The sequence below is a fragment of the Nicotiana tabacum genome, chromosome 9 (genome assembly GCF_000715075.1).
Source record: "Nicotiana tabacum cultivar K326 chromosome 9, ASM71507v2, whole genome shotgun sequence".
In the NCBI taxonomy this organism is placed as follows: domain Eukaryota; kingdom Viridiplantae; phylum Streptophyta; class Magnoliopsida; order Solanales; family Solanaceae; genus Nicotiana; species Nicotiana tabacum.
This window is the reverse complement of record NC_134088.1, coordinates 60,249,340-60,321,428: the sequence shown is the minus strand read 5'-3', so window position 1 is coordinate 60,321,428 and position 72,089 is coordinate 60,249,340. Positions and strand designations below refer to the sequence as shown.

At 38.6% G+C, this 72,089-nt stretch overlaps 1 protein-coding gene and 2 long non-coding RNA genes across 6 annotated transcripts in view; all 3 read right to left on the bottom strand.

The window, feature by feature from the left end:
* Positions 1–26,234: 26,234 nt before the first annotated feature.
* On the bottom strand, positions 26,235–40,868 carry LOC142164222 (uncharacterized). The gene is made up of 2 exons (XR_012694884.1): positions 40,200–40,868; positions 26,235–26,571 (listed from the first exon to the last, which is right to left on the bottom strand). It is a non-coding gene; the product is annotated as an uncharacterized LOC142164222 (long non-coding RNA).
* Positions 26,578–40,184, bottom strand: LOC142164223 (uncharacterized). Its single transcript, XR_012694885.1, has 3 exons — positions 37,764–40,184; positions 36,929–37,692; positions 26,578–36,856 (listed from the first exon to the last, which is right to left on the bottom strand). It is a non-coding gene; the product is annotated as an uncharacterized LOC142164223 (long non-coding RNA).
* Positions 40,869–67,030: 26,162 nt separating the features above from the next.
* Positions 67,031–72,089, bottom strand: part of LOC107766093 (dipeptidyl-peptidase 5) — a 12,077-nt gene continuing 7,018 nt past the window's right edge. Inside the window, exons 8-18 of one of the 4 annotated variants that reach the window (XM_016584819.2) lie at positions 70,461–70,597; positions 70,160–70,250; positions 69,992–70,057; positions 69,645–69,867; positions 69,431–69,532; positions 69,034–69,119; positions 68,828–68,950; positions 68,451–68,520; positions 68,259–68,350; positions 67,625–67,729; positions 67,031–67,542 (exon numbers count right to left, since the gene is read on the bottom strand). In XM_016584819.2, the coding sequence (XP_016440305.1) occupies positions 67,429–67,542; positions 67,625–67,729; positions 68,259–68,350; positions 68,451–68,520; positions 68,828–68,950; positions 69,034–69,119; positions 69,431–69,532; positions 69,645–69,867; positions 69,992–70,057; positions 70,160–70,250; positions 70,461–70,597 (1,209 nt within the window). In that variant the 3' untranslated portion in view covers positions 67,031–67,428. Of the gene's footprint in view, positions 67,543–67,624; positions 67,730–68,258; positions 68,351–68,450; positions 68,521–68,827; positions 68,951–68,982; positions 69,120–69,430; positions 69,533–69,644; positions 69,868–69,991; positions 70,058–70,159; positions 70,251–70,460; positions 70,598–72,089 lie in introns of those variants that run through there. The other 3 variants (XR_012694883.1, XR_001643588.2, XM_075221701.1) reach the window with 3 other exon arrangements.

Sequence of the window (72,089 nt, the reverse complement as noted above, 5' to 3'; positions counted from 1 at the left end):
CGTGTTTTACCTCGAAATGGGGTCTTCTCTTTTGCTTCACCGGTTTGAACCTAGGGTCCAAGCTTAGCCGATACGTCATTATATCCAGCGAGATCTCTGTTATATCTAAATGGGACCAAGCGAAACAATCTATGTTATCAATAAGAAGTTGAATAAGCTTTTTCCTGAGTTCGGGGGTTAATCCCGTTCCCAGGCATACTTTTCGTTCGGGTACGTGCTCGATCAATATAACCTGTTCCACTTCTTCGACCGTCGATTCGGTGGCGTCAGAATCTTCGGGGATCATAAAAGTTTGAGGGATCAGAAAATCCTCCTCTTCTTCTTCTATTTCCTGCTTCCCCGATTCGGTTGAGGTTGGTGGCTGTGATTGCTATTTAGCTTCTCGTTTACCTTTGATGCTTGACCTTTCCGAGGTTGATAGTGTTGACATCGGCGTTATCTCATCGACTGCAAGCATTTCCCTCGCAGCATGCTGCTCTCCGTACACTGTTTTTACACCATCCGACGTCGGGAATTTTATTACTTGGTAGAGAGTCGAAGGTACTGCCCTCATATTGTGCATCCAAGGCCTTCCGAGTAGAGCATTGTACCTCATGTCACCCTTGATTACGTGGAACTTGGTATTTTGGATGGTCCTGGCCACGTTTATCGTTAGAATAATCTCCCATTTAGTTTTTTCACTGGCCTTGTTGAAGCCGTTTAAGACCTGAGCTGCGGGCACAACTTTATTTTGCAGACCGAGTTGCTCCACGACCCTCGATCGGATGATATTCGCAGAGCTACCTGGATCCACTAAAACACGCTTAACTTGAACTTTATCTAATAAGATAGAAATTACTAGAGCGTCGTTGTGGGGCTGAGAGATGCCTTCGGCCTCTTTGTTGTTGAATGATAAAGTGTATTCAGTCACGTAATCTCGAGTTCATTTTTCTCTAGTGAACGGTATCTTTAAGCCTTTGAGTATGGGTTCCTGTGGAGTGTCGACCCCACCGATGATAATATGAATGATATGTTGAGGCTCCTCCTGTTCGTTTTTTCTGTTGGCGTCTCTCTCTCTGAAATGGTTCTTGGCTCGATTGCTGAGGAACTCTCGAATGTGGCCTTCATTGAACAGACGAGCTACCTCCTCCCTTAACTGTCGGCAATCCTCGATCTTGTGGACATGTGTTCCATGATATTTGCACATCGAATTCGGGTTTCTTTGGGAGGGATTGGTTTGCATTGGTCCGGGCCTGGTATCCTTGATCCTTCCGATTGTCGATACAATGCCCGATGCATCTATACTAAAGTTATATTCCGACAATCGAGGTGCCTCTATAGGATCGGCATATTTGTCGAAATCGCTTTTGCTCATAAGTCCCCGAGAATTCTGTCCTTGATCACTCCTTCGATTGTTCAGGGCGGAATAGCGTCCCGAATCATTATTCCTTTGATTTGTGGTGTATGGTTGATATTGGTCTCTGTTCGACCTTGTCTCTCTGTCGATGTCCCTCTGGTTTTTAATAACCGACCTGTTTGGATGTACTGATCCGGAAGGAGCTCCTAATTGGTTGTCCTCGACCCTGATTGTTTACTGATACCGATTGTGCACATCCGCCCAAGTTACAGCTGGATATTCGACAAAATTTTGTTTCAGCCGACGTGATGCTATCGAACTTTGCTCGTTTAACCCTTGGGTGAAAGCTTGAACGGCCCAATCGTCTATGAACGATGGCAACTCCATGCGTTCCATTTGAAATCGGGACACGAATTCCCTTAGCATTTCATTATCCCTTTGTTTTACTTTTAAAAGGTCTGATTTCCTTGTTGCGACTTTTATGGCACCGACGTGTGCCTTTACGAAAGAATCTGCCAGCATGGCAAATGAGTCGATGGAATTCGATGGCAGATTGTGATACCAAATCATTGCTCCCTTCGACAAGGTCTCTCCGAATTTTTTTAACAACACAGATTCAATTTTGTCATATTCTAAATCGCTACCTTTGATGGCACATGTGTAAAAGGTGACATGTTCATTGGGTTGGGTAGTTCCATTATATTTGAGAATCTCGGGCATACGGAATTTTTTCGAAATTGGCTTTGGGGTTGCACTCGAGGGAAAAGGCTTTTGCACAAATGTTTTGGAATCCAACCCTTTTATCATTGGTGGTGTCCCCGGGATATGATCGACCCTGGAGTTATATATTTCTACTTTTTTAACGTTTGCTTCGATCCGCTTTGTGAGCTCCTCGAGTATCTTAGCAATTTCAGGAATAGTCCCCGATTCTTGCTCGTTTGACCTTACTACAGCTGGCTCCGTTTTGTGGGCAATTTCTCGAGGTGGATTGGGCTCTGGCCTGCTTGGAGTCTGAGTTTGGCTCTACAACTGAGCTATCACTACCTGTTGGGCTTTCAGTATTTCAAAAATCATATGCAAGTTGACTCCTTTTTCCTCAATGTTATGGGTGTCTCGAGCCGCAGATCGAGTACCGCCATGAATGTTATTTTCAGGTTCAGAACGTTGATTCGCCTCAAGGGCCACATGTGAATTAACGTCTAGTGGTACTTCGACCCGAGCTTCAGGTGCTCCGACTCGAGCTTCCATGGCATTGATAAGCGGCCTTCCGGCCCTGGACGTCAAGTTGTTGGTTTCGTCTTGAAGGCCGACTTCGTTTTCGATAGGTAAAGCCATTAATTGAGGGGTTGCCATTGCTAATCCGAAGTCAAAGACACTTTCAAAAAACAGGCGTAAAATGGCGTATGTTTGCAGATTCATATCAAATAACCACTATTATCCTTAGCCCCATGGTGGGCGCCAAACTGTTTACCCGAAAAATGGATAGAGTTGAATTTGTACGTAGTTCTAAGGATATGTGGTATAGCTTAATACAAATCGTTAGGATAAATGAAAATATTAAATACGGATTGCAAATAATGTAAAATAAACAAAGTTGGAAAGAAGATGATTTTTAGGACCAAGCAAGATGAATCAATGTATGAAGCTTAAAGGACTAATTCTTCAATATAGGAGTGTATGGTGTCTTAATTACAATGCGAGCATAAAAACTGTCCCTTTACAGAAATGTAGCCATGCTCTTTATAGTGAAAGATTCTACTTTAGATATAATTAAAAATACATAGTGGGGAACCCATGATAAATAAGTTTTTCCTTAATTCCTGTTGAGATTCTCTCCCTTAGTGCATTTACAACGACTCTTGTCTGTGAGCTCGAGCTCGATCGGCCTCGGTGCCGGTCGGTATTATTTTTAGAGCTCGATGCGGTCTTGAGCTCGATGCCGACTCGAGATCAGGTGATGATTTGGGCTCGGTATCGGTTGACCTCTGCCCCTTAAGCTCGAGTCCATAACATCTCATCATAGTTCGACTTAGACCCGAGCTTGATAATGACTTCGAACTCGATATTTGACCTATACCTGAAATTTGAAGCTCGTTCGTACCATCTTCGGAGCCCGTCTCGATATCGTACGAAAAAACAATTTCTACCGTATACAGATATCTTTAACCTTCTTAGTTTACAAAGCTTTCCACTATTCTTGTTGAGCAAATCCATTGAACCAAGTTAATTATATATCATCTCTAATTTTCACATTACCACGTTACCTAATAGCTAAAAATAGTTACTTGGTTGCTTTTAATAAAACTTATGTGAAATGTTTTGACATTATTAGAGAAATCTACACAAACAACGAGTAAATCATGACTTTCTTTCCATCGTTAAACTCTTTCAATTTATAAGCTTCCAATTTTCAGTATAGTGAGAGCTTAGCTATTGTTGGGCATTTTAATTAAAAAAAATAAAAGGAGGTGTGAATGAAAAATGGTGGGAAAAGAAATGGAAGAAAATAAAATTTTGAATTAGTCTCTTTTACAAAAGAACTTTGTCCCTCATTGGATAGGAAGAGGAAAATTCTTGTGCTTATATATAGAAGCACTTATTCTAGCTTTTAAAGAGTTGAGAAGAGAGCAAGCCTCGCGTCGTCGTCGCTCGGCTTCTGCTTTGATTGATTGATAATTTTTTGGACCAAATTTATTTTCCATTTTCGTCATTTAATACTTCCTTTCCTAATATTTTTGTGCGGAAAAATATTAAATTCACGGCATTATTTCCAACGGTCAAATTCGCGATCAGCCATTCTGTTTAACAGAAATTATATCGAATAGATACCTCTTCAAACGAACAGGCACCTTTGCACCTGCTGGGACTCAACTCTATTGGCTATAAATAGAGAGGCTTAGCCTAATTTTCACTACCGAAATCTGAAAATCTATCCCCTCTATTTTCTGCATTCTGCATTGTTTTCAAAGCAAAAACGTAAGCATTGTTTTGTGTGATTTGCTCCGCCATTTGAGTTCGCCGAAGTTCTATAATTTGAAGTGCCACTATCACAGAATAGTTATTCTGTTCTATCATGTGAGGAATTAATCCGAAACCTTGGGCAACTGTGAGAGGATTAAATTCCTTAAGGATACACAAGAAACTTGTGGGCTCGAAATTTTCTGTTTTGTTTTCTTAAACTAACGTTTTCTGTTTTTTCTGGTTTTGAATGTAGAATATTAACAAGCTTAAGGAATTTAATATTTATTTCTGTGTACATCTTATTTTCTGATTTGGGAGACTAAAATCATAATGATTTTCTACTCACGTTTTGGAGATTAAAATCTTCGAATTTTCTACTCCAGTTTGAGATTAAAGTCTTTGTGACTTTCTACTCAATCCGAGATTAAAATCCTTGTAATTTTCTACTCGGTTGTTTGTATTCGGTTTGAAGATATAAAAACTTCACCAAGATACTAATTCTAATTGTGTCAATTTTTTTCCACAAAAATGACAACAAGTACGGAACAACAAAATGGTTTTGTTAGAATGACTACTGATGCAATTGCTACGGCGTCTTCAAGTCGCACAATGCCCGCACCGGCGATGGCACCGACAGAAAAGCCCGAAATTTTTTCCGGCGTGGACTTCAACGCTGCTAGCAGAAAATATTCTTCTACCTGACCACACTCAGTCTGCAGCGCTTTATCAGCGAGGACGTTCTAGTCTTGGGAGAAGAGACTCCGGCTAATGAGAGATTTGTGGTCACAGAGGGATGGAAACATTCTGACTTATTGTGCAAAAATTATATATTGAATTGTTTGAAAAATGACTTGTACAACGTTTACAGTGTCATGGAAACTCGAAAGAGTTGTGAAACGCTCTTGAAAAGAAGTACAAGACGAAAGATGCTGGACTTAAGAAGTTTGTTGCCGCAAAATTCTTGGACTTTAAAATGGTTGACAGTAAGTCTGTCATAACTCAAGTTCAAGAACTGCAAGTGATGTTCATGACCTCCTTGCCGAAGGTATAAATCGAATCAATTTTTTTATTAAAGATATTGATTATATTATTAATTTAAATTTATGATTGTAGGTATGGTCATAAATAAAGCGTTTCAAGTTGAGGCATTTATTGAAAAGTTGCCTCCAATATGGAAAGACTTTAAAAACTACTTGAAACATAAGCACAAGGAGATGACGTTAGAATACCTTATTGTTCGCCTAAGGATTGAAGAGAACAACAAGGCTGCAGAAAAGAAGTCTCGTGAAAATTTAACAATAATGGGTGCAAATATTGTTGAGGAAGCTTCAACAAGCAAAAAGAGAAAGAAGTCGTCTGGACCAAAGAATTACCCAAGCAAAATGAAGTTCAAAGGTAATTGCCACAACTATGGTAAGGTTGGACACAAGGCTACTGAATGTCGTGCACCAAAGAAGGACAAGAAGAATAGCCAAGGAAACATGATTGAGAAGAATGATGAAATAGACGATTTATATGCCATACTTTCTGAATGCAGCCTAGTCGGAAATCCTAGAGAATGGTGGATTGATTCGGGGGCAACTCGTCATGTTTGTGCTAACAAGGAGTTGTTTACTTCTTATGCTCCCGCTGGACCCGACGAGATATTTTTTACGGCAAACTCCGCTACTGCAAAAATTGAAGGAACGGGCAAGATAGCTTTGAAGATGACTTTTGGCAAGATTGTGACTCTAAACGATGTCCTTCATGTTCCTGAAATGCGGAAGAATTTAGCGTCGACATCACTTCTAGTCAAGAACGGCTTTAATTATATTTTTGTTTCCGACAAGGTTGTAGTTAGTAAGAATGAAATGTATGTAGGAAAAGATTACCTTAGTGAGGGCCTTTTCAAACTCAATGTAATTGCCATTGATATGAATAAAATTTCAGCTTCTTCTTACTTGCTTGAGTCTAATAATTTATGGAATGAACGTTTAGGTCACACAACTTCAAAACTTTACGAAAAATGATTAATTTGGATGTATTGCCTAAGTTTGAATGCAATAACTCGAAATGTCAAATATGTGTGGAATCAACGTATGTTAAACATCCTTATAAGTCAGTTGAAAGGAATTCAAATCCTTTAGACTTAATTCACACAGATATTTGCGACATGAAGTCAATACCATCTCGCGGTGGAAAAAAGTATTTCATAATTTTTATTGACGACAGTACTAAATATTGCTATATTTACTTACTTAATAGTAAAGATGAAGCAATTGGTGCATTCAAGCAATATAAAAATGAAGTTGAAATGCAACTAAACAAAAAGATCAAAATGATAAGAAATGATAAGGGCAGCGAATATGAATCTCCTTTTGAAGAAATATGTTTGGAATATGGCATTATTCACCAAACAACTGCCCCTTACTCACCGCAATCTAATAGAATTGCGTAAAGAAAGAATAGAACATTAAAGGAGATGAATGACTTGTTAATAAGTTTTGGTTTACCTCAGAACTTGTGGGGGGAAGCTATTCTTACAACTAACCGAATACTCAATCGAGTTCCCCATAGAAAAATGCAATCTATTCCATACGGAAAATGGAAAGGAAGGAAACCCAACTTAAAATATTTTAAAGTGTGGGGGTATTTGGCTAAAGTGCAAGTCCCTAAACCCAAAAGGGTAAAGATTGGACCAAAAATCATTGATTGTATTTTCATAGGATATGCAACAAATAGTAAGGCATATCATTTTCTGGTTCATAAATCAGAAAATTTCGACATTCATATTAATACGGTAATTAAATCAGATAACGCTGAATTCTTGGAGAATATTTATCCGTATAAAATGGAATGTGAGTCGTCTAGTAAAAACTCTAAGCGATCTCGGAAAGAAACAAAGGAAAGTACTTTTAATGAGGAAATCCAAGACGTAGTAAACGTCAAAGGACAACTACTTCCTTTGAACCAGATTTTCGGCATTTTTGTTGGAAAATGAGCCTCAAACGTTCAAAGAAGCAATGTCTTCTTCGGAAGTACAATATTGGAAAAAGACAGTCAATAGTGAGATAGAATCCATATTAAATAATCATACTTGGAAATTGGTTGATCTTCCTCTAGGAAATAAACCTTTGGGTTCTAAGTGAATTTTCAAAAGAAAAATGAAAGTTGATGGTACTATTGACAAATATAAGGCAAGATTAGTTGTTAAAGAGTTTAGACAACAAGAAAGTCTTGATTACTTTGACACATACTCGTCGGTAACAAGGATTACATCTATTCGGGTGTTAATAGCGTTAGCCGTCGTGTATGGCCTTCAAATCCATCAGATAGATGTGAAGACAACCTTCTTAAATGGAGATTTGGAGGAAGAAATTTATATGGAACAACTTGAAGGGTTTGTAGTTCCCGAAAAAGAAAATAAGGTGTGTCGGCTTGTTAAGTCACTTTATGGACTAAAACAAGCACCCAAAAAATGGCATGTGAAATTTGACCAAACAATGTTGTCAAATGGTTTCAAGATCAATGAGTGTGACAAATGTGTTTACATTAAGAATACTCCAAATCAAATAGTCATTGTTTGTTTATATGTGGATGATATGTTGATAATGAGTAACAACATTGCTAATATAAATGCTACTAAGCGCATGCTTACTAGTAAATTTGATATGAAAGACTTAGGAGTTGCCGATTTAATTTTGAAAATTAAGATCCTTAAGACTCCTCAAGGTCTAGCTTTGTCTCAATCTCATTATATTAAAATGGTACTTGAAAATTTCAAATATTTGGACTTTAAAGTTGCAAGAACGCCAATTGATTTAAACCATACTCTTGTAAAGAATAAAGGTCAAAGCAAGTCTCAATTGGAATATGCTCGAGTGTTAGGAAGTTTGATATACATTATGAATTGTACACGACTTGATATAGCTTGTGCGATAAGTAAGATTAGTCGATACACAAGTAATCCCGACCAAGCTCATTAGATAGCAATGAAACGAGTTTTGGGATATTTGAAATATACCCAAGACTATGCATTACATTACAATAATTATCCCGCTGTTATTAAGGGATATAGTGATGCAAATTGGATCACCGGATCAACGGAATCAAAATCCACAAGTGGATATATTTTTACCATTGGTGGAGGAGCAGTGTCTTGAAAGTCGCCCAAACAGACATGCATCGCCCGCTCTACAATGGAGTTTGAGTTTATAGCTTTAGACAAGGCCGGTGAAGAAGCTGAATGGCTCCGGAATTTCTTAGAAGATCTTCCACTTTGGCCCAAACCCATGGCACCTATATGCATACATTGTGACAGTCAAGCGACAATAGGAAGGGCTGGGAGCGCTATGTATAACGGAAAATCACGTCACATACGACGAAGGCATAATACCATTAGACAACTTCTCTCTACTGGAATTATCATAATTGACTATGTAAAGTCAAAAGATAATGTATCGGATCCGCTTACAAAAGGCCTACCTAGAGAGGCGGTTGAGAAGTCATCAAAGGGAATGGGACTATGGCCGAGGACAAGTCACTGTGGCGGTAACTCTACCTAGAAGACTAGAGATCCCAAGATCTAGGTTCAAGGAGATCAAACAAAGTCATTAGTAACGATTCAACATTGTCAAATAAAATTTTGGTTCATTCTCATGATGAAGACAATGTTCAGTACAAAGGATAATACTTTAAGGCTTTTTAATGGTTTCTAAGTTTGATACGGGGTATATCAAATAGTGTATCTACGGGATAATACGTTTAGGAATCACCTATGTAAGTGTGAAGTATAAGCCACTTCAAGAAGAATGTTGTAAGGCCACTTCTCTACGCACTTATGAAACCATACGGTGTTCATGGCTGAAACGAACACAACAGTGAGAACCAAAGACGGTTAAAGGTTGTGACGTATGGCTGTCTAGGTATACACCAAAGTTCGACGGTCCAAAGATATCAAATTTACCGTTTGATCGAGTAAATCTGACATATGTTCACTAACGTAAAATATAAATAAAAAAATACAAGTAAATTACATAAGATTTTAATTCATTTTAAAGATAGAAAGACAAGCTTAAGGGAAAACAGAAAATAGTTTTTATTAATTAATAGTTCTTTGTTTTTATTTTATTTTTAATTTTTTTTTATATATAGGATATATAGAAGTTGAAGAAGTTGAGTGGCAAGGAGTAATAAGTACATGCCGGTGAACTGACCGTACTCCAAATCGACACAAGTGAACAAGTAGAGTATACTAGGACGCTTGAGAGAACCAAAGCCAATCCAGTTGTAGCCAATGGATGAGAGTGACCTTACATATAGTTCAGTGAACAAGTAGAGTATACTAGGACGCTTGAGAGAACCAAAGCCAATCCAGTTGTAGCCAATGGATGAGAGTGACATTACATATAGTTCCAGGCCAGTTCATGTTTAAGTTGGAGTTTCCTATGGAAAAGAAAAAATAGCCTATACTTAAAGAGTTTCTATAAACAGGCCTAAACGTGAACCTGTCCAATTTCAGTGCCATATGAGTCATAGTGTAACTAATTTTTTTTGCTTATAAAGTTGGGAGAGTTTTAGAAGTACTATTTCGAAACGTATATATGAGTTGGTTCTAGAACAACTAAAATAACGAAGGTGGTTCTAGAACAACTAAAATAACGAAGGATGAACCAGGACAGTTCCAATAAGATTTTATTCTTAAACAAAAATTCATTTTTTGATTTAGAAGCTAAAGTTGAATGATCAAAGTCTCCTTTAGGTTCAGTCGAAGAGATCGAAGCAAAGTCATCAATACAATTATTCTCCAGGCCTCCGGCCTTCTAGTGCTCGCCTTTGTTTGATATGTTCATTCAATGATAAAAACAAAATTATTTAAATTAAGGCAATTTCTTTTTACACTAGAAAAAGTAAAATCAAAACATGAGGTGTCAGAATGTCCATTTATGTTATAACTAGAAAAGAAATGCCCGTGCTAAGCACGGACTCAACACCAAAATAGTCCAAAAGTTGAGTCGAAGACTGATTGAAAATTGATCAACTCTTAACATGTGGAGACTCAAGTACTTTCGTAAGGAGAATAAATTTCACTTATAGATTAACTTCTGCTGTACAATTTGAAAGTCTACTTTATGTTCATATTGAATCAAATCACAAATGTCTTTTGCAGCTTCAGCATACATGTAATTTTTTACCTATGCGAAACACCAGTTTTCAGTGTAGCTTGCAACACTAACATCGCTCCTACAAAGGCAAAAACTGTAAACTTAGAGCAACAAGAACAATGACAGTAGGATAGAGTCACCATATACTCTCCCACTGCATGAATTTAATCTTGAGTGATATTTGCCTCTTCTCCAACAAAAGCCATGAAACCCAATTGAGCAGCTGTGCAATCACAACCTCATTCAGGAAAGTTGGAAATGCGCTTATTCTTTCTCCATCCCAACAAAGTTAGGCGTTTCTGTTATACGCTGATAAATATATCAAACATAGGTTTTAAACCTTAAGTTATGTATATCTCCTCAACAGATCATATTTTTTTGCATGAAAAAGAAATAATCAAGCATAGAAGCAAAGATTAGATTAGTGAGCATCATAACCTTACCTTCAAAACAAATGCTCCAAGTCAAATATGGCAATATTCAGTTTTAAAAAATCAAAACTCACGGTGGGATATCAGTCATAAATACCCCTAAAACCACAAAAAGCACCCGTGTGTTCCAATAGAATCTGAATCATGCATCTAAAGGAGTGGGTTTCAAAGTGATGATAGAATTTTAAGATAGTCTGATTCTACTTTTGGGTTAATTATTCTTTTTCTGCTTCTCTTTTCTTTTGTTCCTTTTGGCCGAGAATATTTACTATAGGACGTAATGGTATTCAAATCACATATGAAACATGGCTCGCAAGTACATAAGCTATAAAAAGTAAAACTCATCTTAAAAAAAATTATTTTGGAGCACCCTCCACTTCCAACCAAGAGATTGTGAGTTCGAGTCACTCCAAGAGCAAGGTGGGGAGTTCTTGGAGGAAGGGAGTCGAGGGTCTATCGGAAACAGCCTCTCTACCCCAGGGGTAGGAGTAAGGTCTGCGTATACACTACCCTCCCCAGATCTCACTGGTGAGATTATACTGGGTTGTTATATCGTTATAAAGCAACACTAAATTAATCAAGAAAAAATGGTCAGATTTTTTGGAATAACCAAAACATATTATTTTTTGTCGTTAATTTTATCTGATGTCCCTGAACCTGAAGGGATATTATTATTGCTAATAATCAATAAAAAATCTAAAACAACTTTGTCCTCTCTTTTTGTCACACCAAGCTCATCGAGAACTTTGCTACAGAATTGCAAGATCCCCTTAGCCATTCATCATGAAGTGTTTCAAAAAGTCCATCATTGGAATATCAACACCTTGTCGTTTTACATGATTATACAACAACTTGAAACTGTCAATGAGGAAGCATGATTGTATTATAAGTTAATTCACTTTTTAAATCTTTGTTATAGTCTATAGCAATTAATTAAAACAAATGTGCATCAGACATTAGTATTTAAGGAGCAAAACGACAAAAATATTTTCCATAAATCCAGTAATATTCTGAAGAAAGATCCTAGTAATGTCAATACATAATTCAATAAGATGTGTACCTTTTGAGTAGATTCGTTAAACAGTATCCCATTGTTTCTGAGGATCCCTGCAGGCTGCCTACAAGTTCTTCTAAAGCTATTACAAGTGCATGTATGTATCAATTAGGACACTCAGAAAACAAATAAATAAAAATAGAAACAAATGAAAGACAACTGTGACGTGTAATGAATAAAAGAGTCTCATACCTTAGCAATTAAGCAAAATAAAAGGAGATTCAACAGTAAAATCTAACCCAAAGGACCTTAAACAAACACAAATAAGAAACAGAGAAAGAGAGAATTTTAGCTTCATTAAACTATCTGACTGAGTGTCATTTTCTCTCTCTCTTTCTTTGGGCCAGAGTTTAAGAAACAGAAAAAAGAGAGAATTTTATCTTCATTATCTTTATTATATAAGTAGTCCACCAAAGCAGAAGTGCTCAGTTGGCAAGTCTTCCAGCTATAATAGCAGACATATGTTTGCACATTCATCACACAAATATATAGATAAAATACTCAAAAAGAAACTTCTTTAAATGAAAACCTACTACACGTTTTTTCTCCCATAGAATATAGAATGTCAGGAATTTAACAATAGCATTGTTTACCCGAAAAACGGATGGAGTTAGAATTTTTACGTAGTTCTAAGGATATGTGATATAACTTAATACAAATCGTAAGGATAAATAGAAATATCAAATACGGATTGCAAAGAATGCAAAATAAACAGGGTTGGAAAGAAGATGATTTTAAGGACTAATCAAGATGAATCAATCTATGAAGCTAAAAAAAATAACTCTTCAATATAGGAGTGTATGGTGTTTGAGTTACAATGTAAGCAAAAAACTGTCCTTTTACAGAAATGTAGCAATCCTCTTTATAGTGAAGGATTCTACTTTAGATATAATTAAAAATACATAGTGGGGAACCCATGATAAATAAGTTTTTTCCTAATTCCCGCCGAGATTCTCTCCCTTAGTGCGGTTGCAATGGCTCTTGTCTGTGAGCTCGAGCTTGATCGGACTCGGTGCTGGTCGGTATTGTTTTTAGAGCTCGATGCGGACTTGAGCTCGATGCTGACTCGGGGTCTGGTAATGACTCGAGCTCGGTATCGGTTGGCCTTTGCCCCTTAAGCTCGATTCCATAACATCTCATCATAGTTCGATTCAGACCCGAGCTCGATAATGACTTCGAACTCGGTGTTTGATCTGTCCCCGAAAATCGAAGCTCGTTCGTGCCTTCTTCGGATCACATCTCGATATTATAAAGACTTTTTTCGATCCATTATGTTTCGATCTCGATCAGACGTACGAAAGCCGAAATCAGTTTCGACCGTATACAGATAGTCCCCTCGTTTCTCGGGAAGGATGTGGCGAGAAACGATATGATTTCTCAACGGCTCGATCAGATAAAAGCTGACATTTACATCGGGCTTGATCATGACGCGTGTGATTGTTGTTCTGTTGGTTTATTTTTTTTAAGGCATTAAATGCGTGTCGGTTAGCGGTCGGCCACTAGCACCACCGAACCGTCGCCGTGAACCTATAAATACCCGTTCCTTCTTTGAATCAAACTCTACTTTCGCTCTAATCAAACCTCTAAATCTTCTTATTCTTTTCGTCTCCTCCTTTTCGCCGCCTGCAGAGCCATCTTCGTTAGTACTAAAACCACCAGTTTTTTACCTTCCTTTGCTCTTCTTCACTTATTCAAATGGCGAAAACTTCAAAGACTGTACCGCAGAAGGAGAAAGCTTCTAGCTCTTCTTCCCGGCCGTCCGACGGCAAGGCGCCGGCGGAGCCGCTTCCCCACGAGTATGTTCCCGGCCCGTGTATTCTGAAATCCGACTTCAAGGTCAAAAATCCTTCATCGATCCCGGGCCGATGTGAGCATGTGTCGATGTACATGTGCTCGATAACAGAGGGCCATCTCGAGGCTGTGAAGAGGGACTGCAACTGGGGGCCCAAGGTCGAGGTGCATATTCCTGCTCCTGAAGAGGGTATCACCGCTTATGTGGAGGGGTTCCTAAGTGTTTACACTTACCCCTTCACATTGGGTCCCCTCGACCCAGTGATTATTGACTTTTGCAAAAAGTATCAGGTCACCCTCGGCCAAGTCCACCCCTCTCTATGGCGCATAGTGATTATGTTGCGCTTCTTCTCTAGCAAGGCCGAGGGACTAGAGTTTACTCTAAGTCACCTCATGCGGTTGTATCGGCCTCGAATCTATCGAGGACTAATCAGGCTCCAACGCCGGGCAACAAAGGCCTTGACCTCGAGCATCGATGAGGACAAGGATCGGGGTTAGATGGGCCGTTTCGTACGAGTGAGGACCCGTGATATTATCCCGGAAGAGAAGTTGTCGTTCCATGAGGAGTGGAACTTCAATCGTAAGTGATCCTTTTAAATTTTGTTCTTCAATCGTAAGTGATCCTTCTTCGATTTCGCCTAATATCACCTTTCGATGTGCATCTGTTCCTTGGATGCTTCATGCGGTACCAGACCTTGAAGATTGGGTTCGGAAGTTAGCCTCGACTTCCACCTACGCCGAACGCGCATGGCGTGATTTGGCAAAGGGCAGGTGGGAGGCCAAGAATCATGGTAAGGATCTCCCTTTTATGTTCTAAATCATTTTTTATACCTCGTCTGTTACTAATTTTCTTTCATGCAGGCCTCACCAAGGATGTCATTTTGAGGCCCTCAAGTGGCGAGGAAGGAAACAAGTCCCCGGTTCCGAAGCCGGGGGAAGACAAGAAGAGGAAAGTTGCATTGCAGTCCGAGGACCCCAAGCCCAAACCTCGAAGGGTGAGGAGAAAAATACTCGCCCTCACGATGGACTCGATCCAAAAATTGAGAGACGGAGAAGAGGAAGAAGAGGAAAATGCTTCGGCGCTGACGGTCCGACCTAGGACAACTGTTAAAATCAATCCTCGTATCGAGGAGGCTCCTGAAAAGAAATCGGGTAAGGATCTCGAGTTACCAGAGGTCGAGGTCGTTTCTCGGACAACTATAGCTATACCGGACGGGGCCGGTTCTGAGACCCCGAAGGTTGATCAGAGCATTCCGAGCGACTTGCTCGGGGTCATGACAGTAGGCCACTCGCCTTCTCTTCCGGCCTTTTCTGAGGAGGCGCTAAGGGAAGCTCTAGAGTTGAAGGCCCCCGATATAAGCAGAGGCTCCGGTGTAGGGGATCCCTTTCGGGACTGCTTTACAGGAGTTGATGATGCCTCCGATCTTAGTGACGCTTCGATTCTTTTAGAAGAAGCCCAACGTCTCTTATCTCGAGTAAGAATTTATTGTGTAGACCTTCGCCAAACTTGTGCAGTCTTTCGTCAAGCTAACTTGTGTTTTCCCCTTTTGTGCAGGCCTTTGTCAAGCTTCGAGTTGACCTCAGCCAGTTTGAAACCGAGCTCCAAAAGGTCTCGGAGGAGAAGAATGCTCTAAAGCTTCTTTGCGGCCAAAAGGACGAGGCTATAAATGACCTCCAAGCGGATTTGGCCAAGGCTCGTGAGGAAGAGGCTGAGCTAGATAAGCAGGTGAGCACTCTTTTGATAGAGTATGGACTTGACCCAAATGTGGAAGCTAATACTTCGCTATCTCAGCTGCAGCAAAAGGTTGAAAGGATCGAGTTACTTCGGGGAGAAGTCGATCAGGTCAAGGCCGATTGTGATCGGTGGAAGGGTAACATGGACTGCCTGGCTGCAGAAAAAGAAACTGCCTTGGCCAAATTGTCATCGCAACTTCGGGGTGCCAAAGAGAAAAGTTCGGCCCAAGCCAAGAGGATCGAAGAGCTCGAAACCGGGCTTGCTCGAAAACGGGCTTGCTGAGGTCGTGGCGGATAAGTCCATTGCCATGTACCGGGCCGATGCTGAGGCTGCTCAGATGCAGCTAAGGGAGGCTTCTGACCGAGAGCAATGGGTTATCGACTTGGCAAAGTGTCAATCCCGGAGAGAAACCCTCGAGGAAATTCATACACGAGGTTTTGACCTTTCCGAGGAGATAGCCCGAGCCAAGGTGTTTGAGGCCGAAGCCAGGCAGCTTGTCTCCTTCGATGACGAGGACGATGATGAAGAAGGCAATCGAGGCGGATCCGATATAGGTCCTGAAGGAGAAGTTGTTCCCGAAGAAGAGGTCGAAACCGGCCATAGTTAGAACTTAGTTTCCCTTTTTGTAAGACCCTTATCGGTCCCTTGTAAATAACTTCTTCTGTCGATATATAATAGGAAACTTCTTTTGAATATCTTCTCTGCTCAAATGTGTTTTGTGCTTTTGCTTTGTGAAAACTCTATAGTTGCAGCTTCTGTAATCGAGTGAACGCTAGTTCGGACTTAGAACAAAACCCTTAGGTTTTTTAGCTACGCAGGGTGAGTCCCCAAGTTTAATAACATGTTCGAGATTTCGGATGGCTTGATCAATGCGCCGCTTTTATAACTAAGTTCGAGTACGTTTAGGATAGAATAAACCCTTAGGTTTTTTATCAAATAATGGGTAATTTTCAACTTGCAGTAACATACCTTTTGAGGTTTTATGGCAGATCCTTGAGCTAAGTTCAAGCCAACTTTATTTCGAACTTGGACTAGTGGAACCCTTAGGTCCGAGTTGAGTGAAAACATCTCGAACTCTAAATGTATTGGCCCTTAGGCTCTTTTAGGTTGGACCCATATGGCCTCTAAAAGACGGCTATTATTTCCCCCTTTCGAAATAATGTAGCCCGTAGGCTTAATGATTGAGTGAGTGATTTCTCGAACTCAAAATAAGAGTAGCCCATAGGCTTATTAGTCGAGTGAGGGCTTGCTCGAACTCAAAATAAGAGTAGCTTGTAGGCTTAATAGTCGAGTGAGTGCTTACTCGAACTCGAAATAATGTAGCCCGTAGGCTTAATGATTGAGTGAGTGATTTCTCGAACTCAAAATAAGAGTAGCCCGTAGACTAAGTATTCGAGTGAGTGCCTTGATCGAACTCGAAGTAATGTAGCCTGTAGGCTTAATGATTGAGTGAGTGATTTCTCAAACTCAAAATAAAAGTAGCCCGTAGGCTTAATGATTGAGTGAGTGATTTCTCAAACTCAAAATAAGAGTAGCCCGTAGGCTTAGTATTCGAGTGAGTGCTTGCTCGAACTCGAAGTAATGTAGCCCGTAGGCTTAATGATTGAGTGAGTGACTTCTCGAACTCAAAATAAGAGTAGCCCGTAGGCTTAAAAGTCGAGTGGCAATCCCCGATTTGTGGGGTAATGGTCGGTCCTTGAACCTGTTTGCGTAGTAGATCATGAAATAGAGGATGGGTTGTAAGACACGAGATATGGGCAAAGAAGTTTCTTTTCATGTCGTTATACATGTGATTATGTTTTGTACCAGGGATCGAGCAACCTAAACGAGCATGGTTCGTTTTGACCATTTGGCTCTTACAATTTTTCCTATCGGAACCCTGTTATTATGAAGTAACTTTCTCGTACGAACACTTGATATATTTCCGGGTAATGCCCCACCAGTATTCGAGGTTGATTGTAAAGAGGCCTTGGATACTGTTGGATTGCTCTAAGTTAGCACGATCAATGGTTGCCTCATTAAAAACCTTGCCAAAAAACTCATTTGGGATAAAACTGGTCTAAGGGAAAAAGAGTGCAACGCGTGCTTTCAGACCTAAGGCTTCGTGTTGAATGATCCATCCTTGTTCCTGATCGGACTCCTGCAAGGGTTAGTTTCGAAATATAAACGAATATGAGAGGGTCGTACCTTAACAGTAATATCGTTTTAGGTGCGACACGTTCCAATTGCTTGGTAGTTGTTTGCCGTTTATAATACCGAGCTTGTAGGATCCTTTACCGACGTTTTCGAGAACCTGATATGGTTCTTCCCAGTTTGGACCCAGTTTTCCTTCATTTGGATTTCGGGTGCTGAGGGTGACTTTCCTTAGCACTAAGTCCCCGATTTTAAAATGGCGGAGATTGGTTCTTCGATTATAGTACCTTTCGATCCGCTGTTTTTGGGCGGCCAATTGGACGAGAGCAGCTTCTCGTTTTTCATCCAATAATTCGAGGCAAGTATTCATAGCCTCGTGATTTGACTCTTCTGTTGTATATCGAAACCTGGCACTAGGTTCCCCGACTTCGACTGGAATCAAGGCTTCAGAGCCATATACTAAGGAGAACGGGGTTGCCCCGTACTAGATTTTGATGTTGTTCGATATGCCCAAAGAATTTCGGGTAGAATTTCTCTCCATTTTCCTTTAGCGTCGTTCAACATTTTCTTTAGGTTTTGAATGATAGTCTTGTTTGTCGATTCGGCCTGTCCGTTCCCACTAGAGTGATACAGTGTTGATAATATCTTTTTTATTTTGTGGTCTTCGAGGAATTTCGTCATTTTGCTGCCGATAAATTGTTTCCCATTGTCACACACTATTTCGGTGGGTATCCCAAATCGACATACGATATGATCCCAGATGAAGTCTATAACCTCTTTCTCCCTTATTTTTTCGAATGCCTGTGCTTCAACCCATTTAGAGAAATAGTCAGTCATAAATAAAATAAACTTAGCTTTACCTGGCAGAGGGCCGACGATATCCATTCCCCATTTCATGAATGGCCATGGGGAAAGGACTGAGTGAAGTTGCTCTCCGGGCTGATGGATCATCGATGCAAACCTTTGACATTTGTCACATTTTCGAACAAACTCCTTTGCATCTTTGTCCATGCCGACCCAATAATATTCTGCTCTGATTATTTTTCGGACCAACGAATCGGCACCGGAATGATTTCCACAAGTACCCTCGTGAATCTCACGTAGGATGTAGTCGGTATCTCCTGGACCTAAGCAAACTGCTAACGGTCCATCGAATGTCCTTCGGTATAATGTTCCATCTACAGTAGGTGTGAATCGAGCAGCTTTGGTTCGTAGGGCCCTCGAATTTTTAGGGTCCGATAAAATCAGTTTCGACCGTATACAAGCATCGAATGATGTACTCTTCACCTTGCTCGCCTTGACTTCCATTAGCCTCGTTGCCCCTGCTGCAAGCCTATTGATTTCTGTTTCTAAAAGTTGAATCTTTAGAATTAGAACACAATGCCTAGCTAAAGTAAAACTCGTTTTGCCAACTTCAATATAGATCATAAGTAAGCTGAAAGGCAACCAAAATAATTGACAGGACATAAATGCATTACTGAACTTTGGGAATTTTGTTCACAGAGCATTTCTTTCTCGTCGAGTACTTCTTAAATTCCACTGACAACTATGAATTAACAAAAAATAGTGTACGAGGATATGCATGTGCAAAATTAGTTAAAAGAAAAAAAATCCAAAGACCGAAAAAATTCTATATAAACCTTTAGTAAATTTGATTTTTTTTAATAGGGGCAAGCGGAGGTGATAGAGAATGAAAGAGAAGGACAAAATAATCCATAGAATATTACCCATTGCTGAATGAGAATATTCAGAATAGAACATGCATGAGTAGACTCAATTAAGAAAATAGCTAAAGGCTCAAGTAATTCTAGAATAGCCATCAAAAATTCTATACCTTCTAAAATTAGCAGTAACGCAATCGTCTATGGAATTGGAAGTGAAGACAAAATATCCCAAAGCAGAAAAACTTACCTGTTACTCAGAAGCTCAACATCGCCAGAGCAAAAGTCGAAACAAATTAAAAGTTTCTAAAAAGAATCAGAAGAGAAAAAAAATTGAAATTTTTGAACGTGAAAACCAGAAGCAAGAGCAGAAAAGGAGCAAATGAAACAAAATGCATGAGAAAATGAGTAAAAAGAGAAAGAAAATGAGCATACGGAAAAAGAGAAGTGAAAAATAGAATGAGGAAGGAAAATTGACCAAATGGGTATATTGGAAGGTGAAAATAGTGGAGTAGAGAAGGTGGAATCCAGTTGTTCCACGCAAACAAAAATGTAGAACCACGTGTCACTATAAAGAGAAAAGTGATTGAGAAATTATGGGCTGGAAAAAAGAACTCTTATACACGTGTTCAACAGAAGACCGACAAGAAGATTCAATAACCAATGAAATAGAGCCAAATTTATGGTACAATTTAAATAACTTTTTGTACAACTTATATTAGCTGTGTTCGTACACCTTGAACATCTGTATATCTTCTATATTATTTTATTTTATTTTATTATTATTAAAAGGAAGGAAGTTTGGTATAGAATTGTGACAAGTGACGGAATAAGAAAGTGACACGTGTTAGATTTAGGACAAAAAGTAATTATTAGGAGTAATAATTAGTTACATTAGTTAATGTTTAAAATTTAACAGTTTGTAAGTAGTGGTGTCGTAACCCTTGCAAAATAAAAACCACATTTTTTGGTAAGTGATTGTACTTTTTACGCAAAAATAAAACTAAAAAATTAATATTTAATTATTGGTCTTCATAGAGCACATTTTATTTAAAATAATTAAATTAAATATTTGATTTAATTAATAATATATACATACAACCTTTCTTGTGCATTGTGGCGGAGATGTGGTAAACAGAAACTGTACAAAGCCGGTGGAACCGTCAGGAAATTTAAATCACATTTTTTGGTAAGTAGTTGTACTTTTTACGCAATAATAAAACTAAAAAATAATATTTAATTATTGGTCTTCATAGAGCACATTTTATTTAAAATAATTAAATTAAATATTTGATTTAATTAATAATATATACATACAACCTTTCTTGTGCATTGTGGCGGAGATGTGGTAAACAGAAACTGTACAAAGTCGGTGGAACCGTCAGGAAGTTTAAGGGAGAATCTCTGGGAACGTGGACTCAATATCGGAAACATCGATCCATTTTGTATCGGTTGTGCAGTTATTTTTGCAGTTGTAACATTTTCAGAACTTTTTATATAATTCTAACCATTCTACCAACATATCTTTCTATTAGGATTTCAAAGTATAATGAAATTTCCTATTTGTGGAGCACTTCATTTCCTCTCTAAATTCTCAAAGTAGTCTGCTTTACATGCAAAACTTGAACTTTTTCTGTTTGTAATTTCTAAATTCCCATTGAAGTGGACTATGCATCCAAGATGTTTGATGATATGCAAAACTTGAACTTCTTCTGTTGGTAATTTCTCGGGTGTTAGTTTTCGATTGTTTTGAATAATTTCTTGAGTGATCGTACCTAATTGCAAGGTATCAAAATTGATGCTATAAGATTAGGTCTCGTAATTTGTGTTTTCTATTGTTATTTGTTCCTGTAAGAATAACTTTATCAGTAGATCCAGTTCCAAAAAGGAAGAGACGAACAAGGAAAGATGAGGATGGATGATCTGCACAACTGCTTGTGTGACAATCTCTTCTATTCAGAAGAGAAAGCGGAAGATGAACGAAGATGCACCTATTTTTTCAGTTAAGTTCTCTACTTTCTCTCCCTCCTTCTTTTAATCGTGTGTTTATTGAGTAGTCTTAATGATAATCATTAAAGTGGACTATGCACCCAAGATGTTTGATGATATGCCTGAATCATTCACCGAATGATATTTGAATAAGTACATAATGTAAAACATGTTTTAAATAGAGTTCTTCTCGCGAATGCATATCTTAAAACTGATCTTGAAGAACAATCATTGCTTTAAAATTGTATTTCGACTCATAGTGCAGTTCACTATGATTATTGCAAGTAATAATTCATTTCTTTGACACGTCTAGCTTTTCTCTTATTTTTTTGTAATATGACAAAAATTAATCAGCAATTAGGCCAAGCTAAACTCTAATATTTCAAATTTGGTTCTTCTTTGACATAGAGTATAAACTAAAAAAAATAGAGAAATGGACTTTGACGCTGCCATAACGGATGCTTTTCCATGAAGAAGTAAACTAAAGGTAGTTGCCTTTTTCCTTTTTTTGTTAATGATACTTTGGCAGATTACTAGCGCTTTTTAATTGAAGACTTTTGCAGGTTTGATTTTAGTATCTTAGAGCTCAAGCATCCGGAACTACATTTAATAAAGTGGATTTATACAAACGTGCTTTTTAATTACTATTAATTTTATACTAAATTGCTTACAAAAACTTATTCTTAAAATCTCTGTTTCTTTTTCAAGGAGCACAAAGTTATTTGACCCTATTGACATAGCATTCTCTTGGAGCTTCATGTGATCTTTTATGGCATTCTGATCATATTATAGTTCAGCTTCGGGAATTTTTTTTTTTTTTTTTTTTACTTTCTGAATGTTCTCTTGATTTATATCATCTTTTGAGCTACTTGTGGGAATTACTGAGGCTAACGATTATAGCGAATTCAAAATATCGACGCTACGAGTTTTGAATATGTTGGTCACCAAACTCAAAGGTTATCAACACGAAATCGAGAGAGTGAGGAACAATGCGTTTCACTTTGGGCTTCAGGGTGTTAAGAGCGATATTGTTGGATCTCATCCTCTTGAAGGTAAGGCAAGAGGGATGAAGCCGAACCATAGGTGTTTGCAATTATTTTCCTATCCGTTACCAAAAAATAATATCTTCCTCTTCATCTCCTCTTACCTCTTCATATAAATTACGGGCAAAGGTCCAAATATGCCCTTATACTATACGAAATTGAGCACATTTGCCCTTCGTTAATACTTTAGCTCAAATATGTCCTTACCGTCACATAGTTGGTCCATATATGACCTTAGAGTCACACAGTTGGCCCATATATGTCCTTTTCGAAATGAAATTCACCCAAACTAATTAGCTCTTTCTTTAATTGTATTAAAGTGTATTACAAATACTATTTCTTTTTTATTAGTATTTTTTTTTCTTTACCTTTCTCTTTTCTTTCTTCTTTTTTCTTTTCTTCTTTTTTTTCCCTTTTTCTTTCTCCCTTATCCGTTTTCTCCATTACTAATGTCTTCTCTATTTTCGTCACCAATTTCACTTGACAAAACTCATGATTTCCAATTACTAAGAAAATTCTCCCATAAGGTAATCAAGTTCCAATTTCACTGGCCCTCTAAATAAATGAAATTAAATTATTCCAAAAATTATGGTTTAAACTTTAAAATAATAAAAATATCTCAACCTTTAACAATACTCAAAAAACTAAAATATTTAAATTATTTTCAGAAAGATAATTTAATGATTAAAAGCCTAGAGTTCAAGTTGTAGTGTTATAAATTTGAGTTGTTAGTCTTTTTTTCAGCTGGACACTTTTTATTTTTTTTATTAACTATGTAGATTTGGGGTGTACATGGAACGGGTTGGTTTGATTTTGATTTTTTATCAAAATCAAACCAAACCAATTATATCGGTTTGGATTGTTCGGTTTTGTTGGATTTTCGAATTTTTGGTTACATAAATATTATTTCAATCTTACTTTGTTAAATTTTTTAGAACTAAATATATGTTCAGTAAAAATTAAAAAATTGAAAAACATATGATCTATAAAAATAATTTTATGGGAGAATTTTCTTAGTAATTAGAATTTATGAGTTTTGTCAAGTAAAATTGGTGATGATAATGGAGAAGACATTAGTAATGGAGGAAATCGGATAAGGGAGAAAGAAAAAAGAAAAAAAAAGAGAAGAAAAGAAAAAAGAAGAAAGAAAAGAGAAAGGTAAAGAAAAAAAAGTACTAATAAAAAGGAAATAGTGTTTGTAATATACTTTAATACAATTAACGAAAAAGCTAATTAGTTTGGGTGGATTCCGTTTCGAAAAGGGCATATATGGGCCAACTGTGTAACTCTAAGGGCATATATGGGCCAACTATATGACGGTAAGGGTATATTTGAGCTAAAGTATTAACGAAGGGCAAATGTGCTCAATTTCGTATAGTATAAGGGCATATTTGGACCTTTTCCGCTTATACTTGCCTTAGTACGTTACTTTATTCAAGATTTGTTCCTGCGAATTAGAATACATCACTCTTTGTTGCAGTGTTGTGGCTAATTTTTGAAATTCTATATGCTTAATGCAGGCCTATTGCGTACAAAGATCGGTTGAAGCCTAATCAATTGAAAGAAAATTAATATGCCTTGGTAAATATTTTATCCATTTTCTTTTAATTCGTACATTGAGTCCATACTTCAACAATGAACAACATATGATTAGCCAACAACTGAAGAGATATAAGGTTGATTATATATTAAAGATCAACCAGTAAATTCATTGTTAGATAACTTTGAAAAAAATATGAAGTAAAGATTAACCATTGAATATTTTTAAGATATAAATTTAAAAATAATTTTGTCATCCATTCTTGTTCATGAATTATTAAGTCCGAGGCGTTTGTTTCACTTCATTGAATCATTAAATTATTAGATACTTCATTCAATAGAATACTACAAATTACAAAGGTCTAGGAGACTAGGACCACAACAATGTTAAATTGTTGGATGAAGCAAGTGATTTGGAGTAAAGAATTGGAAACTTGTAAGTGTAAAATAATACTGCTATTGCTTCATTTTTCAAGTTTCGTTTTTTCTTCTATTCTTTATTTTAGATCTCTTTATATACTTATTATCATATTATCCTTAAAGTACACTTTGTTATTATAACTAAAATATACACGTTATTTGCTCAAATTTACACTTAAAGAGAAGTGCTTCTTTGGAAGACATGTCGTCTCAGTTGTTTTATCCAATTCAGAAAATTTTCATCTCTTAAGGGGATAATATTGATTCTTTTAGTACCCACTGAAGCTACTTTGGCCCTGAATATGACATATATTACTAACCATTGAATAGTGACAAAGACGACATAATAACATATAATCATCAGAAAGAGTTAATAGGCGCTCGATAGTATATGGATAAATTTATGCGCAACATTCAGATTTGCAGTTTCACATTCTTACTCAAGCCTTAAGTTATTGTTGTGATGAGGGTGGTTTGTCGACACCATTTCACAATGTTCTATTGCTCCACATCTCAATTGTAGCTATATGCTTTCCTTTAGTTATATGACTCTCAAAATCTTTTTCAGTAAGAAGGGTACTGCCCAAAACAATGTGAATTAAAGTATCTATATGGGGACTGGTCATAAACTCCTTACCTGGTGTAGATCCCCTTCCTTATGAATCAGTTTTCCGGGTCAAGAAATGAGTGCCCCTAATGGCTTTTCTCTCTTCAGTTACTGTTCTACTGGCCTTTTGTTAAGTGGTAAATTTTAACTACCTACCTTATGCAGAGGCAAACGGAAAGCAATCCATAAACACCTGAAATAGATTATTTAATGTCAAAGGAATTTCTTTTATGCAGGGATGCCCTTTTTTTATGCACAGTATTTCAGTGTAGATGAAGACATTGTCTTGAACAAATTGATGAGTTGAATCCTCTTCTTAGTGGAGATGTTTTCAGCAAGATTGATCCCAACATGTAGGAGTAACTAAGTTTCTCAGGTGAAAATACATAGACAATGTAACTAGGTTGAGAATTGCTGAACATTTATAGGTTTCACCAGCTCTTTTTCTTTGATGTGATAATTACGCAACAAGAAAATCTAAAAGTATTTCTTAGTATCTATCATTATTTTTATTTGTGCTATTTTTATTCGTTTCTACTTATGCCATGTTATTTAAGGTGCATGCAACTAATTGTTGTTGTTAAGAAACTGAAAGAGATATTCATAAAAAGATGGTTTTAGTTTTTAGTAGTTTAATTCAAGCTTGTCAGAGTAGTCAAAAGCCAAAAACAAAAGAAACGTTATGGCATGCCAGGTTTTTAACTCAAAACAAATGATGTGTGATTTTTTTCGATTTTGTTATTCGCAGGAAATAAGATTTGAATCAAATGTGATATGTAAATATATTGTCCATATTTGTTTTTTTATTTCTTATGCTGGACCTTTTAGAATTTATTTTTGCATTATTACGGCTTTGCAGCTATAAGATGGGAATATTATTTACTTTCACAAATCTTTTTGAAAGCAAGGCAATAAACAATATTGCTTTCTAGAGGTTCCCTCAATTTTGGAGTATGTCCACAAGAATCATCAAGTTTGTGATGCGTCCTCTTATTGTGATATTAGTCCCTAGAGTATTAAATACTGTATTTATTTGAAGAAAGGATTCCTAACGAAACAGTAGCAATTACGTATACCATAGAAAATGTTAGTCTGTAAGAATATCATAATAAGAATATAAAATCTGCAATATGTCACATATGATTCATATACATCTATTTTTATTATCTCTTCGTTCTTTTTTCTTTTGAAACGATCTGCCCATCGCGCGAGTACGTATACTAGTTTATATATAATAGAAACTAGTAGAGAAAGTCTGTGCTAAAGCACGGGCCCAATATTATGGTCATTCACATTCACCGTGGAATTAGTTATAGTAAATTGTAAAGTCATTGTTTGGACATTCCCAAGTGCAAACAACAATAAATTAGAATCAAGGAAAGAAGTAAGCCTTTGAATAACATAGATCTTCATTATTTCAGCGTTAAGTGCATTACAATATCATGATATTAAAAACTGATCCAAATTGACATAAAAGAAGATAACCAAACTAAAATAGTTCTATGTGCATAATATAGGTCATTCAATAAGCATAAAAGATGACATTAATACATTGTATATCTCTCGTGCTAATACCCATAAAATATAGGAAATGTTTGCATCTTCAAGGCATGTTTACATGCATGCCTTAATTCATTTATCATGAGTATCAGCTATTCAGCTTAGTCCCCAGTTTGGTAGTGAGCTTTGCTATTCCAAAGCAGCAGAGTGGGAGAAGTTTTGCAGTACCTTCAGAAGGTAAGTAAACACCATAAGTACAATACATTATGTGTTGTAAAAGATAGAGGAAAGATCATTTACAAGGTCCTAAAAGGTGGCATAAACCTTAATATAACCAGTTACTCATAAAATAACAAAAAAATTCAAACGAAAAACTATCTACAACATTTACAATAAATCTAGTGAATTAAAAATGATGCTTCATCAAAAGCCATTAGACTCGACTGCACATAATCAGCTGGAATATAAAACATAGCACAAATATTTCCCTTCAAAATGAATAGTTAAATACATCCAATAATGACCCAATAATACAAACTCGTCATACTGGACAGGTATATTATATTTCTATCCTCTCAACCATCAAGTAGCTATGATAAGACATATCAACTTGACTTCTGGGCAAATACCCGACTTAAGAAAAATGAACTTTGGAGATAAGTAACCTACCAATCCCAATTGCCCTCCCCTTTTTACTTAAGGGAGACAACAGGGTAGTCAAAAATTTAGAATTGGAAAATGGAGAATATGAAATAAAGTTTGTGAAACTAACAAAAAGAGGAGGGGATGATGCTTTCCTGGGATAGTAGCAGTAAGGTGCCTTCTCATATGCAACTTTTAATTATAAAGATTAGACAAAACAAATGTAAAACTAAAGACAGCTCGATTAGGGATTATATTGTAATTGGAACACAAACAGAGAAGCTTCAAGAAACATTTCACGAATTAAAAGCTCATTTGTTATCTCAATCTGCATCTCTTTCAAATTAATACACAAAAAGCAGAAGATATTAAATGTGGCAAGATCATCGTGTACGTCTTACATCAATTTATTTTTCACATTCTTTAGTTTGAAATGAAAGCTAGGCTTCTAAATAGATATTCAAGACATGCTACGCCTTCAGATGAAAATGATAAGAAGCAAAAAGCATCAGATTTCAAAAAAAAAAAAACACTTTCCTGTTTCTTTTCCTTAAGAAATGAATTACACAATAACTGACTCCTACTTTGTATCGAAATTGTCATCACACTTCTTAGGTCTCTGGTATTCATCTTATTTTGCCTTTTCTTGAAATTGATTAAGTAGTACACTTGGTATAGCTACTCAAACATTAAATGCCCAATACTTATAACAATTTTATGTTAAAAAGTAGCTCAAGAACTATTTAAAGCTCATATATCACCTCCAATCTACAAAATCTCAGGATTCTTCAAACCATGCTTCAACTGCTTTCAAACTTCTGCTACCTTTTTCTAAATAGAGAATGATATTATTGTCGCACATGCTATGGACAATTATGTCCGTTAATAAATAAGGCAGAGATGCCAGAGAATAAATGTCAAACGTTAAAAGATTAGTGCATTAGCTATCAATATATATGATCATATTAGAGTCAACAAGTTCTGATGAACTACATCGCGTAATTCTTGTCATTCATAGCAAGTTGTTTGGATAGTCAATCAAATAGATCTTTATATCTCTGCACCATATAGTATCTGTTAGTACAACAGTAGTCTAAGCCACCTACAAAGCTCTAAAAATCAAAATTAAACAAATATGGAAGGTGGAAACAATTTTATCGAGAGGACGACAAGAACCAGGAATCTCAGAAAGGCTATGAGTAATTAACAGATGACTCTTCAGTTTTTTATCCATCCACATAAGTAACGCTAGACTTCATTTTCTTTTCTCCTACCCTCAAACTATTTTCTTCACTTAATTCATGCTCATTCTTGCTACCAAAATTATCACTTATAGAAAGAAAACGGTGAACTTCTATTATTCCAACATACAATGAAACAACAACACATCCTTCTTGGGTTAGAATGGTCTTTGAGAACCTCAATATAAGCAATTCACATATCATAATGGCGCTTGAGTGTTCTCTCTCCTTACCTCATACCATCATTTTTTACTAATGCCGTAATGCGCAAGATTGATATATTTGGCAAGCAGTAATTGTGTCTTAACTTACTCTAAAACCATAAATCATGTTTGATGGAGACCCTCTTTTACCATTTATTAGATGACTATCATTTTGAGGATGCTAATCACCTCAATGTCTTCTTTCCAAACTAAGTATTGTCAGTGCAACATCCATTATCTTTTATGGCCCGTGAGAGAGGTTGCAAATTATCATGACTTTGCAACATAATGTGTCGAGTAGTTATATAAGTGTCACCTCCAGAAATGGTGTGACGTCAGATTTGTTTAGCTATGATAAATGAGCTTGTTGTTATGGGATCTATGGAAGGGTCTTGAAACAATGATGTACAGGCAAGGGTAACGTAGATGAACTATAAAAATAATTGTGATTCATTTATATAATTGTTTTTCCAATGTTAAAGCCAACTTTACATTTTAAACTTAAGTAAGGAGGAATATAAATGAATTTTAAAATATTCAAGTATAATATTATTTTGACATATAAATATCAAAAAAATATCATCAAGCAATGTCGTTTTCCTTCAGTTTGAACAATGTATACGGTCAAAATAGATTTCGGTCTTCCTACGTTCGATCGAGTTCGAATGGTAAGCAACCGGAGTGGAATTTTGGGATGAGTTCCGAAGGCAGTACAAACGTGCCTCGAGTCCGGAGGCTGATCGAGAAATCGGCTCGATACTTTTATCGAGCCCGTGACCAAATCGATCCGCAAGGCATTGCTTCGAGATCAGAAATGCGTTACGCCTACCCCGGAGGTCGAACTCAAGCCAAAACCGAGGGCTCAACCCAATAACGAGTTCGCCGGTGTCGAGCTCACAGACAAAAGCCGTTACAACCGCACTAAGAGAGAGAATCTTGGCGGGAATCGAGGAAGAGATAATTCATCATGGGTCCTCCACTATATGCTTTATTTTATTGTAAATAAAGTAGGATCCCTCTATTATAAAAGGGGGAATCCTTGTAAGCATACGAACACAGAGAATAGACTGTAACAAAAGATCACTTCTCATATTGGAAGATATCTCCTCATGCTTTTTTTATTTTACCTTATTCATTCTTTCGCTCACTATTCCCATTCTCATAGTCAAGAATACACATATTTCTATTTCTCTATACAATTTGTATCACATATCCTTAGAACCATACACAAATTTAACGTTATCTGATTTTTCGGGTAAACAGTTTGGCGCCCACCGTGGGGCTAAGGATAACAGTGATTGTTTGATATAAATATGCAGTATACACCCGTTTACAACTTCGAATCAGCAATGGCTTTACCTATCGACCACGAAGCCGGCCTTCAAGATGAAACCAACAACTTGGTACCCGGGGCCGGAAGGCCACTTGACGATGGCACTGAGGCTCGAATCGAAGTACCCGAAATTCGAGCCGAAGTACCGTTAGATGTCAATTCGCAAGTGGCTCTTGAGGCGAACTAACGTTCTGAACCGGAAAAAAGCATTCAAGGTGATACTCGATCCGTAGCTCGAGACACCCATAACGTGGGAGAAATCGGAGTCAGCTTGCGCATGATCTTCGAGATGTTACAAGCCCAACAAGTAGCGATAGCTCAGTTGCAGAGCCAAACTCATATATAAAGCAGGCCAGATTTCAATCCGCTTCGAGAAATCACCCCCAGAACGGAGCCTGCCATAGTGAAATCAAACGAGCAAGAATCGGGGACCACTCCTGAAATTACTAAATTGCTCGAGGAACTCACAAAACGAGTCGAAGCCAACGACAAGAGAGTGGAAATATACAATGCCAGGGTCGATCAGATCCCGGGAGCTCCGCCAATGATAAAAGGGCTGGATTCGAAAAAAATCATACAAAAGCCTTTTCCCTCGAGTGCGGCCCCAAAACCAATCCCCAAAAAATTCCGTATACCCAAAATTCCCAAATATAACGGTACGACCGATCCTAACGAACACGTCACCTCTTACACATGTGCCATCAAGGGTAACGATTTGGAGGACGATGAGATCGAATCCGTGTTATTGAAAAGGTTCGGGGAGACCCTCTCGAAGGGAGCGATGATTTGGTATCACAATCTGCCGCCAAATTCCATCGATTCTTTTGCCATGTTAGTAGATTCGTTCATAAAGGCACATGCTGGTGCCATAAAGGTTGCAACAAGGAAATCAGACCTCTTCAAAGTAAAGCAAAGGGGTAATGAAATGCTGAGGGAATTCGTATCCCGATTTCAAATGGAACGCATGGAATTGCCACCGGTCACAGACGATTGGGCCGTCCAAGCTTTCACCCAAGGGTTGAACGAGCAAAGTTCGATAGCATCGCGTCGGCTGAAGCAAAATTTGATCGAGTATCCAGCAATAACTTGGGCAGATATACACAACCGATATCAGTCAAAAATTAGGGTCGAAGATGACCAGTTGGGAGCTCCGTCTGGATCCATGCATCAGAACAGGACAACTTCTAAAAACCAAAGGGAGATCGACAGAGAACAAAGGTCGAACAGAGACCAATATCAACCGTACGTCGCAGATCGGATGAACAACGGTTCGACACGCAACACCGCTCGGAACAATCGAACAATTGATCGAGGGCAAAATTCTCGGGGACTTATGAGCAAGAGCGGCTTTGATAAATATGCCGATCCTAGAGAAGCACCCCGGTTGTCGGAATATAACTTCAGCGTTGATGCATCCGCCATCGTGTCTACTATCGGATGCATCAAAGACACTAGATGGCCTCGACCAATGCAGTCCGATCCTGCCTAAAGGAATCCCAATCAAATGTGCGAATATCATGGCACCCATGGCCACAGAACAGAAGATTGCAGGCAACTAAGAGAGGAAGGTAGCCCGATTATTTAACAAAGGCCACCTTCGGGAATTTTTGAGCGATAGGGCGAGGAACCATTTTAAAAAAACAAGGATTTCGACAAGCAAAACGAGCAGGAAAAGTCGCAGCACGTCATTCACATGATCATCGGCGGTGCTGATACCCCTCAGGGACCAGTGCTTAAATGCACTAAAACATCAATTGTGAAAGAAAAGCGATCTCGAACTCAGGATTACACACCCATAGGAACTTTGTCCTTAAATGATGAAGATGCAGAAGGGGTCGTACAACCTCATAACGATGCACTGGTAATATCTGTACTCATGAATAAAACTAAAGTTAAGCGTGTGTTGATTGATCCAGGTAGCTCGGCCAACATCATCAGATTGAAGGTCGTAGAGCAGCTCGGCCTGCGGGATCAGATCGTACTCGCAGCCCTGGTTCTAAACGGATTCAATATGGCATGTAAAACCACCAAAAGTGAGATAATTCTACCAATAAACGTGGCCGGAACCATCCAGGAAATGAAGTTTCACGTGATCGAAGGCGACATGAGGTACAACGCCCTTTTCGGAAGGCCATGGATCCACAACATGAGAGCTGCACCTTCGACCCTACACCAGGTCCTCAAATTCCCAACATCGAGAGGAGTCAAAACAGTGTACGGAGAACAACCAGCCGCAAAAGAAATGTTCGTCGTCGAGGAAGCCAAACCAATATCCTCGCCTTCATCAGTAAAAGGATCGGCCTCAGAAGGAGACACCAAATAGCAATCACAGATATCGGCTTCGACCCAACCAGATAACCAGATGATCGAAGAACATGATGATCAGAGGGTCCCTCGATCATTCGTGATTCCCGATGACTCCGACGCCACCAAATCAACAATTGAGGAATTGGAGCAAGTCACACTAATCGAGCACTGGCCCGAACGAAAGGTATACCTGGGAACGGGGTTGAGCCCCGAACTTAGGAAGAAACTTGTTCAATTTCTTATCGATAACATTGATTTGTTTTGCCTGGTCCCATTTAGATATAACAGAGATTCCACCGGACATAATGACGCATCGGCTAAGCTTGGACCCTAAGTTCAGACCGGTAAAGCAAAAGAGAAGACCCAGTCCGAGGTAAAACACGCATTCGTAAAAGACGAGGTAACCAAACTTCTCAAGATAGGGTCCATTCGGGAGGTGAAATATCCCGAATGGTTGGCCAATATAGTTGTAGTGCCTAAAAAAGGAAACAAACTTAGAATGTGCGTGGACTATAAGGATTTAAATAAAGCATCCCCCAAAGATTCTTTTTCACTACCCAACATCGATCGCATGATCGATGCCATGGCCGGTCACGAGATCCTCACTTTTCTCGATGCCTATTCTGGGTATAATCAAATCCGGATGAACCCGGAGGACCAGGAAAAGACTTTATTTGTCACCAAATATGAAACATATTGTTATAATGTGATGCCCTTCGGGCTAAAAAATGCGGGGGCTACTTACCAACGCCTAGTAAATAAAATGTTCGAAGAACAAATAGGTAAATCAATGGAAGTTTATATTGATGACATGCTAGTTAAGTCACTGCGCGCAGAGGACCATCTGACCCATTTGCAGGAAACGTTCGAGATTTTGAGGAAATACAACATGAAGCTCAACCCTGAAAAATGTGCTTTCGGGGTCGGTTCGGGCAAGTTCCTCGGCTTCATGGTGTCAAATCGGGGAATCGAGATTAACCCCGATAAAATCAAGGCCATCGAAGACATCACCATCGTGGACATCGTAAAAGTTGTACAAAGGCTAACGGGATGAATTGCGGCCCTAGGCCGATTCATTTCGAGATCATCAGATCGAAGTCACAATTTTTTCTCCCTACTCAAAAAGAAGAACGATTTCGCTTGGACCCCGAAATGCCAACAGGCATTGAAGGAACTGAAACAATATCCGTCGAGCCCACCACTACTTCACACTCCGAAAGCAGACAAAAAACTTTGCTTATACTTGGCAGTATCAGAAATCGCAGTAAGCGGTGTCCTAGTTCGGGAAGAGCAAGGTACGCAATTTCTCATTTATTATATAAGTCGAACCTTAGGAGAAGCAGAAGCTAGATATCCACACCTAGAAAAATTGGCACTTGCACTGATAAGCGCCTCTAGAAAGTTACGACCATACTTTCAATGTCACCCCATATGCGTATAAACAACTTACCCACTTCGTAATGTTTTGCAAAAGCCCAAACTATCGGGCCGATTGGCCAAATGGGTTGTCGAACTCAGTGGGTATGATATCGAATATCAACCTCGTACGGCGATCAAGTCTCAAATTTTAGCAGACTTCGTGGCCGATTTCACGCCAACCCTCATACCCGAAGTCGAAAAAGAATTCCTGCTGAAATCGGGTACGTCCTCGAGGGTATGGACCCTTTTTACGGACGGGGCCTCGAACGTAAAGGGTCTGGGTTGGGCATAGTTTTAAAGCCACCCACAGGTAGCACCATTAGGCAATTTATTAAAACTTCCAAGTTGACTAACAACAAGGCCGAGTATGAGGCCATGATTGCAGGTCTCGAGCTAGCAAAAAACTTGGGAGCAGAAGTCATCGAAGCCAAATGTGACTCTCTGTTGGTGGTAAGTCAAGTAAACAAAACCTTCGAAGTTAGAGAGGATAGAATGCAAAGGTATTTGGACAAACTACATGTCACTTTGCACCATTTTAAATAATGGACTTTATAGCACGTTCCACGAGAGCAAAACAGTGAGGCTGATGCACTTGCGAATTTGGGATCATAGGTCGAGGAAGGTGACTTGAGCTCGGGGACTGTCGTTCAACTCTCGAGATCCGTGATCGAAGAAGGTCATGCTGAGATAAATTCTACAAGCTTAACTTGGGATTGGAGGAATAAGTACATTGAATACTTGGAGAACGAAAAGCTGCTGTCAGATCCTAAAATTTCGAGGGCCCTACGAACCAAAGCTGCTCGATTCACATTGGCTGCAGATGGAACATTATACCGAAGGACATTCGATGGACCATTGGCAGTATGCTTAGGTCCGGGAGACACCGACTACATCTTGCGCGAGGTGCGCGAGGGTACTTGTGGGAATCACTCCGGTGCCGATCCATTAGTCAGAAAATAATCAGGGCAGGGTATTATTGGATCAATATGGGCAAAGATGCAAAGGAATTTGTTCGAAAATGTGACAAATGTCAAAGGTTTGCACCAATGATCCATCAACCCGGAGAGCAACTTCACTCGGTCCTATCCCCATGGCCATTCATGAAATGGGGAATGGATATCGTCGGCCCTCTGCCATCGACCTCAGGTAAAGCCAAATTTATCTTATTTATGACTGACTATTTCTCTAAATGGGTTGAAGCACGGGCGTTCGAGAAAGTAAGAGAGAAAGAAGTTATAGACTTTATTTGGGATCATATCATATGCCGATTCGGGATACCCGCCGAAATAGTATGTGACAATGGGAAACAATTTGTGGGCAGCAAAGTGACGAAATTCTTTGAAGACCACAGAATAAGAAGGATATTATCAACACCATATCACCCCAGTGGGAACAGACAGGTCGATTCAACGAACAAAACCATCATTCAGAATGTAAAGAAGAGGATGAACGACGCTACAGGAAAGTGGAGAAAAATCCTACCCGAAGTCCTTTGGGCATATCGAACGACGTCGAAATCCAGTACGGGGGCGACCCCATTCTCCTTAGTATATGGGTCTGAAGCATTGATACCAGTCGAAGTCGGCGAACCCAGTACCAGATTTTGATACACGACGGAAGAATCAAATAACGAGGCTATGAACACTACCCTCGAATTATCAGACCAAAGAAGAGAAGCTGCTCTCGTCCAATTGGCCGCCCAAAAGCAGTGAATCGAAAGATATTATAATCGAAGAACCAAGCTCCGCCATTTCAAGCCCAGGGACTTAGTACTAAGGAAAGTCACCATCAATACCCGAAATCCGAACGAAGGAAAACTAGGACCAAATTGGAAAGGACTATACCAGGTTCTCGAGAACGTCGAAAAGGGATCATAGAGGCTCGACATTATAAACGGCAAACAGCTATCAAGCAATTGGAATGTGTCACATCTAAAATGATACGACTGCTAAGGTACGCCCCTTTCATATTCGTTTACATTTCAAAACTGACCCCTGCAGAAGTCCGAGCAGGAGCTAAAATGGATCCTTTACCATAGATCTGAAAGCACGCGTTGCACTCTTTTTCCCTTAGACCGGTTTTATCCCAAATGGGTTTTTCGGCAAGCTTTTTAACGAGGCAACCAAAGATCGTGCTGCACTTACAACAGCGTCCGAGGCCTCTTTACAATCGACCTCGAATACTGGGCATTAGCCTTCAAATATATCAAGTTTTGAAGCAAGAAAGTTATTTCTCAAACAACGGGCTTCCAATAGGAAAAGTTGTAAGAGCCAAATGGTTAAAACGAACCATGCTCATGTAGTTGGCTCGAACCCAGGCGCGAAACACGAACACAAGTATAGTGACTTGCAAAGAAAGTTCTCCTCTTTACCGACATCTTATATCCAAGAAAAATTCCTCGACTACTAAGCCCACGGGCTACTTTATTTCGAGTCCGAGGAAGCACTCAGTCGACCATTATGCCTACGGGCTACATTACTTCGAGTTCGAATCATTCACTCGATTATTAAGCCTACAGGCTACTTTTATTTCGAGTCCGAGCAAGCACTCACTCGACCATTACGCCTACGGGCCACTTAATCCCGAGTCGAATCACGCACTCGACTACTAAAAGCCCACGGGCTACTTTATTTCGAGTCCGAGCAAGCACCCACTTGACCATTACGCCTACGGGCTATATTACTTCGAGTTCGAATCATTCACTCGACTATTAAGCCTACGGGCTACTTTTAAGTTCGAATCATTGACTCGACTTATAAGCCTAGGGGCTACATCACTTCAAATATGAATAAGCACTCGCTCGATTATAGAGGCTACGAAATCCAGAATTTGATTAAGTTGATTAAATCTTTGTGAAAACATTTATAAGGCATGTATAAAGTCTTCACAAAACAGAAGCAAGACGGCAAAGTTGTCTATGTACACAATCGTCTACATGATTACAAACGTAAGAACTAAGGACTAAGCTTCCTGGTCATCCTCAGGAGCGGTTTCTTCTCTATCGGGCTCCCCCCATTCTCGGATCCTCTCTTGCTACCATCATCGCCATCAGAAGCCAAGGCTTCAGCTTCAGCTTCGAGCTCTTTAGCCTTTTTTATCTCTTCAGCAAGGTCGAAACCTCGAGCGTGTATCTCCTCGAGGGTCTCCCTCTGAGACCGACACTTAGCAAGTTCGGCAACCCAATATGCTCGAGTATCAGCAGTATCCGTCGCCTCTCGTGCCTCCATCTGAGCAGCCTCGGCATCAGCCCGATACACGGCAATGGACTTGTCCGCCATGACTTTCGAAGACTCAACCTCCGCCTTAGCTTCAATGGACTTGATTTGATCGACTTCCTCCCGAAGTAACCCAATCTTTTCAACCTTTTGCTGCAGCCGAGATAACGAAGGGTTAACTTCCACAGTTGAGTCAAACCCATACTCTAACAGAACGAGGCTTACCTGCTTATCTAGTTCGGCCTCTTCTTCACGAGCCTTAGCTAAATCTGCTTAGAGGTCCTTTATAGCCTCGTCCTTTTGGCTGCAAAGAAGCCGCAGGGCATCTCTCTCCCCCGAGACCTTCTGAAGCTCGACCTCGCACTGGCTGAGGTCGACTCGAAACTTACTAATGGCCTGCACAGTAGGGAAAGAACACAAGTCAAGTTTGGAAAAGAACGAAGAAACCAAGTACAGTAAAATCATTACCCGAGAAATAAAACGTTGGGCCTCTTCTAGAAGAAGAGAAACATCACCAATGTCGGAGGCATCATCGACTCCAGTAAAGCAATCCCGAAAAGGGTCCCCTATACTAGAGCCTCCGCCCATATCGGGAGTCTTCAACTCTCGAGCCTCCTTTAACGCCTCCTCAGAAAAGGTTGGAAGAGAAGGCAAATGACCCACTGTCATGGTCCCAAGCGAATCGCTCAGGATGCTCTGATCGAGACTCGGGGTACCGGAACCAGCCGTACAGCCGCCATCGGCTCAGAAGCTCTGGCGATCTCGATAGCTTTCGCAGATCGGATCACCAAAGCCGAGGCATCATCTTCTTCGTTGGACCGAGTCCATTGAAAGAGCGATTGCCTTCCTCCTCACCCTTCGAGTTTTGGGCTTGGGGTCCTCTAACCGAGAGACAGCTTTTCGCTTCTTATCTTTCCCCGGTTCCAGGACCGAGGACTTGGTTTCTTCTTCACCACTCAAAGGCCTCAAAACGGCATCCTTGGTTACACCTGCATGAAAGGAAATCAGTGACGAATAGAGCATAAAAAATATTTCGAAGAACACGAGAAGTAACCCTTACCATGATTCTTGGCCTCCCATCTACCTTTTGCCAAATCACAACAAGCACGTTCGACATAAGAAGAAGTCGAGGCTAACTTCCGAACCCAATCCTCGAGGTCGGGTACCGCTTGTGGCATCCAAGGGGCAGCTGTATATCGGAGAAAGACATCAGATAAAATCGAAAAAAGATATGAAATGCAACGTCTTATGAAAACCACTTACGGTCGAAATTCCATTCCTCGGGGAACGACATCTTCTCTTCCGGAATGAGGTCACGGGTCCTCACCCGGATATAACTGCTCATCCAACCCCGATCTTTGTCTTCGTCGATGCTCGACATCAAAGCCTTCGATGCTCGACGATGAAGCCCGATTAGTCTTCGGAAGATTTGAGGCCGATACAGTCGTATGAGGTGATTCAGGGAAAATTCCAGCCCCCCGGCCTTGTTGGAGAAGAAGCGAAGTAAGGTTACTATACGCCATAGAGAGGGATGAATTTGACCAAGGGTGACCTAATATCTTTTACAAAAATCAATGATCACCGGGTCGACGGGACCCAATGTGAAGGGGTAAGTGTAAACACTTAAAAACCCCTCCACATGGGTGATGACGCTCTCTTCGGGGGAGGGAATTTGCAACACAACCTCGGAACCCCAGTTGCAGTCTTTCCTCACAGCCTCGAGATGACCCTCCGTTATCAAGCATATGTACATCGACACATGCTCACATCGACCCTGAACAGATGAAGGATTCTCAACCTTAAAATCGATCTTCAAAGTACACGGGCCGGGAACATACTCATAGGTAGGCGGCTCCACCGGCGCCTTGTCGCCGGACGGCCGTGAAGAAGAAGCTTTCTCCTTCTGAGGTACAATTTTCGAAGTTTTGGCCATTGATATGAGAGAAAGAAAGGCAAAGGAAGATGAAAAGTTGATGTAGATGGCTCTGCAAGCAGCGAAATAGAGAGAATAGGGAAGAAAATTTGGAAGAGTGAAAGACGTAAAAGTGGTAAACGTTAGATGGAGGGGTTATTTAAAGGCTTGCATCGTGACGGTTCAATACCAGAGGTGGCCGACCACCGTCTGACATGCATTAAATACCTTGAAAAACTAAATCGATGGGACAGCTATCACATACGTCATGATCGAGCCTTGTGAAAACGTCAGCTTATAACCCAATTGAACCGTAGAAGATCATATCGATTCTCACCACATCCTTCCTGAGAAATAAGATGACTATATGTATACGGTCGAAATAGATTTCGGCTTTCCTACGTTCGATCGAGTTCAAATGGTAAGTAACCGGAGTGGGATTGTGGGATGAGTTCCGAAGGCAGTACAAATGTGCCTCGAGTCCAGAGGCTGATCGAGGAATCGGCTCGATACTTTTATCGAGCCCGTGACCAAATCGATCCGCAAGACATTGCTTCGAGGTCAGAAATGCGCTACGCCCACCCCGGAGGTCGAACTCAAGCCAAAATCGAAGGCTCGACCCAATAACGAGTTCGAGCCAGTATCGAGCTCACGGATAAGAGCCGTTACAACCGCACTAAGAGAGAGAATCTTGGCGGGAATCGAGGAAGAGACAATTCATCATGGGTCCTCCACTATATGCTTTATTTTATTGTAAATAAAGTAGGATCCCTTTATTATAAAAGGGAGAATCCTTGTAAGCATACGAACACAGAGAATAGACTGTAACAAAAGATCACTTCCCATATTGGAAGATATCTCCTCATGCTTGTTTTATTTTACCTTATTGATTCTTTCGCTCACTATTCCCATTCTCATAGTCAAGAATACACATATTTCTATTTCTCTATACGATTTGTATCAAATTGTATCACATATCCTTAGAACCATACACAAATTTAACGTTATCTGATTTTTCGGGTAAACAAATAAATTATTCACAACACATAGTACATTGTGAATAATTCTGTCTAGAGGAACGAAGTAATGTATGCTTGGGTTATTGATTTTAGGTCTTTAAGTTATAGAATACCTTATGGAAAAAGGAACGGAATAAGAAAATATTATTCAGTGCTTTTTGGCATATTGTCAAATATCTTTGTTGCATCAAAGTTCTTCCCTTTTAGTTGTACTATTTTTGCTCCTGATGGTAAATTCTGTGTACATAGAAGAGTTTGAACTAACCACATGCATGTCAAAAATCACTAAGAACACGTGAAAGGAAGAGAAGACCAGATAAGTATAAATTACATATTAAAAATTATACACGATATTAAAAAAATTAAAGAAAACAATGCTAAGAGAAATTCAAAGGTAGATGAAGATTGTAAAAGCAATATTCCAAAAAAACAGATAAAAACGAAGAAAGAACATAGAAACACTAAGAAAAATTCAGCATTCCACACACTAACGGGAACAAAAAATTTGAAATGAGTCCAGAAATTCAAGGCCAAACGAAAATAGTTGTTGAAGATGGAGACTTACTTTGTCTCTTGCCCATCTTCTTCATATGCATGTGCAGATTGAATTAACAGAAGAAAAAAAGGCACATGAATTTCTGGAATAGCCATAAGCAAATCTGGGTACTTTCTTTGAGAGTCAGTAGTAAATGACTAACGATGATGAAGGATGAATTGAGCACAAAAAAATCCTTACAACAATATGAAACTGCGCCTCTTGCAGATTTGCATACATCGAGAGACAATGCTGGCTAAACTTGAGTCAAATTGAATGAACGGTTCTTCCGAGATAAGAGAAAAGAAAGGAAAAAGGAAAGAAGAATGACGAAAAGATATGGTTAAATGATGGTTTAAGAAACCTTCCAGCAAAGCAGGTGATGGAGAAATGGAAGGACAGAACCCAAACTCTAGCAGCAAAAATCGCAGTATAGGGAACAATGAAGACAATTTGTGAAGGAATAGGAAAAATGAAAGTGAAAGACAGTTGTTCCACAGAGATACAAAGACCTAAACGAAAGGGCTGTAATTGAAGATTAAAATACAAAATTACCCCTGACGAACAATTATAATTTCTGTTTTACTCGTGTTCGAGTCACCCAGTCACCCAAGAGCAAGGTGGGGAGTTCTTGGAGGAAAAGATGCCGAGGGTCTATTGGAAACAGCATCTCTACCTCATGATAAGGGTAAGGTCTGCGTACACACTATCCTCCCCAGGCCCCACTAGTGAGATTATACTGGATTGTTGTTGTTGTTTTACTCGTGTTCGTCCCATCTCAACTGCCATTTCTATATTATAGTAATATAGTTTTGTCATGTGAACTATGTGTTAGAAATTAAATCTCAAGAGTTGAATGTGCAATTCTCTTTAACTACATTGAGTTCATTCGGGGCATAAGGCCGCAGAACCTTTTAAAATTGGAGATAAATTTGGTTAATAAAATCATAGGCGATTTGAAAGTAGTCTGTGCCACATGTACACCCGTACTAATCATAAGGACTGTAGGAAGGTACATTCGATTCGGGACGATCTATTTTTGGTGAATTCAGTTAAATATATTTTTGTATGTTATATAGAGAAATCACATTTTTTTTATTGACAAGACAAAGAAAAATAATATTTTTAAGAATAAATCACATCTCTTATATCAACAACCTCGTAATAATAACATCTTCGATAAGAAAGTTCCACCCCTTCAAAAAAAATTAAGTATTTTAAAATAGGAATAACACCCTTGCTACCAGCACTAGAAGTAAAAATAGACATGTCAATATAAAATAACACTCTTACTATCAAATACGAATTTACTCTAATAAAAAGAAAATTCCAACAGAGGAATCCCACATTTTAAAAAAAAAATAGTTAAGTAAAATTATTAACAGAAAACCCACAAGCAAATATAGGATTTTAATTAAGAAAATCACTCCTGGTACGTAACATTAAAGCAAAGACAACCTTTTAAGCAGAAGAGTCATGTGCATCCTTAGATTAATGCAAGTGCTAAATTTAAGCTACATATCTTGAATAAGTTAATTGAAAAACAACACTATATATTGTATCTTGAATTTAATATCTCTGCAAAATGAATTAGAATAGACAGAAAAAAAGAAAGAAAGAAAAAAAGAAGAGGAAGTTGAGAATAAACAAAGAGAAGGAAATATATAACCGGAATAGCGAGAAAGAAAAGGGAAAAAATAAATGGTAGAAGGTCTAGTCCAACTCTGAATTTCAACTCAAAGACTTCTTCGGAGTTCTTAGGGAGAGAAACTCTCTCTACAATTATTTCATTCCCCCTAAGATGGCCCTATCCCCACCCCCTGCACAGGACCAAATACCACCACCTGCACTAAAACTCCCGACCCAACGGATACTAGTTCAACACCAATGGAAGTTGAACCGGTTCATAAGGAGAAAAAGAACATCTTTAAGGAGATACTATCGGAAAAAAAACTTGACAAAGTCAAGTATATATCATACTCAGTATCACCAAATGGAGGCAGTGGCTGAATCAATCAAGATAAATGACATTACTGGGTACATCATTCTCAACCAGGAGCAAAAAAATCAGACTCTACCCCCCTTGAAGATTCTCAATCATTATTTAGATCATTAGCAAAAATGTGCCACACCATATCCTGAAATCGAAATTGTAATATCTATGGAACCCCAGTGAATACCTGACCCTCATAGATCTGGGCTGGGATTTCTTTGTTGTAAAATTCGAAAAAGAGGAGAATATAAAGATCGCTCTGCACTGAGGCCCATGGTTCATCATGGTGCACTTCCTCTCAGTTAGGAATTGGGAGCCAAATTTCGTACCAGAAGAGTCCAAAATCCAAGCCACTGCTATTTGAATCCGGCTACCCCAATTGCTTATAGAGTTCTACAAAAGAGAGATCCTAGAAAAGGTTGGGAATAGGGTAGGCAAGCTATTGAAAATCGATACGTGCACCTATGCCACATTAAGAGGCAGATATGCACAGATCTGTATCCAAGTACCCATTGAGGTACCCCTCCAGACAACGGTGCTAATTGGAGAATATAGGCAACCAATTGAGTACAAGAGGGAGGATATCTTGTGCAAAGGGTGTGGGCGACTAGGTCATTTGTCTAGGAAATGCCCAAATCAAATGCCACTAGGGGAACTCAAGAAAGCAAAGACATCGACGGTGAGTCACAGTGCACAAGGAGATCAGGATTGGAAAGTGGTGGAATTCCCACGGAGACCAAGACGACAAGGAAAAATGGAAGAACACAAAAACACAGAGAACTGGAGGCAACGGATAGTAGGTCGAAAAGCGGGAAGAATTCACCGGATTCAGGTAAGTTTACCGTCCTTGGAAACATCGAGGAGGGTGGCATAAGGGCTGTGGAGCAGGACGTGTCAAGGGCGGTAGAGCAGATGGGCCAAACTAGACAGGCCCAACAAAAAACACATGGGGGTCAACCCAGCCCCCAGCGGGACAAGCAACTAAGGCCAAATGGGCCTAAGTTTCAAATGTCTAGGCCATTAGCACAAACCCATGCCAGAAGCACAAACTACAGCACGTGCCAAACAACGAGAACACACAAGGCATATGCCCTCTGAATACACTCACACTTCCTATCATACACATGGCCCAAGGCAAAAAACACGCACCCACATCGGGTAAGTTTACTTCACAAATTGCAATCCTAAATTTGATACCATCTAACTCTGATACAAGTCAACTTGTGGGGGCCACTAACGCGCCTAATTCTAACAACAGTTTTACCAACACCAGGAAGGGGAAAATGGCTTTAATTTCGTGGAGTGACTTACCCACCCACACTATATCGCCCCTTGTTTCCCCTCATCATTTCTCCTCAGTTGATTTGACTGACGCCATCATCTCCCAAAGATCTCAAATGATGAGAAATCTTTATGCACGAAAACTTAATGGTGAGGGAGTTAGTTAAAAGGAAATGAGTGTACGTCAGGGGAAGACAACTCCACTGTCAGTCAAGACATCAAAAATGGAGAAAACCTAAAACAATCCAACCACCAACATCAACATGCAGAGCCAGGAAGAAGATCCAGCCCCCATACTTGTATCATCGACCCCCATCCATGGACCACATCCCAACCTCATGATTGGAGATGGCCCTGCAAGGGATTGCATTCCCGTTGACCTTATCAATAGGGCCAGTTCCCATCACATTAGTCATCCAAAACTCTCACTACCTGGCCAAAATAGTCATAGCGAGCTTGAACCATGCTCTTCTGAATTATGGCCATCAACTATGGCTGGCCATACTCATGCAAACTCAGGTTGCCCTAAGTCAACAGACACTGTCAACCAATCAGTTGAGCTCCCTCATAGAACAGATAAGCCACACCCTCCCTTTCTTCCTACTAGTCTCCCCTGGGGAGGGGATCCCCAGCCCACCTTCTCCCCATGGACACCAGCGTGGAAAATGACCCCACCATCAATGACAGGGTCGGAATATGTCCACGAACACCTAGAGGCAACCAACACAGAGTTGGAGGAAATGATAGCATGGCTGGAAGTTCCCAAAACAAAAGCAATGCTCCTACAACATGAGGAGTCAATAGAATTTTAAGGGTATGTGGGAGAAATGCTTATCGTACTATGCCCAAAAAGCATGGTAATGTGCGGAGTAAGCCTAAGGTCAGCCTTAGAGCCAAACTCAGGAGACTCAGCTGTGAATTTAAAACCAGTGATGGCCCAGTCAGTCACTCAGATCTCTCATGGAATAGAGAATCAAGAGGGCTCAATAGTGAAGGGAAAAGCCAAATACCTGAAAAGGAAGTCACAAACCAACCCCAAGTTACTAATGAACTTCATCATCTGGAATGCTAGGTGGGCCAATAGTGGGGAATTTAGGAAGCACTATAAAGAAATGGTCAAATTGCACAAACATGCCATCCTTGTGCTCTTGGAAACTAGGATGGCTGAACACAAGCATCTGATTAGGAGCTAGGCTTCGCTAGGCAAACCCAGAACCCAACTGTCGGTTAGTCAGGATGTATTGTCATAATATGGAAAGATGACATCATAGAGATTGAAGAGGTCTCCTCAAGGCATATATGTCATGGTTAAGGTAACCCTCCCTTCAACCCCTTGGCTTTTCACTGTTGTTTATTCTAGCAACATTTATGCCAACAAAAGGACCCTTTGGAACTAGCAGAGCCAGACCTGATAGCTATAGTGGCAGCTGGCTGGTAGGTGAGGATTTCAATGAAGTCCTAAGGGCTAGAGATAAATATGGAGAAAATGTATCTCTTCCCCAAGAGCAAACATGTTCTGGCAGTGCCTGAACCATTGCAAGCTAATTGATTTGCGGTTTAAGGAAAGTAAATATACTTGGACTAATAAGAGGTATATGAACATGAGTCAATTAATCTTAGAAAGACTAGATAGGTGCTTTGCTAATGATACATGGATTCAGGAATACCCTCCTAGTACTGTGATCCACCTCCCTAAAACCCATTCTGACCATTACCCTATGTTAGTCGAGTTATGGCCCAATGCCTACAATACTCCCTATAGACCCTTTAGGTTTGAGCCCATGTGGTTTAGTCACCCATCTTTCTCTAACATTGTCCAACAAGCTTATGAGGGGAGTTATAGTCTAGAAAGGGGAACTGCCCAGTTTCAGGCCCAAGTTTTCACCTGGAACAGAACTGTGTTTGGTAATATCTTCCACAAGAAGAAGCATATTCTTGCCAGACTTAGTGGCATCCAGAAATCCACAACTTACCCTTTTAGCACCTTCCTGCAGAGTCTAGAGGGCAAGCTTCTAGAGGAATATTCCTCTACTCTGAATAGTGAGGAAGCTTTCTTGAGAACAAAGTCTAGGATTAACTGGCTGATGGAAGGGGATACCAATACTAGGTTTTTCCATAATTCAACCCTTAATAGGAGAAGAATGAACAAAATCATGGCCCTACAAGATGAGGTAGGGAACTGGATTGAGGGACAATATGAGATAAAAGACACTATCTACCAATTCTACTCCACTATTTACACCACTGAGCACCAATCCTCATCCACACCCTGGTAGAGCACAACCTATAGCACACATACCCTTTCCACTAGGGAGCAGACTACCTTGAATGCTCCATTAAGGAGTAGTGAAATCAAGGTGGCTATGTTCTCTTTCAAATAAGGCCACTGGCCCTGATGGTCTCTACCCACTTTTTTATCAAAGATACTGGAATGTCCTGGAGGACAAAATCATTAATTTCTGTAATCAGACTTTTCATACACTAGAGATGAAGCATGATGTGAACTCAACCTACCTATGTCTGATCCCCTAGTGTGCCAATGCCACAATCCTTAAGAACTTCAATCCTATTGGGCAATGCAACACTATGTACAAGCTGATCACCAAAATCATTGTCAACAGAATCAAGCATGTCCTCCCTTCCATCATTGGCCCTAGCCAGGCCAGCTTCTTGTCCAACAGGAGGGATAATGACAATGCCATCATTGTGCAGGAATACATCAACCACTTCACTAAGATGGAAGGGGAAAATGCTAACATGATCCTTAAAATTGATTTAAAAAAAGCTTTTGACAGATTAGAATGGTCTTTTATAAGGGACACTTTGATGTCCTTTGGTTTCCACCATAATTTGACCAAATTAATCATGTCTTGCATTTTAACCAGCTCTATCTCAGTCCTTGTGGATGGGGGTAGAACTGAGTTTTTTCATCCTAGCAGGGGCATCAGACAGGGGGGACCCTATGTCCCCTTACATTTTCATCATGTGCATGAAAAGACTCTCTAGGAGCATTGAGGCCCAAGTGCAAAATAGTAGCTGGTTCCCTATCTAAATTAGCCACACTGGGCCAAAAGTCTCCCACTTATTCTTTGTTGATGACCTAAACTTGTTTGTAAGGGCAAACACTAAGAACTGTGTCCCCATCATGGAGACATTGCTGCATTTCAGTTGTCAATCTGGTCAAAGGGTCAATACCCTCAAGTCTAAAGTTACCTTCTCCTCTAATTGCTAGCAGGATACAGTAGATAGATATGCTAGGACAATGGACATTAAGGCCAGTAATTCATTTGGTAAATATTTAGGTTTTTTCATCTTTCACAAGAGTCCCACTAATAGGGACTTCCAGTTCATCATTGATAGTATGCAAGCTAAGCTAGTTAACTGGAAAACTAACTTCATGAACATGGCTGCGAGAACAACTCTATCTAAGTCCTCACTAGGATTCCCCATTCATGTTATGCAATACATAAAGTTACCTGCCCAGGTGTGCAATCAAATTAATAAGATACAAAGGAACTTCATCTGGGGCACTACTGTTGTTAAGAAGAAAATGCACCTATTTAAGTAGGACACCATCACTAAGCCTAGAGAAGAAGGTGGCCTTGTTATGCATAAAACTGACCTTAAGAACACTGCTAGACATGCAGGCCTAGCTTGGAGGATGTATAACAATCCTAATGCCTTATGGGCCAGAGTTTTGTTTCACAAACACTGCACTATCACACATCACACTAGACATATTTCCTCTAGGATATAGGAATGGGTAGAAAGTGTGCCGGGAAGCCAATAGATGGATTGTTCATAATGGGGATAGAATCAACTTATACAATGATAGATGGATATAGAACATGGAACCCCTTAGAGCGTTGGTTAGCGGCCCTCTTAACAGGGAAGAGGAAAAGAGGGCATTATCAACCTGCCTCCTAAATGGCCAATGGAATCCTAACAACCTATCTTTCTATATGCTTGACAGTGTTGTTTCTGGAATTAACTCAACCATTTCTAATGCTATCCTCATAGGATTGATAGGATGGTATGGAACCAAACCTATAATGGGCTATTTTCAACAAAATCTGCTTACTCCCTGATCATTGAGCAATCTTACAAACAGAGCCACAATCTGGGGAGGGATTTCAACTGGATATGGTAAAAAAAAAAAAGCTGCCCAATAAAATCAAATACTTCTTGTGGCTGATGACCCATGGCAGACTCCCTAATAGCAAGCACCTTCACTCCAGGGGGGTCAATCTGAACCCTATATGTTTCTTTATAATAAAGAGGAGGAATCCATTGAACATGTCCTCACCAATTATTATATGCTAAGCTATTCTGGGATAACCTATCCCAAATGAGCCAAATTAACCTTATCATCACCACCTTTTTGAACACACAAAACCAAGGGGGTTGTACCATAAACAGGACTCACAACCAAAATTTCCACAATATGCTCAAATGGGGAAAGTTGATCCTATTTTATCTCTGGGAGGTTTGGCTCACCAGAAATAGCAATTGTTTCAATGAAAAAAGAGAGTCAGTTTCCTGCAAAATCGCCATAACTAGAGCTGTTGAATTCATTCATGTGGCTGGAGGATGCATTGTCATACCTAACACTGTTATACAAATTAAGTGACATCCTCCCACGAGAGGCTCCTATAAATTTAACATAGACGGTGCAACTCTACCAAAAAGGGTCTATATGAGGATTATGAGGAGTAATAAGGAACAATAATGGGGATTGGGTAATGGGATTCATGGGGAAAATTAATTACACCAAAACTCTCCATTCTGAATTGACATCTCTTATGTAGGGATTAAGAATGGCAGTCTCAAACAATTTCACGCCTTTGAAAGTTAACATAGACTCAACTGAGGTAATACACTGTATCAATAAAGGCAATCTGATTTATGAAAATATTATATGTGAATGCATGTCACTCTTAACAACACTGGGGAATTCTCAAGCAAGTCACAACTACAGAGAGGCCAATAGGGTGGCAGACAAGCTGGCAAAGGAAGCAGGGAAGATGACAGGAACAAGAACAAACTTTTTGGTAGTTCCTCCAGGGTTTGTCAATGAAGCACTATGGGCACACATCCTAGGAACTATTTTTGAAAAAGGACAAGGGGTTGTAATAATCCCAATATAGCAATAGACTACTCTCTTTTTGTGGATGTTGATATTTCTCCACATATTACTATTGTAATAGATATTAGTGCATTAGCTAATATATATATATATATATATATATATATATATATATATATATATATATATATATATATATATATATATATATATATATATATATATATATGATGGATCAAAAAACAAACTCTAAACGTCATCGATTTTGCAAATATACCCGGTTTTGGAGGGCACAATTGAACCTATACCCACTTTGCAAAAAGATTTGCAAGCCTACCCACTTTATGATCAACTTCAGACTTATCGGGTATGAAGTTAAAAAAGATTAGTCTGAAGTGAAAAATTGCACTTCAGATGCACTTAAGGCCAAATAGGTCTAAAGTGCAACCAATGGTTTCATGCACTTAAGGCCAATAAATCTGAAGTAAAAAATTGCACTTTAGATGCACTTAAGGCCAAAAGGTCTGAAGTTCAACAAACATTTTCCTACACTTAAGGCCAATAAGTCTGACGTGAAAAATTACACTTCAGATGCACTTAAGGCCAAATAGGTCTGAAGTGCAACCAATGGTTTCATGCACTTAAGGCCAATAAGTCTGAAGTGAAAAAATTACACTTCAGATGCACTTAAAGCCAAAAGGTCTGAAGTGCAACAAACGTTTTCCTACACTTAAGGCTAATAAGTCTGAAGTGAAAAATTGTACTTCAGATGCACTCAAGGCCAAAAGGTCTGAAGTGCAGCCAACATTTTCATGCACTTAAGGCCAAATAGGCCTGACGTGCAAATTGCTCAGAAACAGAAATTTGTTCTTCGAATTTTAACAATCCAATATACAATATCTACTCCGAATGAGCTCAAATTTAAAACATAACCTCTAAATATTATCAAGAAAAAATCCCAATCATCAATTTGTCAAAACAATAATAAATCTAATGAATCCATTTTGCAATTAAGAAAAAGAAAAAGAAAAAGAAAAAACCCTAAGCAATAGTAAAAAATAAAACGCCACAATAGCTCACCACTAAAAAATATCATAAACTACCTTAAAATATATTCACAAACACCATATAAAATTATTGTTACCCGAAGAAGAAGAAGAAGAAGAAGAAGAAAGAGGAGAAAAAGGCCTGAAGTTGTTTGAATAATGGGTACAAGTTTAAAAAAATAAAAAGTGGGTATAGGTTAAATGGGGGCGACCAAATAGCCTCGTGCAATTTTTACGTATCCACCTTGATCCTATCACTGGACAGCAAGAGGCCTAAGAATACCACTGAATCCAACCAAAACTTACACTTGGAGAACTTATCATACAACTTCTTCTCCCTCAAAATCTAAATCACAATCCGCAAATGTTGCTTGTGCTCCTCCCTACTATGGGAATATACCAAGATTCATTAATTAACATAATAACAAAGGATCCAAATAAGGATGGAACACATTGTTCATAGAATGCATGAAAGATGTTGGGGCAATAGTCAAGTGAAAAGACATCACCAAAAACTCATAATGTCCATAACGAGTCCTAAAAGCCAACTTTGGAATGTCTAAAGCCCTAATCTTCAACTGATGATAACCCAATCTCAAGTTAATCTATGATAACATCCTAGCATACTTGAAGCTGATCAAACAAATCTTCAATGTGAGGCAGGGGATACGTGTTCTTGATGGTAACCCTGTTCAATTGCCTGTGGTCAATACATATTTCATAGAACTATCCTTGTTTACAAATAATACTGGTGCACCCCAAGGTGAAACACTAGGCCTGATGAAACCCTTATCCAACAGCTCATATGATTGTTCCTTCAATTCCTTCAACTCCGCTGGTGCAATTCGATACACTGGAATAGATATGGGTTGCGTTTCTGGCACCAAATCAATACCAAATCATTATCCCTATTGGGTAGCATGCCTGGTAGGTATGCAAGAAACACATCTGGAAACTCTCTCACTACTGGAACTGACTTAACAGTAGGCATATTAGCACTAACATCTTTCACAAAGGCAAGATACACCAGACAACCCTTCTCAACCATCTATTAAACCTTTAGAAATAAATCACCCTTCTAGGAGTATGACCAACATAACCCTTATATTCCAACCTTGGCAGCCTCTGCATCGCCAATGTCACAGTCTTAACAAGACAATCAAGAGTATCATGGCATGGATACAACCAATCCATACCTAAGATCACCTCAAAATCAACCATATTGAGTAATAAAAGATCAACCCTAGTCTCATAAACACCAATAGTAACCACATAAGATCGATACACACAAGCTATCACAATAGAATCACCAACATGTGTAGACTCATGAACATGAATATCAAGAGAACCACGAGACATATCAAAATAATGAGCAAAATATGATAACACATAAGAATAAGTAGAACCATGGTCAAATAACATTGAAGAATCCCTGTGGCACATTGAAAAAATACCTGTGATTATGGCATCTGAAGTAACTGCCTCCGGTCTGGTCGAGAATGCATAACAATGAACCTGTCCTCCACCTGATTGACCTCCCTCCGTAGGACGGCCTAGGATAGACTGAGTTCTACTCTTAGATGGTTGTGTGAGTGGTGTAGCTGCTGGCGCTGGAACCATGGACTAGGTGCCCTGATGTGATACACTGTTCAAAAGCCTGGGGCAATCACTCTTGAAATGACTTGAGTCCTTACACTCAAAACAACCCCTCCTTTGATGCAGCTCTTGGCTCTATGACTGACCTTGAGAACCTAATATCCACCTATAGAACCCTAAACAGATGGAGAATGGTATGAACCATGTGCTGGTAGTGCATTGAAAGATGACTGGCCTAGGCGAGCGTTGTATGAACTATGGTTGATTGACAAACCACGTGAAACCTGACGAGCTGCCTAAGCGAGCCTAAATAGAAAGCCTCCACTGTGATGTGCCTGGCCTCCAGATGTGGTACTACCAAAACCACCCAAACTACAGGGCTTCTTGGCCTCTCTCTCCTCTTTCTCCCGCCTACAAACATGCCCTAAGCGCCTGTCAATCTCAATCACCTAGTGAAAACTAGTATCAGTCTCACCCTCTCAGGCCATACCATATTGGATACCATAGTTGAGGCTCTCAATGAACTTCCTGAATCTCTCCCACTCAATAAGGACAAAAAATATTGCACGATGAGCTAACTCGACGAACCTCATCTCGTATTGGGTCACAGTCAAGCCCTCCTAGCATAGATGCTCAAACTTACTATGTAACTCATCTTTACAAATTTGGGGTATAAACTTCTCCAAGAAGAGAAGTGAGAACTGAGTCCAAGTAAGTGGTGTTGCCCCAGTTGGCCTACTCAACTCATAAGTCTGCCACCACCTGTATGTTGGTCCTACCAACTGGAAAGTAGTAAAGCCCACCTCATTTGAGTCCACTAGACCCAAAGTGTGTAGAATTCGATAACACTGATCAAGAAAACCCTTTGCATCCTCAATAGGCTCTCCACTGAAATGAGGAGGACAAAGACTTTGAAATCTCTCTAGCCTCTTCTACTCCTCAGTAGACAAGGTTGGTCTAATCTCGGGCTGAACCACAATGACCGACTGCACAGGTAGAACCCCTGGTGTCCGATAACCTTGAGCCAACTGCTCTGGTGTATGTGCGGTGAAAGTCTAGGCTCCTACTCTATCCTGAGAAGTAACTGGAGCAACATGGATCATACCTAATTGAGCCATACTCGTATACACACTCAAAATTGAGCTAAAGTCATTAGGTCCCTCCGGAGCCTGAGTTGGTCCCACCAACTTAACAAAAACAGGAATCTGCTCCTCGATGGGAGCTAGTGAGGATCCACAGTGGCGACTCTAGCAGGGCCTATAACCATAGCGCGTGCTCCACCCATGCCTCTGCCTCGGCCCCAGGCTCTTGCGGCCCTGGCCTGGGGCACTGGTGCCTTCTCAGTTATACCTAAAGAACGTGTTCACACCATCTATGAGAGAATAGAAGAGCAAATATTCAAACTTCAGGATAAAAAATCCAGACGACAGAGAATGAAAGAAAGAGAAGTTTTCCTAATAGTCCCGTAACCTCTCGAAGATAAGTATAGACGTCTCCGCATCGATCTACAAGACTCTACTAGAATTGCTCATAACTCGTGAACACTAAGCAACTGAGTGCTCTAATACCAACTTGTCACGATCCAAAATCACGACCGATCGTGATGGCGCCTAACCCACTTGTTAGGCAAGCCATTCATAAAACAATAACAAAACATGATAACGAATTACATAATAGATAACTGTGAAAGACAAATGACCATATATAATGTCAAATCATAATACAACTCCCCATAATTGGTAACACTGAGTCATGAGCTCTACAATATGAATACAAGTCTGAAATACAAAAATAATGTCTGAAACAACAACAACAACAACAACAACAACAACAACAACAACAACAACAACAACAACAACAACAACAACAACAACAACAGTAACAACAACGACAACAACAATAACAACAACAACAACAACAATAAAGGAAAATAGGAGGAGATGCCAGGGACTACAATCAGGAACCAACTCTACATCAGCCTCCACAGTACAACAATCAGCTCCTCTCATAAAGCTCGACTGGATCCAACTCCTAAATCTGCAAAATTAAGTGCAGAGTATAGTATGAGTACAACTAACCCCATTTACTTCGTAAGTATCATGACTAACCTCGGCGAGGTAGTAGTGGCAAGAAGTACCAATAATACTCACTTAAAAACTTGCTCAGTTCATAAATATATAAGTACACAACAACAATACCAAACGAAGCATGAAATTCAGGTATAACCAATTAGTGCACATTAGGAAGATGTGCGCAAGTCTTATAACAGTTTAAGAGCTCAGCATATAGAGAAGATATGCATCTATCACCAAGGAATCATCAACATTTGCATATAGAGAAGATATGCATAAATAATCAAGCCAATGTGCACATGTTAACATATAGAGAAGATATGTATTGTGCCTTCATCCTTCAATCAAAGCAGCATATAGAGAAGATATGCATAAAGAGGTAGTTATATATTGCAAAACTAGCATATAGAGAAGATATGTGATAAGATCATGTATACACCCAAGGTGTTTGCAAATAGAGAAGAGATGTAAAAACCAAACACTGATCAGTTTTCCTCATACCGCATGTGTGTCATCAAGAGAGAAATATGAGAAGAAGATCCTAGGGGGGTGGATCCTTATCCACACACTTCATGGACAAATCACGTGCCATAATATATAACCGCACGGACCACTCATGTGTTATCATAACTCAAACCGCACAGGCTACTCATGTGCTATTAATCTAGTCAATATCACATAGAAAGCATATACAAGAATACATGTATAAGAAATGGATATTAAATCATATACTCATGGACTAATAACAGTGACATGCTAAGGTGTATGCATGTGTGAAGTGTGCTACCATAGCTCAAATTAGGTGAATACGCTACAACATAGAAATTATCACACATGATCTCTAGCATGATTCAAGTAGCTCACGAAAGGGTATAAACATATGAAGCATAATAGCAAGAAGTATAATATCCCATACAAGGCATAAACACAACCTAAGGACTACCCCGAACATGGATAAAATCCAATGCATGCACAAATGCTCATCTCCTACATATGTGTCACCCTCGACATGTAGCCATCATCAATAATTCAAGCAACTAGTGCCTCAAACCAAGACTATGCAAGATACTTACCACAAATAAGCCAAATCAATACTCCAAATATGTCTTCCTTCATAAATCGGCCCCTGAACAACTCGAATCTAGCCAAAAAAATAACTCAATAACATCAAATAAAGCTCTCTAAATCAATTCCAAATAATAAAGTTTCGATCTTTACTCAATTTCAAAAAAGTCAACAAAAGTAAACCGGGGCCCACATGGTAAAAACCCGAGTCAAGGGGTAGATCCAAACTACCCAAAATCCCACGAGTCCAAATATGTGATTATATTCTAAAACCAAGTCCAAATCGATCTTCAAATCCTCAATTTTCACTATCTTAAGTTGTGGGACCCCCCCCCCCCAAAAAAAAAAAAAATTCCATCACAATTTCATATTTTGGGCGTTAATAATCCATGTAGATCCTTGAAATAATACAAAAAATGAGTAGAAATCACTTACCCCAAAGTTTTGTATGAAAGTCTCCTTCAAAAATTGCACATCTCCAAGTCTAGGGTTAAATATATGAGAGAATATGCTAAAATCATGAAATTTGAACTTCATAAATTCTGCCCAGCACAACCCTTTGCGAACGCGATCACTGCCTCACGTTCGCGAAGCAAAAACAGTAACGGCCTCAAAATAACCCATCGCGAACACAACACTACCATCGTGAATGCAATGCACAGATGCCCTTGGCCTACGTGAACACGAGCTTCCTACATTGATCGCAAAGGCCAAGCTCTAGACAACTCCCAGCCTGCCTCTATTTTACATAAACGCGACTCTCAGGATGCGAACGCGAAGACCAAATGCCACAACTCAGCGCGAACATGGCCTCCAGCTCGCGAACGCGAAGTACAAAACCAGCCTGCCCCAAAATTCTTCTCCGCGATTGTGAGACCTACTCCGTGATCACGAAGCACACCAGACACCAGCAAAATCTGTAACATCAAATATTCTTCGGGTGGACCGAAACTCACCCGAGCTACCCGAGACCCCATCTAATCATACCAAAAAGTTCGTAAATACTATCCGGACCAATCCAAAGCCTCTATAATACGATAATATCATATCAACGAATCAAAGGCCATAACACAAGTTGAACTTCTATCAAATTCAAGAACTTTCAAACTTCAAATCAAGCATCTGATTCAAGCCTTACCAATCCTGATTGAAATCAAACTTTACACACAAGTCTCAAATAACAAAACGAACCTATTCCAAATCCCGAAACCAAAATCCAATTCCGATATCATCAAAGTCAACTGTTAGTCAAACTTAGGAACTCTCCAAACCTTAAAATTTTCAACTTTCGGTAAATAGAGCCGAAACGTCCTAGGAACCTCCAAATCTAAATTCGAACATACTCATAAGTCCAAAATTATCAAACGGGCCTATTAGAACTACAAAATCAACAATCCTAGGTCGTTTACATAAAAGTCAAACCTAGGTCAACTCTTATAACTTAAGCTTCCAATAAAGGAACTAAGTATTTGAATTCACTCCAAAACCTCCCGGGAACTAAACCAACCATCCCCCCCAAGTCCCAAAATAATGAACAAGCATACAGGAAACATCAAATGGGAAAATGGGGCTCAAATACACAAAATGTATGGTCGGGTCATTGCACTTTGCCTCCTAGTCTTTCGGGAGTTCATCCAGTGTTTCATATTTTCATGCTTCGAAAGTATCATGAAGACTAGTTGCATATTTTGTACTTCAGCACAGTGTAGTTAGATGATAATATGACTTATGGAGAAGAGCCAGTGACCATTTTGGATAGACAATTTTGGAAACTCAAGTCTAAGGAGATCGCGTCGATGAAGGTGCTTTGGAGAGGCCAACCGAGAAATGAGGCTACTTAGGAGACCAATTTAGATATATAGAGCAAATATCCACATATTTTTAGCAGTTCATGTGTATTTCTAACCCGTTCGAGGACGAACGTTTGTTTAAGGGTAGAGAATATAACGATCTGACCAGTCGTATTGAGTATTTAAACCTCGTTCCCCTATTGATGCTTCCCGTATGTGTATTGGTGATTTGTGACTTGAGAGGATGGGTGTCTTGGTTTTCATGGGGTTCAGGAGTGAATTGGAACATTTAGTTTTATTTTTTGAAGCCTTAAGTCGGAAGAGTAGACCAAGATTTGACTTTTGTATAAACGACCTCAGATTATTAATTTGCTGATTTCAATATGTTTGTATGGTTATTTTGGACTTAGTGTATTCTCGGATTTGGATTTGGAGGTTCCTAGAAGATTTTGAACATATTTGCAGAAAGTTGGTAATTTGAAGAATTAGAGAGTTCCTAAGTTTGACCGATAGTTGACTTTGAAGGTATCAAGCTCAGAATGTTATTACGAAACTTGGAATGGGTTTTTTTTTGTTGTACGAAACTTGTGAGCAAATTTTGGTTGTGATCCGAGTTGGTTAGGCATGAATCAAACACTTGGTTGGAAGCTTGCAAGTTCTTCAACTTAAGAGATGTGCAACTTGTGGTTTGATTCTTAATTTAAGATGTTATTTTGATGCTTTAATCTTACAAAAAAGTTCTTATGAGGTTTATATACTTGTGTAGATTTTTGTAATGGGGCCTCAGCGGCTCAAGTGAGTTTCAGATTGGTTTTGGATAGATTTTCTAAGTTTTGGATTTGCTGGTGCTGCGGTCATTGCATTTGCGAGAAGATTGCGATGATCTGCTCGAGAATACAAGGTTTGCATTTGCGGACCGAATTCACATTAGCGATGGGTGCTGATAAGGCTAGCTTCGAAATGGTGTCATATTTGCAACCATCGCATTTGCAATGGGTGTGTCACATTTGCGAGGGTGGTGTCGTATTTGCGACTTCTAGGACTCATGGGGTTAGTTCACTTTTACAAATCCAGGGCTGAATTTGCGAGGGTCGCATTTGCGAGTCTCGGGCTACAAATGCAACATCTGTGGCTGTGTTATTAATTGAAACTTTGAGATTTTAGCTCATTCTCTCATATTTCAAACCCTAGACTTGGAGAGGGGCGATTCTGCTTGGAGATATTCATACAAGACCTTGGAGTAAGTGATTTCTACTCATTTTTTATACTATTTCAAGAATATACATGAATTATTAACAATTAAAACATGGAATTTTTGGATAAAATTTTGGGCTTTTGCCTACAATTTAAGAAAGTAAAAAATTGAGGTTTTGAGCTATGATTTGGAGTTGGATTTGAAAACCAAACACATATTTGGACATGTGGGGTTGTGGGTAGTTGGAATCTACCCCTTGACTAGCGTTTTGACCATGTAGATCTGGGGTTAATTATTTTTGACTTTTTGGGAATTGATTAAAGATTGAAGCTTGTTTGGAATTGATTCTTATAGCTTTATTTGATATTATTGAGTTGTATTTGGCTAGATTCGATCCGATTGGAGGCTATTTCTAAGGGAAATGTGATTTTGGAGGGTTGATTTGGTCTTGTCAGGGTAAGTATCTTGTCTAATCTTGTTGCGAGGGAATAACCCTTAGGGTGTGACTATATTTGTCCAATTGGAATGTGTGAAAAATGAAGTATATGCGAGGTGACGAGCGTATATACGGGTGCTATGTATGATCTTGATCAAATAGACTTTAGGCTTCTATTATTCCTTGTTTTAACTGTGTGCTTTTATGATTCATGTTTAATCATTTGTATGACTACGTAAACTTCTTGAATCATGCAAGAGACCATGTGTAGGCTTTGATTTCCTGTTTGAACATGATACTCGTTATTGTATGGTGTACCTGCCTAATTTGAGTTGTAGTCATACACTTCGCACATACATACACCTTAGCATGCTATTTTTCTCAGTCCACGAGTATGTGATTTGATATCCGTTGTTCGTATACATATATTCTTATATATGCTTTCTGTGATATGGACTGGTTTGGTAGCACGCGAGTGGTACGTGTGGGTTGAGTTATCATAGCACGTGAGTTGTCCCTGCAGTTGTTATGATTATGGCAAGTGAGTTGTGCGTGTAGAGTGTGGATAAGGATCCATCCCCCTAGGGTCGTCTTCTCATATTTTTCTCTTGATGACGTACACACCGATTAGGGAAACTAATCAGTGTTTGGATTTTGCGTATCTTCTCTATATGCAAACTCATTAGATGTATACATGATTTTTACCGCATATATTCTCTATATGCTAGCTTCGAAATGTATACATGTCTTTCTATGCATATCTTCTCTATATGGTGCTTAACTTGGTGGAATGCATCATGATACATATCTTCTCTGTATGTCAATTTGTGTATCTCGACTTGTTATACATGCATATCTTCTCTATATGCAACTGTTGACAGATTATTTGATATCAAATACATATCTTCTCTATATGATGCATTGTTAGCTTGTTTACAATGCTTATGCATATCTTCTTTATATGTTAAATTGTTAGTTTGTTTATTATGCTTGTGCATATCTTCTCTATATGCACTGTTGGCCTTGCCTGTACTCAATGCTTAGATACCGGTATTATTGTTGTGTACATATATATATTCATGAACTGTACAAGTTTGAATAGTGAGTATCATTGGTCATTCCCGCCACTACCTCACCGAGGTTAGTTATGATACTTACTAAGTACATGGGGATGGTTGTACTCATACTATACCCTGCACTTAGTTGTGCAGATCCATGAGTTGGACACAATTGAGTATCAAGAGTTGTTGTTGTTGTAGTTGAGACCCGAGGTAGAGTTGCATCCTGATTGTAGTCCCTGGCATCCTTTTTTTCATTACTGCTATTGTTTCAGATAGTATATAATGTATTAGCAGACTTGTATTCATATACTAGAGCTCATGACTCAATGTTACCAGTTTTTGAGGATTTATTGTATTAATATGGTATTTATCTATTATTATTCAACTTTTAGACTCATTTATTCTGTATTTGTTATTATTTCTCTGCAGTATTGTATGATTGGCTTGCATAGAAAAATGGGTTAGGAGCCATCACGATCAATGGTACTTTTGAATTGTGACAAAGATTGAAGGCAATAATAAGTAGATGGCACACATGCTGGCTCCAAAAATAACTTCACGGGGTTACCAAAATCTAATTTTTTTGTTGCTAGAGAAAGACATATTTGGAAACATAAGAAACTAAATCTTGTTGTCCTAACTAAATAGTTTGATATTTTTGTCATGTGGGATGAATCAACAACAACCTATATTTTAGAAAAAAATAAACTGCTTTTTCCAAATGTAGGGAAATGTTGACATGCCCACGAGGATTTTACTCCAAAATTAGGTACATAGGGTACTCAAGCATGCAACTTTCATCCTTATCTTCGCTTTTAGTCTTTGCATTCGAGCCGATCAGTCGAGTTTAACAAAATATTAACACAGTATCGGTCAAGTTTAACAAAACTATAACATAATATCGATCCAAGTTATCTCAAGTCAAGTCCACTAGAGCTTTTATCGTATTGATGCATTGGATCTCCTACTTTATATAGAAAGACTATTGGAGAAGCCCCAACCTGATGTGAAGACATGGGCCACGAACTTGGGCATTTGCTTAGACTAGTAATTATTTGTATTTATCTATTAGTTTAGATTTCGGTTCCTGACCCAATGTATATAAAGGACTTAATTTTCTATAATATATGGACAATTGTCATATTTTCGCACGAAATAAAAATATATTTTCTCTCAACTCTTTATTCTTCTCTATTCAAAACCCTAGATCAATTTTTTCTAATTTCTGCTTCAATCTTAATGTTGACATAGTATCAGAGTGAAGATCTTGCTTTGTTTCATCATCTTCTTTAGTCTGGTAGTACCCTCACTCTATTTCGTTGAGATTTTTATTTTCGTCTGGTGATCGGAATCGGCAAGGTTTTTATTTGTTTGGCAAGTTTTCTTTCTTCTCTGGTAGGTTATCTTCTGGATTTGGTCTATTCAATGTTTTTGGTGACATTGCTAAATCCCTATCGAAGCTAGGGTTTGTCAAGCCTCTATTTTTTGATTTGGTGATATTAGAGAAGTTTTGTAGCTGGACCGTTCTACTTATTCTCGTTGTTCGTCTTATTCTTGACGGTTGTTCTTCTTCCGGTTGCAAGAAAGTCGGGTATTTTCGTTCCTTTTCTGATTTGCATGATACTTGTTTGAATGTCTCTATCTGTTAATTGCTCTATTTTGCTATGAATCCAACTGATTTTGATGTTAATAGTGGCTCCACTAAACGTGAGGATTTTGAGTTTACTCCTAAAACCTCAAGTCCTCTTTTTATTAATTCCTCTGATATACCTGGTCTTCCCCCGGTTGTTGTCCTATTTTTCAGTTCCAATTTCGGTGGCTGGAGAAAGAGCATGATTGTATCTTTGTCATCTAGAAATAAAATTGCCTTTATTGATGGTACTCTACCCAAATCCCTTGCCAATTCTCCTGAATCGAAACAATGAGGTAGATGTAATAATATTGTCATTTTCTGGTTAACTACTTTTTTGTCTTCTGATATTACTGAGACTGTTCAGTATTCTGACACATCTGAAGATATATGGAAACAACTAAATAAGGATATGGAACTGTAGATGACACTAAGGTCTTTGAAATTAAGAAAGAACTGGCCTATACCATTCAGAGTTCTTTTGATATTGCCTCCCATTTTATCAAATTAAAGAAATCATAGGTTGAGTTAAGGGTCATACGTCAAATTATGGTAATACTTGCACTTCTGCTTCTAAAGCTAGTATTCTAAAGGAAGAAGAGCAGGGTGGGGTACATCAGTTTTTTATGGGACTGAATGACAACTATGTCAGTGTTAATTATAACCTAGTCATGATGTAGTCACTCCCATCCCTAGACAATGCCTATAATATTCAGCTTCAAGATGAGAGGCGGAGGCAAGTCAATCCATCCTCTCACTTTAGCTCTGAATCTGCTTCATTCACTATCAACTCTACCATACCTTCTCAGTTCTATCCCTCTCAGAAAGAACTATCCTTAAAGGGTGAACTTTGACCCAAAAAGAGCAGCTCTGTTTTGAAAATACTTCAAGAAATATGGTCAATTGATTAACAAATGCTACAAATTACATGGGTTCCCACCTCACTTCAAGTTCATCAAGGGTTGAAAGCATGCTGCAATTGTTGAGGTTGAATGGTCTCCCTCCAATAATGAGTCATCTACATATGTGCTAGTCCAACAATCCTCTTATCAGTCTAACTCTGACTTTTTGGTTCTTGGGTTGACCAAGGAGCAATACACCTAGCTAATGTCTATCATGTAACATATTCATATGTCAAAGTCTTTCCCTCGGTCCAGTCTTATTGCATCTCCCAATTTGGCTGGTAATATTTCTTTAGCTGGTTGTGTAGAAGTGTCTTATAGTGCTTTATTGTGAAGTAGAGTTGCTGAACATAGTTGGATTTTGAATTCCGGAGCTATACATCACATGACTACACATAAAGATCTTCTTTCTAATATTTAGCCTCTAGTTGTTCCTTATAGTGTTACCCTTCCCAATGGTTACAATGTAAAGGTTACTTATATAGGTTCTCTCACTTTCTTTTCATTTACTTTGCATCATGTGTCGTTTCTCCCTACTTTTCAATACAATCTTATCTCTATTTCTCAATTAGCTATCCAACTATATGATTTGATTTAATTTACCTCACTTGTATGTACTCTACAAGCCCTTTTACTAAAAAGGACACTGGAAGTTAGTAAATTGGAGCATGGAATTTACAGACTTCTAATGTCTCCAACTCAGTTTAATCCTGTTGATTCCAAATGTTGTTCTTTAGGTTTCGCTGCCTTACTATCTATTTCATCTGATAACTCTCATTGTAAATCTCATTTTATTGTTTCTGCATCATTTTGATATCATTAAAGAGGAAGTCGAACATATTCCTTTTGTTAGAAAGAAAGATATTGCTGGTATTCCTTGTAAATTTTCTTGTAAACATTCATTTACCTGCTTTACTTGTCATGTGGCTTATAACCTAGGTTTCTTTTCCCCGATAGATGCATTAAGACTTCTCATCTTTTCAAACTTATACATGTGGACACTTGGATGCCTTATTTTAAGTACTTTCTCACCATTGTTGACGATTTTACTAGGGCTGCATGGACTCATCTCATGGGTTCCAAAAGTAATGATTTTCCTTTACTTCAAGCTTTTATTTCCATGGTTCAAACTCAGTTTCAGACCAAAGTGCAGTCCATTAGAAGTAGCAATGCATTGGAACTTGGTTCTAGTAACCTCGGTGTCCAACATTTTAGAGGCCAAGGGATAATTCTCCAAACTACCTGCCCACATATACCTCAATAGAATAGTGTTGTAGAGAGAAAATATAAATACATGTTGGAAACATCAAGGACTCTTCTTTTCAATCTAAGTTGCCTATCAGATTTTGGGGGAAGTGTGTACTTACTACCACATACCTTATCAATAGATTTTCTTCTAAGTTGGTACATGATAAATCCCGTTTTGAATTTCTTAATGGTCATGCACCCACTTATGCTCATTGAAACATTTGGTTGTCTTTATTTTCACACAATTACCAAGTGTCATAGGTATAAGTTTCAGCCTAGGGCTGACCCTTATGTGTTCATTGGCTGTCCTCTTGCCAAAATGGGTTATAAGCTCTATAACTTGTTTACTAAGCAGGTTCTTGTTTCAAGGGATGTCACTTTTCTTGAGCATGTTTTCCTATTTGACGAATGTGCAACTTCTTCTTCTTTGCCTCTCCATCTACTATTCTTGTTTACTTTTTTATTCTTTTGATTATGCTCCCACTTCTTCTCCTACTCCTCCATATACCTCTTCAGTTCCCACTTCTTTTTTCCGTCTATCTACTTCTACTTCTCCATCCTCTTCCTCTCATATCCCTGCTTCTCCTTCCTTCTCTGCTCTTTCTGAGCCTCCCTGTCTTCAGGCTCCCAAAAAGTCTTCTAGAGATCATTATTTACCATCACATCTTACTGGTGATGTATGTGATCTTTCTCCTTCCCTAAATGGCTCTAGTTCTTTATCTTTTGTTGTTCTATGGTCTACTAATAATATTTTTATGAGAATGGCATTTGATGCACTTGAGGCTAAAAACACTTGGGTTGCCTGAAGGAAAACATTTCATTGACTGCGAATGGGTTTATAAAGTCAAATATAAAGCTGATAGTGGCATGGTTGTGAAAGGGGACACTTAGGTGGAAGGGATAGGTTTTAATGATACATTCTCCTCTATCATTAATTCTATACTATCAAGTGTCTTATGGTTATGGCGGTTAAAAGAAAATGGTCGTTCTTTTAACTTGATGTTAATAATGATTTTTTGCATGGTGATTTGGATGAAGAGATATACATGAAGCTGACTCCATTTTGTCTGTTGAGTCTATTTCTAGTTCTTCTTCCCCTTTGGTGTGCAAGCTTCAAAAATTATTATATAGTTTGGGGTACCTTCAAGGCAGTGGTATTCCAACCTTTCTCAAGCACTGTGCTCTAAAAGTTTTGTTCAACTATGAATGATTACTCACTGTTTGTCAGGCATTCTTCCTCCTCTGTAGTTCTTATTGTTGTTTATGTAGATGATATCATCTTGAATGAAAATGATGATTCTGAAATTGCTTCTTTCAAGGGTTTTTTGGATATCTAGTTTAAGATTAAAGATCTGGGTACTCTCAATTATTTTTTGGGTATTGAGGTTGCACATTTTGCTTTGGCTCCTTCTTCATCATCACAAGTTCATTTTTGACCTATTGACTGAATATAAATGTGCTGATGCAACTCGTGTTAGTTGTCCTTTAGATCTGAATGTTAAGTTTAAGGCCGATGTAGGTGGGTTACTTTCTTCTCCTGAATCTTATCGCAACCTGATTGAGAATTGAATTTTCTCACTCATACGCGACCAGATTTATGTTTGTTGTGCAATATTTGAGTCAATTCTTCTAAACCCCTCGTTTTCCTCACATGGCTTCTGCTTTACACTTGTTGCGCTGCCTCAAGGGTACATCTGATATTGGTGTGTTCTTTAATAAATCTTATGACTTGTCTTTGTCTGGGTTCTGCAATAGTGATTGGGCTTCTTGCCATGACACTCATTTGTGTGCCTCTGGATTTTGTGTATTTTTGGGTGGTCTCTTATTGGGTGAAAGTCTAAGAAACAGCCTGCATTCTCTTTATCTTTAGCTGAGGCTAAATATCGTGCTATTAGAAAGTTGGTTGTTGAATTGACATAGATGGTCCATTTATTGGCTGATTTTGGTATTTTTGCTGATGCTAACATCCCTATTTTTGTGACAATCAGGCTGCCATTCACATTGCTCGCAATCTTATCTTCCATGAATGCACGAAACACATTGAACTAGATTGACATTTCATTTGTCACAAGCTTGTTGAAGGTCTAGTTGATCTACATTATGTTTCCACTTCTGCCCAACCGGCTAATGTGCTCACCGAGCCCCTCACTGGTGTTCAATCGTTCTATGTTGTCTAAGTTGGGGGTTGTATCACCCCCAACTTGAAGAGGGGTGTTGGACCTCCTACTTTACATGGAAAGACTAATTGGAGAAGGCTCAACCTGATATGAAGACATGGGCTACTAACTTGGGCCTTTGTATAGATTAGTAATTATTTGTATCGGTTTATTCATTTAGATTTCGGGTCCTTGCCTAATGTATATAAAGGATTGGATATTCTAGAATAGATGGACGATTATAATTTTTTCACGCAAAATAAAAAAATACTTTCTCTCAACTCTTTCTTCTTCTCTATTCAAAACCCTATATCATCTTCTTTTGATTTCTGCTTCAATCCGAATGTTGACATGACGCGAACAAATTTTAACCAAATTCTTTTTTCTCATGTGTGGCTATACTTGTAGAAAAAATCAAATTAATGATAAACTATACAAAGCAGTACTTTAGATTGATAATTGAATTCAAATGTAATTGAATTACTTTGAAATAAATTTTAATTTATAGATTACATTCGAATACTAGCTATTAAACAGAGTATATGATATAAAGGAAAAATTCTAAACCAAAAGTTAAATCAGTGATAAAAAAAAATGCGCTTAATCAAATTTCGATAATAATTCGACTTATTAAATTTATTTTTTTTAATTACATTTCATCTCACCAGAAAATAGTTCAAGTTACCATCTGACGAAAATTTGTTGTTCTGCATAAAGAATAACAAAATTACATTTTATAAGAGTTGCTATTACCAAACAAATTTCCAATTATTAAATTAATATATTAATATTTAAGTTAACTAATTACTAATTTACTTTGTACAACAAGACTCTACGATCCAAGGGAGCAAAATCGAATTGAACCAAGCTTTGCCGGAGGCAGACCGAGCCAAGATTTGACTTCAAGCTGATTTGAATTTTGACAAAGTGAATCAAGTCAAACCAAGCCCAACTCTTTTTAAATCCAAGCCTATAGGCCATTGAGTTGTTTAAGTATTCATTCTCAAGTAGTCTTTGAATATGCAAGACATCATCTCTAATAGTAATTCATAAGTGTGCTATATGTGTTGTCTAAATAGCGTGGCAATGCCACAGATATGCAGGCAGCATCACAAGTGCCAAAGGGGTCCCTCTCCGAAACCAAAAACTAAACTGTGACTTGTATCTTCCACACAACTCTTTCCTCGTCTGGACATGCTCCTTTACGCCATTGTTGCTATCTTGTTTTTAGGCAGTCACCAAGCATTTAAACATGCCAATACGCAATAACATGACTTCTTCGATTTGTTGCGGTGCATCTGGCCAAACCTTTTTTTCATGCACTTGTGATATTTTAAAATAAGTTATTATACATGTGTGAAGCAAAAGATGCAATTAGTTCCTACTTTCCTTTCCCCGGTTACTCCAACATTATTCTAACTAGAAAAGAAAATTTAAAACGACAATAAGTATCAATAATAATAATAATAATGTGAACGATGAAGTGTGCAAAAAGGTTAGTACATATAGAAACGCAATCGCCAGAGAGGAAGAAGTAAAAGATAAAACGCAAACTTCAATTTTTCCTTGAGAAGTAAGAAGTAGGAATTATCATCTAGGACCAGGATCAATTCAAAATTCGATGGTTCTTCATCAAACATAAATTTTCCAAGGAAAAGGTCCAAACTGCCACAATACTATCCTAGTTGTCAGCAAATTGTGTACTTGCTCCAGCGTGAATTGGTTCCGGACTGTACGTCCAAATTCTTCTAGAAAAAGGTTATATGATTCAGAATTACTCTCAGGCTGGAATTCTACGAGACAAACACAGACCTTTTCCGACTTACAAGATATAAAAAGGAAAATTTATTTCTTTGTTGAACAACTACTGTTTCTTTCCAGCTCTTCAGGCAGAGACAAACATTGAAAATCATCTGAACCATCAAATTGCAAATGTACGCATTTAACTTTTTTTCAGGCTTTCAAAATCATAGTCAAAGAAAAGCCTCTCAAAAAAATGAAGTAGAATTACCTTTTAGACCAAAGCTGAACAATAAATTCAGAAACCTCTTTTTCCTTGCCTTAGTACTACAAAAAACGTATGAACTGGCTTCTCATCCCTTATTGTTCCACTTACGATCCGTCTTCCATATTATCCACTCGACTAGAAATGCAGAAACGTGAGTTACTTTTTTAAAAGTCTCAGACTAGTTGTTATCAAATCTTTCGTTAAGAATTTCACAGCTGTTATAAGAACCCGATCACTAAGAAACTTATCCACATTTTATGTTGTGTACAATTTTTTATAGGAGGCTTCTGGGATTAGGCTTCTAACCAATTCAATAAGATTTCTCATTTCACGTGGTATCAAAGCTAAAGAGAGAAGAAGAAGACTCACTCAGAAAAGAGAAAATACATCCAGCAATCCACAGCCAAACCCATAGGGTGGGTGGGGTGGGTCACAATTCTTCTCCCTGAAGGCTTACTGCCACATTAAGCAATCTGTCAAGAGCAAACTCCAAGTGTTCTGTGCGCTTGACGATGTTCTAGTTTCTTTGATCAGCAAATCTTGATGATGTTATTAAACAAAAATGTTTCCCTAAAAGTATAACCTATAATTAAATCAAACGGCTGCTTCTCTCTCTCCGTCATCAACTTTTTCCTTAGTTATGGCAATTGTATTGAACAACTCTATGGTACAGACCATTCAGGAGTCGTATACCTCAATCAAAATTATCAATTTTGACAGGAGTAATTTCATCTGCTACTTCAAAATGTCCCACTAAACGCGCAAAGAACACCATTTGTTGTTCAAGGGTGAATTTAATATTTTCAGCCTGCATATGACGAAAGAAATCAGCTAAATTCCTCCAAGGCGGACAGACAAATATATCCCCAAGTCTGGAAAATGATGCATACCCTACGGAAACCATGCTGTTCTCCTTCATATTCAACAAGTGCAACAGGCAACCCTTTCTCCTTCAATGCCTGGTAGATTTTGCGTGCTTGATCAGGGGAAACGACCTGCAACAGGAGCTAAAAACTTAATTCTACCAACAAGCAACAGTCATTACAAACAGAGGTGATTGCTTGATTACTCTCCTTCCCATCATCATGTTGTTTAAAGAGAGGCAATACTTTTTAGCTGTTTTAAAGATGCAACTATACTAGCCAAATATCCAACACTTATGATGGACAAGGCAAAAAAACCATGCACCAGAGTTCGGTGCAAGCTCCATTTATCAAGTGAATGCTATTGCATCAAAACAATTTTTCCGGATACATGCTTACTTAGTCTCAATGAACATGAATAAAAGGTTTAAGCACGTACTCTTTCTGACATGTTTACTAGACCAACTCCATGCATAAAATACAGAAGTATATCCAAAGAAAGCGTAAATATGAGAGAGCGAGTTCGCCCACGACTAAAGGAGGATTGTCAAATATATGGGGAACAGAAAATTGGGGGGAAAGATTTATGTAGATAATTCTTCAATAAAAAAATGACACAGACAGGAGAATTATGACATTAAAAGGGGAAAGCTGTGCTTGCCTTGTCCTCCAGTCCTTGAAATAAAATAATGGGACTGGAAAAGCGATTTACGAAATTGATTGGCGACCTCTCAAAATATGCCTTCTCATCCCCTGCAATGATTAAAAAAGGCTCAACACATATAGATCAACATAGATCAGGGGAAAGACTTTAAGCAAATGTATTGTCAACATTTATCGATTTGGTTATTACCAACTAGATTGTCAATATAGTGAGATTCGAACTTGTGAGTTTCTGCTCTCAGCAATTGCAGATCACCAATCTGATTAACAAAAGATGAGGGCATAAAGCACTGAAACTAAAAAAATGGATTTGATACTTGAGGAGCTTTGAGTTATACAAGTAGACATATGAACCAAACTGATGCCTGATCCGTGTGTCTAATTAATCAATCACATGCTTTTCCACACAAAGATCATCATCTAAGATAACAGAATACCACATAAAGGCACTAACCTTAACTTAAAGTATCATATTTTTATGATCAGTTTAAGGTTGCAAGTGCAAGAGCACACAAGATATGTGAATACAATATTACTTATCAAAAACAAACTTTTTGATTCACTCACACCATACAAGGAAGCTCCAGCCTTGAAAACATCTTTAAATGCTAGTGCAGCTAATGTTGTATAACCACCAGCTGAACTCCCTGTAATACAAAGTCTTTCACCGTCAACCCTTCCACTGTCAACCTGAACGAACAAACTAATTTACCATGACTTACAAAATCTATAGCAGCATTAAAGGAATATAAGAGAATTAGTACTGATGTTACCAAAAACTTGGTACAATTGCAACAGTCGTTGACATCCACAATTCCCCATTTTCCCAACAGTCTCTCTCGATATTCTCTGCCATAACCTTCATATGAGCCAAAGACAAGAGAATATTAACCGACTTAATAGTAGCTAACTAGTCTACCACTTTGTTCTACTCCATCCTGATCCTTTGGCCGCTTTCTCTGCTTTTTCTACCAATATAAAGTACTGAATTCTTTTATTTCGTATATTTTCCTTTATACATATCTATAAAGTTCTGATTATCAGTCAATAAAAGCAGGAAACGATGTTCCCTCAAAAAGTTGAAACTCTCAAAATAGTCCCCTACTCAAGAAACAGTATAGAAAGAATAGCAAGACAAAGATGGAAGGAGTCAAAGGGCCATTGGAGTACCAGTGCTTCCACCATAATTCACATCCACATATGCCCAACCACGACTGGTCCAATATTGAACACTAAGATTTAAGCATCCCCGTGCTTCAGCTGTAGGACCTCCTGTATCATCGTAAAATAAACATTCACATCTCATACAGAAACCAACTAATCTCAGTTTTTTAACAAAGATAAGCTATCGAGCATAAGCAGTTCTAATGAGGGGAAAAATAACCATGACTTCGCATGAGCAATGGAGGTTTTTCTCCGTGACTGGCTTGATAGTTGGGGTTTGTCGGTGGATAAAAGTATGCATATGCACTTTGACCCGGGATATCTGTTGGGAACTTCATCAACTCCGGCCAACTGTAGTACGACGTATACATCTCACTAATAGATGATGACGACCACATAATCTTGAAATCAATTACTTTTGTTCTCTGATCATCCAAAGTAATCTGCAAAAATAACAGAAAAAATGCTAAAGGAATGATCTGGAACAGATATTTAAATACTGTTTTTAAAATTTCAAGCAACCAGAAGGTCTGTCTAAATTTTGAGTAGAAGATTGGAGGGCAGAACCTTAGCTATTGACGATGGATGAACAGCAGATGATCCTTCCACATACAAGCTATGAACCCCAGAAGTCTGTTTAGGTTGATAAGGGTATTTATCAAGACCAGCGCAAGAGTAAAAACCCATAAAGGATATTAAATGCAGCAACTACATCTTATGCTAGTAAGATCTTACAATGTTGTTTATATCTGTGAAAGGAATGTCAAGCACTGATATTTTGCCCTGGGTAACATCCAGAACTCCGAGATATGACTTCCCATTCTCCCTGCACATATTTTTTCTAACTAGATAAGATAAACTACATCAATTTTCCTCCAGAACAGTTCTCTTTCCCTGAGTCAGGAGAAAGGGGGAAGCGAGACACCATATAAAGAACTCCTTTGTCACCAAAGCAATCAGCATAAAAGCATTAAAAGTTTCAAATATCATGATACACAACAAAAATTTAAAATAGCAAACTACTTATCAGCTTGACCTGTAACTGCAGGCAATTAAAGTATTTTGGCTGTGGTACTCAAGAAAGTCATAAGACTTCATCCCAAATATCCATAAGGGTCTTGTAAACTCAGCATCGAGGGAGTAAACTGGTAACACCTCGTTATAAGATTCTACCTGTCAAAAAAATAAAACAGGCCAATCAAGTCTACTGTCTCAAGTACAAGCACAAGCTCGACGCCAAAGACAGTAACAAGAAAGTGTCACAGATAATTTCATTGTTTTTCCACATAAATGGTGAATCTTTGATACGTATTCCAGAGCCAATATCCAGCACCATAAAATAACATGAAAATTGACAGGCAAGCTGTGCAGGTATTGAAATAAGCAAAGATTGTGTTTCTTTTTCACTTTCACTCTGTATTGCATCACTTTGGATTAACCTTTTGGCATATGGGGTCCCTAAAGTGGGATTAAGATTAGCATGGAAAGGGTAAGGTGATTTCTCTCTCATTTTTATCATGCAAAAAGCCATGTACAAGTAACATGCTTTACATTTTCCATCTAAATTGGTGGTTCAAAGGAGGAATTGAAAGTGACACATTTATGTGGAGATTAAGGTAATTTCTGTTAAAAGCTAAATGATAAGGACTAAGGTAGAGTTGGTGGACAATTTAGAAATCATATCTTTTATATTCTTAAAACTGCAGAATCTAGTTAAATGAAAAAGCTTAAACCTGAAAACATCAGAGTTTTAACCATTTCAATGTTTTATTAATGCGACTTCACAACTTCTCTAACAAGAATGTGGTTAATAAAGGGCCAGACTGAAGGTTCCCTACAGTTTGTAATGCCATGGAATTCAATGCGAGAATGCAACATCTGCCAAGTATCCACAACTTTAACAAGTCAAAAACACTAGGGTCAGATGGAAGTAAAGAGAAAAAGTAAACATGTTTAGGCTTAGAACTCAAAGAAGATGAGATCATTATTAAGAAAGTGTTTAAGCAGCTAGTTCCAATCATACCCCAGAAAAGAAGTTCAAGTTCAGCCACTAGACAAGACAGAAGATAGATATAAGAAGTTCACCTTGAGACATTAGGCACAACAGAAGATGTATATATATACTATATTAAAAGCACGACGGCCCTTAGCGAAATATCGTTCGCCTTTTTTACCCTTCTAAAATAGAGTTTACGCTAGACAATATAGTCATTTAAATTATTTTCTTAATACTTAGGAATAGACATTTATTTATTTTCCTAATATTTAGGACTAAACTTGTATATTTATTAGGAAAACTATTTTTTTTAGGACACAAGGGATAACCTATTTTAAGTGTGTTCTCGCTAGGATTCCTATGCAAACTTCCAATCCCTACTATCCTATAGCGTGAAACTTTTCCCTCCATAAACCCTAAAAAGTCTTCTAAAACATCACGACATAGCATAAATAATCTTAATTCTTAAAAAAAAAAAAATCCCACATGTTAGATAGACATAATTAACTTCATAATTATGAGCAGTTTCTTCCTCTAGATACTAACAAATCCAAATATATCATGAACCCTAAACAACGAGCATTTTTTTTTGTTAAAATAAATGTTCACAAAGAATAAAAATAAATGTTGATGTTCTAGAAAATAATTCTATCTAAAAACTTATCAAAA